Here is a 72089-nt window from a genome sequence, read left to right on the forward strand (position 1 = left end):
GCTGATGGGAGTATTCATCAACTGGCGCCTGCGCTATAAATAAATATATTTTAAAAATGACATGGGTTCCACTGTATTTTTGATAACCAGCCAGGCAAAACTGACAGCTGCAACTCTCATCTGTTTACTTTAGCATGGCTGGTTATCAAGAATAGAGGAGTACCCACGCTGTTTTTTTTATTATTTAAGTAAGTAATTAAAAAATCGGTGTTGGGTCCCCCCCATTTTTGACAACCAGCCAAGCTAAAGTAGACAGATGGGAACTGGTATTCTTGGGCTGGTAAGGGTCCATGGATATTGGACCCCCAACCTAAAATTATCAGACCGCAGCCTCCTCAGAAAAGGCACATCTACTGATCTTAAAACCGGTCAGAGCAGGTCACAAACTGAGAAGCACCCTGTGTTCAGGGTGCCAAACCCAAACAGTAACAAACACGGACTGCCTAAAGAAGTTCAGTGGCTTTTCTTATGTCCTTGGTCTATAATGGGATACATTGTTTGGGTTCCTTTGAGGCTCCCATAGGTTATATTCTTTCCATCAAATCCACAGTGAGTGCTAAAGGTGGCTCCAAATGGTATAAACAGAGTCCTACTCAGTGCTATTCCACCCACTGATCATTCAATGCAAGCTCTGACAAAAAAGGAGTTAAAGTATAGCGCATGTAAATGTAAAAATCATTATTGATTGCAGTTAAAGATGGGAGAATCAATTTGTGGGACTCTGGTCCATCAGCCAAATCAGTAGTCTCTGGCTGTTGGGTTGGAGGCTCGTGAGTATCTTACCTTCAGGAATCCTTGGCCTGGTGTTTGATTAGCCATGGTGTGTCGACATCGTTTCCGAACTATGACGCAATGATGACATCACGAAAGCTCAACTAATCCAAAGCCACACAGTTAATCCTTGATGGCATGAGATTTGTGAGCCTCCCGTCCAGCGGCCAGACTTGACCAATAGTCCTGAGTCCTATGAATCGATTTGCACATCTCTGTTGGCAGTAAATCCACCCTTACGATTATTGCATCATGTGAAATAAAGTAGACGAGCATCGATTAACTTCCTATTGATTGGCACTCGTTTTAATGGAAAACCATCTGTTTGTGTAAAAGGTCATTTAGTGTCAAATGTTAAGACTACAATTTTAGAAAAGATTTTGAAAAACTAAAGGGATTAGATGGGAATAATAAAACCTTGCCAGGGGGACTGGATCTTTAGAAAATAACAAACTCTGTAAAACTCATCTACCGGCAGCCACCTGGATCCAGTGATGGCCGCTCCGTGGTCTTCGCAAAGACAGGAAGCCGAGACATCGTTGTTCAACCAGCTACCGGACTGCCGTGGCCTGTGATTGGCTGCAGCAGTGAAGTGATTTCAAGCTCAAATAATAGTTGAATGGTGACATTTCTGACTGTTGACCCTGCGCAGAGCACAAAGTGCCCTGCGCTGGATCTATGTGGATGTCGGTATGAGTTTATGATTTCTTACATCAGTCCTATAGGCGATGTTTTAATTCCTTTCTTTAAGGACAGATGTATACTCTATATATTGAAAACCATCTAAAAGACAGAGAGTTTATTTGATCCCATTAACAACAATGTACTCCAAATATTCAATAATCAAAAGACAAGCTTACATAAAAAGTGCAAATTGTCTTCATTAAGTGTAACAATAATATTTGTATCAAAAAATGATGCTAAAAATTAGCGTAATAAGGTACAAGCGGGCAATGATACAACCATAATGCCATGGAGGGCGTCATAATAAATGCAAATAGGCATCAATTGCTAAAGTGCATAGTGCGATATAAAGCAGCATAATACAGCCAACTAACATGCATATATGCAAACAGTAAAGATAGGCCAGAGCAAGGAGGGGGGTAAACAAAAATCATCCCACAAGGCACACTGAACAGGATACACCAGTACTAAGACATCCACAGAAATTCTGCTCCGTAACAATCGGGGCATTTGCGCTTTGGATTGGGCTTTGGGCATGGGTAAGGATGGACTCGGGTTATACATTATATAATGAGCTACTGCACACTGTTTGTTACGGAGCAGAATTTCTGTGGATGTGTTAGTACTGGTGTATCCTGTTCAGTGTGCCTTGTGGGATGATTTTTGTTTACCCCCCTCCTTGCTCTGGCCTATTTTTATTGTTTGCATATATGCATGTTAATTGGCTGTATTATGCTGCTTTATATCGCACTATGCACTTTAGCAATTGATGCCTATTTGCATTTATTATGACGCCCTCCATGGCATTATCGTTGTATGATTGCCCGCTTGTACCTTATTACGCTAATTTTTAGCATCATTTTTTGATACAAATATTATTGTTACACTTGATAAAGACAATATGCACTTTTTATGAAAGCTTGTCTTTTGATTATTGAATATTTTGGAGTACATTGTTGTTAATGGGATCAAATAAACTCTCTGTCTTTTAGATGGTTTTCATTATATTGTTTGAGAGTACCCTATAGGTGGAGTATGTATATTGTAATCCAATTTTTCCCCATATGTTTACATCTATATATTGCCTGTAGATCGAGAGTCCAGAGGTGATTACGAGTAAAGAAGAAATTAATATACCAACATTTATTTATGGACAAAAAATTTTTTTTGTGTGCTTATGGATTTTGTAATCGGTACATTGCAGTATCATTATTTGTGAATCAGTCAATTGCCTTGTCATTTTCCAGAGTCCAATTACACATGCCTTATGACTATCCCTGGCACCACCATTCTGGACCTCCCCATCTGACCATGTCATGTGCCCAGGTTCGGACTGGCCCACAGCAGAGCTGGAGAATCCTCCGATAGGCCCCTTTGAAGGAGTGCTGAAGAGCAGTGTTATTACACTTGATTCACTATTTGTAGAAAAACAGTAATCTAATCATTCAGTAAACAAGCTCGTCAGTTTAATATTACATGGACGCAAAAGGGGGTTCCCAGAGTAAGTATTATTGGTGGGCATTTACCATCCCACTTTGCCAACCACTTTGCAGGATTTTCTTTAAGTAATTTCACAAAGAGTAAAGCTTGAATTATGTCTTTTTCACTTCTTGGCACTGTGAAAACAAAAACTGGATAAGATGGGCATGTTACTACAGGGTGGGCCATTTATATGGATGCACCTAAATAAAATAGGAATGGTTGGTGATATCAACTTCCTGTTTGTGGCACATTAGTATATGGGAGGGGGAAAATTTTCAAGATGGGTGATGACCATGGCGGCCATTTTGAAGACGGCCATTTTAGATCCAACTTTATAAATGGCCCACCCTGTATATAGTTACCCCTGCTTTGTTTTTCATAAACCTTGTACAAAATAGTATACTTTTTCCTATAAAAGATTTTTGGACTTGTTGCCAAACTTTGACTTTATTTATTTTATTTTTTTAATGATGGTAATTTCTGACAGTATATCTCAGCACATTAATATTTCCAAAAAGAATTTCTACGTAAATTAGTCCTTTCCCACGAAGACTGCTACATAGAATCAGATCTTTGTGTCTAGCTCTAATAATCAGGAAAATGATGACAAGTTGGACTATTATTAAAAACACAAACTTTCCTCTGTTTATGTTCAAATAAAATTTCAAATTTAAAATTTTACAATTTTTTTTTAATCATATATTTTTGCGTTCAGCATCAAATTCATTATAGTACAACTATTTTTTATTTATTTCTTAAACTTTTCAGACTTGACAAAAACATTTTTTATCCCTTAGTTTTACAACACAATCACGTTTTTTTTCATGGGTTCCCTAGTACCAGGATCACAGAAGTTTAGGATGAGTGGCTACGATGTATAGTATTATATAGTATTATATTATTAATATTTTTTCAGGCCTCCACCAGTACTGAAAGGGTAAAATTTTCACAATGCAATCACATATATTGTCTTAACATCTTCTTTTTCTAGAAGGATCTTTTATTTCCCATAGTGCTATGGGGCTATGTAAATTGAATTTGTGTTCATACGAAAAATGTATTTATTCTTGTTTTTTTTTTTCTTTTGTCATGTACAATAACATTCTAAAGTAGTGCCTTAAATACCTAAATTAATATTTTATATGACTTTATTGCACAAGTTTATCAAATGTAAACACATCCAAAATTAATGTTGTTTTATACAAAGACTTAAAATATCTATGTGGATAAAATAAAAAAAAATTATATCAGATCAAGCGACTTTATGTGGTTTATGCAAAGGGAAAATGCAGAAAGTAAAAGGCTTCTCTATTTTGCACAATCTCCTTTGTTAGAAGGGCCCATTGATAATCAATCAGTTCTCTATGTTTCTGGGTTGGTCCTTCAGTGATCAGCTGGGATCTGTGAGTGATCGATTTCTCTGCAGCTCCACCTAGGGCTGGATTTCAGTAAACTTTTGTCCTGGGCAAATATAAAAGAGGGCATCCAAAATGCTAAGTTATTGCACCATACACATAATCGTTTAGGGCTCAATGCATGATTGCATTTGTGCTTACAATGTACACAATATACAATCTATACTATATACGGACAATGTAATCTATATACAATCTATACTATATTCAATGTACACTATTATTATTATTATTATTATACATTTATATAGCGCCATTTATTCCATGGCGCTTTACATGTGAAAAGGGGAAATATGGACAAGTACAAGAAACATGTGTAAGACAAGGGACACACAAGTACAGAAGGAGAGAGGACCCTGCCCGCGAGGGCTCACAGTCTACAGGGAGGGTGAGGATACACTAGGAGATGGTAGAGCTGGTTGTGCGGTGGTTCAGTAGACCGAGGATCATTGCAGGCTGTAGGCTTGTCAGAACAGGTGGGTCTACAGGTTCTTCTTGAAGGTTTCCGTTGTTGGTGAGAGTCTGATGTGTTGCGGAAGAGAGTTCCAGAGTATGGGGGAGGCACAGGAGAAGTCTTGTATGCGGTTGTGGGAAGATGAGATGGGGAGTAGAGAAGGAGATCTTGAGAGGATCGAAGGTTGCATGCGAGTAGGTACCGGGAGACCATGTCACAGATGTATGGAGGAGACAGGTTGTGGATGGCTTTGTATGTCATGGTTAGGGTTTTGAACTGGAGCCTCTGGGCAATAGGAAGCCAGTGTAGGGCTTGGCATAGGGGGGGAGGCTGGGGAATAGTGGGGGGACAGGTGGATTAGTCAGGCAGCAGAGTGTAGGATGGATTGGAGTGGTGCCAGAGTGCTGGAGGGGAGGCCAGAGAGTAGGAGGTTGCAGTAGTCGAGACGGGAGATAAGGGCGTGCAGTAGTGTTTTTGTGGTTTCATGGTCGAGGAATGCGCAGATCCGGGAAATATTTTTGAGTTTGAGGTGGCAGGAGGAGGCAAGGGCTTGGATATGTGGTTTGAAAGAGAGGGCAGAGTCGAGGATCACCCCATGGCACCGAGAGTGTGGGGCTGGGGAAAGCGAGCAGCCATTGACATTGATGGATAGGTCTGGTGGAGGGGTAGACTGAGATGGGGGAAAGATGATGAATTCTGTTTTGTCCATGTTCAGTTTGAGAAAGCAAGCAGAAAAGAAGGCTGAAATAGCAGACTTTGTGGGATTTTGGTCAGTAAGGAGGTGAGGTCAGGTCCAGATAGGTAGATCTGCATGTCATCGGCGTAGAGGTGATACTGCAAGCCGTGGGTTTCTATGAGCTGTCCAAGTCTGAAGGTGTAAATGGAGAAGAGTAGGGGTCCTAGGACTGAGCCTTGAGGAACACCGACAGACAGGGGGCGAGGTGAGGAGGTGGTGTGTTAGAGGGAGACGCTAAATGTTTAGTTTGTTAGATATGATGAGATCCAGGATAGGGCCAAGTCTGTGATGCCAAGAGATGAGAGAATCTGTAGCAGGAGGGAATGGTCCATGGTGTCGAAGGAAGAAGACAGGTCCAGGAGAAGGACAGCGTAGTGTCGCTTGCTCTTGGCGGTTAGTAGGTCGTTAGTGACTTTAGTTAGGGCAGTTTCAGTTGAGTGATGCGGTCGGAAGCCAGATTGTAACCGGTCAAAGAGGGAACAGGAGGAGAGGTGGGAGGACAGTTCAAGATATACATGCTGTTCCAGTAGTTTTGAGGCGTAAGAGAGAAGAGATATCGGGCGATAGACACAGAGGATGGGTCGAGGGAGGGCTTTTTGAGGATGGGTGTGATTGAGGCATGTTTGAAGGATGAAGGAAAGACACCATTTGTAAGTGAAAGGTGGAAGAGGTGGGTTAGGGTTGGAAATGAAGACAGTGGCAAAGTTAGGGATGAGGTGGGACGGGTGCGGGTCAAGCGCGCAAGTGGTGACGTGTGATTTTGACAGGAGGCTGGAGAGCTGTACACTATATACAGTCTATACTATATACAGACAATGTAAACTATATACAATGAACACTATATACAGTCTATACTATATACAGACAATGTACACTATATACAAACTATACTATATATAGTGCATATATATATATATAGATATCCTGTATACTCAGTGAGTCATGTGTCACCTTTTTACTTTAAGAAATGAAAAGTATTTTTCGTTTCATGATTTTTTAAATAAACACATGAATTGAAGTGATTTAATTTTTTTTAATTAATTTTTATGCTGCCAAAAAGGGGCTGCCATTTATATTTGCTTGTATGTAATGTGTCGCAGGACGACACAGACACAAAGCAAATACGGCACACACCCTTCCTGGCACGAGCAGTTCACAGTTATAGGGGAAGCCTGGGGCCATGATTTTGGAGCCAAGCGCTATGTGTTGAATTCTACTCATCATCCGCCTCCAGGTTACAGCTTCTGGCATTACATGTCTCGTCTGGCATAGAGGTGCAGCAAGGATTAACAAGGGAGGAAGGAGCAGCATGGACCAGAGAAAATCTGCAAGGAGCCAATGAGCAGCGAGATACTGTAAATCTTGGAAAATCACTGCACACATTTATATAACAGTGCAGACACAAACAAAATGGCTCTAAACTTAGATTACAAACATTATCCTTCCCTCTTCTTCCCAACCAAAAAGGAATGAAGCCAGTAGTTACTGCCTACTTTTTCAGCAATCATAATGCTAGTAAGCGTTATTATTTAATTTTTAGCAAATGTGTGCCGCTGTTCCCCCTAGTGTGTAAAACTGGAAAAAATGAAAATTTAAAGCGCCACTTCAGTGTTTTTTTATTGCAGCGCTGGAGTAGTGCTGCTGATTGTAGTGCAGTCTCTCTCCCTACAGAGACACCAGCGTACTCGCCACCGCAGCCCCCGTCCTGCTCCATCCAGGTCTGCTGCTGCCCGGGTTGCTTGCACTGCACCCAGGTCTCAGGGAACTGTGCTTAGGGCACGCACGCACACTTCCTCTTTTTTAAAGGGGCCACGCATGTTCTTCTAATGTGTCCAAAGCCAGTAGCTGGAGGACACTTACTATTTAAAGCACCACCTCCAACATGGAGGTGTCTGTGCAATGTTGTGAGTTTGTTTTCCTAACACTCTTGTATCTCAGCCTGCTGAGCCCGCCAGTACTCATCTCAATGGCAGCCAGTCCTGCTGCACCCGCCAGCGCTCATCTCAATGGAAGTCAGTCCCATTGCACCTGCCAGTGCTCATCTCAATGGCAGCAGGTTCCACTGCACCCGCCAGTGCTCATCTCAATGGCAGCTGGTCCAGCTGCACCTGCCAGTGCTTATCTCAAAGGCAGCCAGTCCCGCTGAACCCGCCAGCGTTCATGTCAATGGCAGCCGGTCCTGCTGCACCCGCAAGTGCTCATCTCAATGGCAGCTGGTCCCACTGCGCCCACTAGTGCTCATTTAAATGGCAGCTATTCCCGCTGCACCCGCCAATGCTCATCTCAACGTCAGCTGGTCCTGCTGCACCCAACAGAGCTCATCTCAATGGCAGCCGGTCCAGTTGCATCCGCCAGTGCTCATCTCAACAGCAGCCAGTCTACTTGCACCTGCCAGTGCTCACCTCAATGGCAGCCAGTCCTGTTGCTTCTTCCAGTGCTCATCTCAATGGCAGGCAGTCCCGCTGCACCTGCAAGTTCTCATCTCTCCGTCTGCCGGTCCTGTCTGCATCTGAGGTTCCTGTCATCTTTCTCCACCTGCCTGCATCTGTTTGACATTCCCTCGGGCCGCCCTAGCTACTCGTTCCTAGGTGTCAGCTGTCATCTACCCAAATTCAGTCCGGGAAGCAGCACTTGGACCGTCTCCCTTGTCTTTCCTCGGATCTCAGTGTCGTTAGCTGCAGCATGTCCATGGTCAGATTGGGTGAGACTCCTAGTCACGCCCCTCCAGGTCTTACTTGGGCTTCGGCGCAGTAGTTCCACCACCCAGCTCATTACACTGATCTAAGTTCCATGCCACTAGTATTGTACTCACCAGCCACCATCTTCATCTGTGATTGGTGCTGCACTGGTCGGTCTTCTGCAGGTTGTGACCTGCCGGATCTGTGCCGCCCCTGAGGCTTCAGTCGCCACAGAGGTACTGCACCTCCTCCTGAGGTGTGGTGCCCCACCATCCAGGTAACGTGGGAACTCCGAACCACGCTCCAACACCGGCACCCCACACAACACAGTAGTTCAGCAAAGCCACATTGCGGCTCCTTGCTTAGAGAGTAGCAGAGCACCTTTGGTGGTTCCCTGCTTGGAACATGAAACGTGCTGGGAGGCGGGTGGAGTTTAGAATACATAAAGATTGGGAAGAGTCAGTCAGTCAGAGAGAGAGAGAGAGAGTCACTCGGAGAGGAGTGAGGATCCGTGGAAGAGGGAAGGAGGAAGGAGTGCTGCAGCTGCCTCAGTGATCTGAGCCAGCTGGCACAGGAAAGGAAAGAAGGAGAAAGACATTAGACTGAAACCTGACCTTCTAAGAGAGAGAGGGATTAGTACGGAATGAAGGAGTAAAGGGAACAGAGAGGCCGTGGGTTATAGGAAGAACCCTACCTAGAAGTTCTAAGCGCAAGGCCGGAGCCCGGTCCCCGAGGTTGTATGGACACTAATGGGTCTGCAGCAGACACCGGTGGAGTAGTGGGCTGTAAATGCACTACTCCCATCTAAGATTTGGGGCACAACAGCAACTTGGATAGTGAGCCGGAACTCAGGAGTAAGGAGTCCCTGAAGCAGGCTACAGCCGTCTGCCGTACAAGTAGATTTCTTGGGAACATCTGTCAGGAGGCACTCCAGTGTAACTCAGTACTAGGAGTACTTCACTTAAAGGCGCTATAGAGGAGACGTTCAGAAAGGTACATGTTGGCGGAGTGTTGGAAGGGAGCATCCTATCATGCCTGGAGGTTGACTGAGCCCCAGACCTGGAGGACACAGCACGGAGGCAGGCATCTGTGTGAACTGCAGACTGTGCGTAAAGCTTTGGAACTACATGCCCTGGTGTCTTCCACTTATTCCCGCATCACTACACCTCGCACTACGACATCTGGGCACTGGCCCCTACACCGCCTGTGCCTCTCCTCCATTGCTACATCTACACTACCCTGGGACTACAGCTCCACCTGTGGGGAGCTTCACCATCTTGGCTGCAAACCACCACCAATCCCAGAGGATCTGCATGCAGCGTCGGCCTAACACCTCACTTGCCGAACACCACAGGTGGCGTCACGAACTATTCATGAACTATTTCATTGTTCATTCGTCCCCCTTTTTTGCCATGGAGCCCCAGGGCCACGGACCGGGTCACCGCTTCCGTGACAACTCCCATTGAAATCAACGGGCCCGGTACCGAGTACCCCGCTAGGCCCTGGTGGGGCGCTCCATTCTGGCATCACGAACAGGATGACGAGACGCGATGCCATCGGGTTCTGTGTGCCTAAGATTTGCTGGACTTAAAAACTTTTGAGAATGTGCAGAAGACCCAATTTGATAGACTGTGAAATGAATACTAAAAATGGCCGACAGCCTGGAGAAGAAGGGCGTGATCATATGGGTGGTCCTAAGAAAAGAGCATGGACTGTCCTGGGCCTCCCGTGTCTAAACTTCTATGCGACAGCAACATGGCCCACCCCCCGAGGGGTTCGTGTACTGACTTGGTATGGAGGTGCTGGAAGAAGACGCCGCCTCAAGAAGGAGGGGCAGAAGCCAGTGGCAGGAAGGAAGCCGAGACAGGAAGAAGAATGCCAGAACGCCATGATGAAAGAAGAGGGAAGGAGGCCTGCGGAGCGCGGGGAGGCTGAGCTGGATCTCCCCGGTGCCATGGCTGAAGGCTTGGACCCTGCTTCAAGATTGAATCGCCGGCAGCTAGAGGAAGAGGTTGCCTGGTTGACCCAACGTTTGCAGCTGAGGCAGGAGGCCTTGTGGAGGCTGAATTGGCAGCACGCCCAGGAGAGGCCTACGCCAGCGGTACCGCCGTCACCAGTACCCGTCACTGCAATACCGGAGCTTCCCCAGGCAGACGCCATGGAGCCTCCAGCCGCTGCCACACCACCGACAGCATCCGGAGTCCCTTCTCTGCCGCCACCACCGGAGGAATTGTATGAGGCCTTGGGAGCCGAAGCGGAAGAAGAGGAGCTCCTGCCCAGACCTGACGCGGCCATGCAGGTCCCACCAGAGACCCCTGCGGACCCGGAGCTGCCATTAGCTCCACTGCCGTCCCTGGTGTCCCACCGGACAGCGCCCACCACCACCATGCCTGCACCGGAGCAGAGACCGCACTGCCAGGAGATACCAGGTATATACCCCAGCCCTCCTAATGGGTTGCCTCCCGAATTCACGTTGTCAGAGACTGGCTTGCGGGAACTCAAAATGGGGCAGTTGGAAGAGTCAGCTGGGGGCACCAGACTGTCGGAAATGGGGAGGTGGAAGAGGTCCTTACTGAGAAGGGTACGGCTGGAACAGGCGCGCACGTTTCGGCATCTTCGGGGAGTGGAGGAGTCTAGGTTGCTTTGGTATAGTGACCTCGGGATCCCTTGGCTGCCGAGTCCCCATGTAGTCGCCCATCAGCGCCAACAAGCTGCAGCATCCCTCGGTGCTAGGCCAAGCACCAGAGCAACAGAGCCACCTACCCATAAGGAACAGTTGATGGGTATCGATATGCATCATGGGTTCCCTTTACCACAGCTTCAAGGCCCTAGGCGGCAATCACACCAGTTGCCACCCCCATGCCCTTTGGCAAGCAACCAGCAACAAGATGAAGACACCCAAAGTTTCACCCCTGGTAGCAGTTCCAGTCCAGAAATCCCAGGAGGGGACCACAATTAGTCAAAATGCTACTTTGAAGTAAATCTCGTTGCCCAGGAGGGTATTTGCACAGTTGTGCCATTGTTTTCTATTTTTGCACCAGTTTCCTATTTTTGGTTATCATGTCCTAGTTTATTTTCCCAAAGTTGCCCTGTTTTGTTGGCAGCCTTCACACTTGAACTGTGGAGATCATGAACTTTGAATGGTCCAGAACTGTTATTGTATATAGTTTGCACCTCTTTAGGTGCTCTCTCTTGGTTTTACGTAGGACTCTCTTTTTGAAAGAAGATCTACCTCGACATAGGGACATTTCCAGACGCGATGGCCGGACCAGTGTCTATCTTTGCACTTGATAATAATGCTTAATGTTATTCTCTGAATAAGAAGCTAGAAAGTAATAGTGCATAATGAAAGTATTAATGACAGATTTTATAGAAGTATATTGAGAAAGAGACATAGTGAATGTTTTACAGAGTTTTTGAATAAAGATGTTGAGAATGTGAATGCAGAATTGAAAATTACAGGTGACGAACCAGGTATCTACGGTTGTCGTCCTAAGTCTAGGAGAGAGAGTGAAAAGTAGAAAATGTGAGAGATAATGGAAAGAGATGTGTTGCTAGAAAATGTGAATTGATATTGAGTTTGCTGCTGTAGCACTTTAAATTAGGTAGCATAATTTAAGATTTAGACAGTTAAATTGTTTGTAACGTTCAAGAAACTGTGCCTCCTGTATTAGGAAGTTTAGTATAAGAAATGTTTATTCAGCATTACCAAAATTTTGTATGTTCCTATATTGTCAACTGTGTTTGCTTTGCAGCCCGCGGACGTGCTGTGTTTAACGGGGGGGAATGTGGCGCCCCTGACGCTTCAGTCGCCACAGAGGTACTGCACCTCCTCCTGAGGTGTGGTGCCTCACCATCCAGGTAACGTGGGAACTCCTAACCATGCTCCAACACCTGCACCCGATACAACACAGCAGTTCAGCAAAGCCACATTGCGGCTCCTTGCTTAGAGAGTAGCAGAGCATCTTTGGTGGTTCCCTGCTTGGAACACAAAACGTGCTGGGAGGTGGGTGGAGTTTAGAATACATAAAGAGCGGGAAGAGTCAGTCAGTCAGTCAGAGAGAGAGAGAGAGAGAGAGAGAAAGAATCACTCGGAGAGGAGTGAGGATCCGTGGAAGAGGGAAGGAGGAAGGAGTGCTGCAGCTGCCTCAGTGATCTGAGCCAGCTGGCACAGGAAAGGAAAGAACGAGAAAGACATTAGACTGAAACCTGACCTTCTAAGAGAGAGAGGGATTAGTACGGAACGAAGGAGTAAAAGGGAACAGAGAGGCCGTGGGTTATAGGAAGAACCCTGCCTAGAAGTTCTAAGCGCAAGGCCGGAGCCCGGTCCCCGATGTTGTATGGACACTAATGGGTCTGCAGCAGACACCGGTGGAGTAGTGGGCTGTAAATGCACTACTCCCATCTAAGACTTGGGGCACAACAGCAACTTGGATATTGAGCCAGGACTCAGGAGTAAGGAGTCTCTGAAGCAGGCTACAGCTGTCTGCCGTACAAGTAGAATTCTTGGGAACATTTGTCAGGAGGCACTCCAGTGTAACTCAGTACTAGGATTACTTCACTTAAAGGTGCATTGGAGGAGTCGTTCAGAAAGGTACATGTTGGCGGAGTGTTGGAAGGGAGCATCCTATCATGCCTGGAGGTTGACTGAGCCCCAGACCTGGAGGACACAGCACGGAGGCAGGCATCTGTGTGAACTGCAGACTGTGAGTAAAGCTTTGGAACTACATGCCCTGGTGTCCTCCACTTATTCCCGCATCACTACACCTCGCACTACGACATCTGGGCACCGGCCCCTACACCGCCTGTGCCTCTCCTCCATTGCTACATCTACACTGCCCTGGGACTACAGCTCCACCTGTGGGGAGCTTCACAATCTTGGCTGCAAACCACCACCAGTCCCAGAGGATCTGCATGCAGCGTCGGCCTAACACCTCACTTGCCGAACACCACAGGTGGCGTCACGAACTATTCATGAACTATTTCATTGTTCATTCATCCCCCTTTTTTGCCATGGAGCCCCAGGGCCACGGACCGGGTCACCGCGTCCGTGACAACTCCCATTGAGATCAACGGGCCCGGTACCGAGTACCCCGCTAGGCCCTGGTGGTGCGCTCCATTCTGGCATCACGAACAGGATGACGAGACCCGATGCCATCGGGTTCCATGTGCCTAAGATTTGCTGGACTTAAAAATTTTTGAGAATGTGCAGAAGACCCAATTTGATAGACTATGAAATGAATACTAAAAATGGCCGACAGCCTGGAGAAGAAGGGCGTGATCATATGGGTGGCCCTAAGAAAAGAGCATGGACTGGCCTTGGCCTCCCCTGTCTAAACTTCTATGTGACAGCAACATGGCCCACCCCCCCGAGGGGTTCGTATACTGGCTTGGTATGGAGGTGCTGGAAGAAGACGCCGCCCCAAGAAGGAGGGGCAGAAGCCAGTGGCGGGAAGGAAGCCGAGACAGGAAGAAGAAGAATGCCAGAACGCCATGATGGAAGAAGAGGGAAGGAGGCCTGCGGAGCGGGGGGAGGCTGACCTGGGTCTCCCCGGTGCCATGGCTGAAGGCTTGGACCCTGCTTCTAGATTGAATCGCCGGCAGCTAGAGGAAGAGGTTGCCTGGCTGACCCAACGTTTGCAGCTTTGGGGTTTCTCTTCACCATGGAGATTATTCTGCGATCATCCACAACTGTTGTCTTCCATGGGCGCCCAGGTTTTTTGCATTGATGAGTTCACCAGTGCTTTCTTTCTTTCTCAGGATGTACCAAACTGTAGATTTTGCCACTCCTAATGTTGTAGCAATTTCTTGGATGGGTTTTTCTGTTTTTGCAACTTAAGGATGGCTTGTTTCACCTGCATGGAGAGCTCCTTTGACCGCTTGTTTCCTTCTCAGCAAAACCTTCCAAATGCAAGCACCACACCTCAAATCAACTCCAGGCCTTTTATCTCCTTAATTGAGAAGGACATAACGAAGGGATTGCCCACACCTGTCCATGAAATAGCCTTAGAGTTAATTGTCCAATTACTTTTGGTCCCTTTAAAAACAGGGTGGCACATGTTAAGGAGCTGAAACTCCTAAACCCTTCATCCAATTTTAATGTGAATTCCCTCAAATGAAAGCTGAAAGTCTGAACTTCAACTGCATCTGAATTGTATTGTTTAAAATTCATTGTAGTAATGTCTAGAACCAAAATTAGAAAAGTGGTGTCTCTGTCCAAATATATATTGACCTAACCGTATAACTTTCCCTTTTCCGTGGGCATTTTATTTGTTTTTAACCTTTGTTTGTTTTTCATTATTTCTAGTTATCTTCTTTTATATCTGTTGGCTGTCTCGGATTAAAGGGACCCTTCGGGACTTATGCTGCTGCTATTCGTTCCAGTAGTCTATTTGTGCTATTGCGCGAACTTTTCAAATACATCGTTTTTGAATTGAGACTTACCATCATGTCTCCTTCTCTACTCATGGATACCTCCTATATATATGTACTGTATTATTGATGTAGTGGGAACATTATTCTTTACATAAACTGTAGATACATAGATGATAGATAGATCATAGATAGATAAATAGATAGATAGATAGATGATAGATGATTGATATAGATAGATAGATGATAGATTGATCAAAACATTGATCATTTCACACAAAACTCCAAAAATGGGCCGGACAAAAGTATTGGCACCCTCAGCCTAATACTTGGTTGCACAACCTTTAGCCAAAATAACTGCGACCAACCGCTTCCGGTAACCATCAATGAGTTTCTTACAATGCTCTGCTGGAATTTTAGACCATTCTTCTTTGGCAAACTACTCCAGGTCCCTGATATTTGAAGGGTGCCTTCTCCAAACTGCCATTTTTAGATCTCCCCACAGGTGTTCTATGGGATTCAGGTCTGGACTCACTGCTGGCCACCTTAGAAGTCTCCAGTGCTTTCTCTCAAACCATTTTCTAGTGCTTTTTGAAGTGTGTTTTGTGTTATTGTCCTGCTGGAAGACCCATGACCTCTGAGGAAGAACCAGCTTTCTCACGCTGGGCCCTACATTATGCTACAAAATTTGTTGGTAGTCTTCTGACTTCATAATGCCATGCACACGGTCAAGCAGTCCAGTGCCAGAGGCAGCAAAGCAACCCCAAAACATCAGGGAACCTCCGCCATGTTTGACTGTAGGGTCCGTGTACTTTTCTTTGAATGCCTCTTTTTTCTCCTGTAAACTCTATGTTGATGCTTTTGCCCTAAAAGCTCTACTTTTGTCTCATCTGACCAGAGAACATTCTTCCAAAATGTTTTAGGCTTTTTCAGGTAAATTTTGGCAAACTCCAGCCTGGCTTTTTTATGTCTCGGAGTAAGAAGTGGGGTCTTCCTGGGTCTCCTACCATACAGTCCCTTTTCATTCAGACGCCGACGGATAGTACGGGTTGACACTGTTGTGCCCTCGGACTGCAGGGCAGCTTGAACTTGTTTGGATGTTAGTGGAGGTTCTTTATCCAACATCCGCACAATCTTGCGTTGAAATCTCTTGTGAATTTTTCTTTTCCGTCCACATCTAGGGAGGTTAGCCACAGTGCCATGGGCTTTACACTTCTTGATGACACTGCGCACGGTAGACACAGGAACATTCAGGTCTTTGGAGATGGACTTGTAGCCTTGAGATTGCTCATGCTTCCTCACAATTTGGTTTCTCAAGTCCTCAGACAGTTCTTTGGTCTTCTTTCTTTTCTCCATGCTCAATGTGGTACACACAAGGACACAGGACAGAGGTTGAGTCAACTTTAATCCATGTCAACTGGCTGCAAGTGTGATTTAGTTATTGCCAACACCTGTTCGGTGCCACAGGTAAGTTACAGGTGCTGTTAATTACACAAATTAGAGAAGCATCACATGATTTTTCGAACAGTGCCAATACTTTTGGCCACCCTCTTTTTTATGTTTGGTGTGGAATTATATCCAATTTGGCTTTAGGACAATTCTTTTTGTGTTTTTTCATTTAAGACAAATTAAATGAAGATAATAATAACAAAGAATTTGTGTTTGCAATCATTTTCAGGAAGAAACTGAGTATTATCTGACAGAATTGCAGGGGTGTCAATACTTTTGGCCATAACTGTAGATAGATATATAGATAGATAGATAGATGCTACAGCACTGAAAAATAACAAAAAACACTGGAGTGGATGGATGGATAATTGGATGGATAGATAGATAATAGATAGATAGATAGATAGATAGATAAATAGCTAGATAGATAGATCATAGATAGATATATAGATAGATAGATAGATAGATAATAGATACATAGATAGATAATAAATAGATAGATAGTTGATAAAACAATTTGCACTGTAATAGACAGATTATCTTAAAGTGAATCTATTATTCTAGGCTAACTATGAGAACATCTGCCTAAAACTATCTTTGCTGATGCTTCCACATGAATTTTTCTTCTAAGAGTTAGACATGCCACCCATGAGCCGTCCACTTTTTTGTTCTGTTACTTTGACACCTCGTATTGACTTGTAATAACAGGTTATATATATGGATGAGTCTATGACACGAGACATCTGGAATCACCACAAAGGATTGACGCTCCGTACTTTGCTTACTGTTTAACTGAACTAAAGTGAGAATCTCGTGGAACAGAAAACAGTTCAGACTCCATCTAATTCCATTTGTTTTTTGTCATCCCAAACCAATTTCGGTATTAAATGATTTGCCAGCATTTTATCATAGGCAGGGTGCTAAGAATATCCCAAGAACTTCAAATACTGCAAGACAGAGTCTTATTTTATGGTCTGTTAGGAGGTTCATGGTCCAAGAGAAGAAAGTATTTCCTATCACTGCTCTGCCCATATGGAAGTCATACCCAGTCCTCAGTGTAAGAATAGCCAATGAGTGCCCTCTTGTGGGGAATTTTTGGAAAGACAACTGCAGTCTTAAGTTGATGAGAGAACAATGTGAGGCCTAATGTGAAATTCCGACCTGATGAAATAGTTCCACCATCTATCCCCTGCAAATTCAATGCAGCTCTCCATTTAGAACAAATCAGATATTAAGGGCCCGATTCATCATTTGTGAATTTTTTCTAAGTCACTTTACTTTTTATTTGTCTTGTGGTATTCATTGTCGTTTTGCAAGTCAAATTCTTAAAAACTTGCAAGCAGTTCAAGAATTTTGCACAATATAAAAAAGTCTTTATTTCTGTCTTTAACCTTTTTGGCAACTTTTTACCGGAAAAAGTTGCATGTTGCGCTAAAATGTCACAATCTTTGCGGAAAAAAATAAGATAAAACATACACAAAATCACACCAGGGTGTTGTTAAAGTACAGTTGAGGAAAAATGTGCAACTTTTTCTGAAAAAGTCGCAATCAGTGTATCAGCTGCAAAAATCTTAAAACCCTGATCCATGTCCACAATGGCGAACGTTAAAAAAAAAAAAAACGCAGGCGAACACTTAAAAGAAGAATAAGGGGCAAATGCAAAATAGGCAAAAAAAGATAAGAAATGGCACAAATGGAGTTTAAATGCTCCAATTCCAGAGGGTTCTCAGGAGGACCCAATGGGTGCACCAGAGCCAGTTCATTTAGAGGTGACTTTGGAGCTAATCCCTTGTCACTAGGGTTTATTTCGTTTGATGCACAAGTCAGAAGAGAATCATCTGCCATATGCATCAACACTAGTCAGTAGCAGGCAACGAATACAGCTGATGTCTGCACTGCCTCATAATTACAAGCTCCATTGTGGAAAAGTGCAGGAGCGTTAAGCTCTGCTATAAATCAGCTAACAATGATGTAAAAGCACACAAACTTCAAGTGGTGTCGATGGCAGAAGATAAAATCGGTCAAGCAGTGTACTGTGCAGGAACAAACAGTGTATAGGACCATAAAGTGTGTTGTAAAGGTGGAATACACTATATGTCAGAGATGGAGGAAGACCAGAGAAAGGCGACAGGAAGTCAGCTGAGATAGACTGCAACGTGCATGAGCAACCAGGAGCATTGGAACTACAACATTACTGTTCTACCACTAGTGAGTAAATAGAGCCTGGCAGGGCTTCTTTTGGGGCATTATATCCGCAAAACAGGGCAGATTTCGTATTACCACAAATCAATACAAGTTGTAATGTGTATTGCAACCTGTTGTGCATTTTGCAGCTTGATAAAGAACAGCCGTGTTCGAAACGCGTCTCTTCCTCTTGTTCCTGTCCACTATATTTTTTTAATTGTTTTTTGATGGAATAAAGATTACTCTGAAAATTTTACCAGAAGCTGGAACATTTCTTCTTTATCCAGAAATTACAATGGCCACCTGAACATATGTGGGGAGGAGGACTCCCAGACAGTGAATGGGCAGGTACCCAGGGGACCGCCTTTAGGGTTCATGAGGGAACGATACTGGGAGGACAGTAAAAGGAAAGACTTGACTGAAGTTGTCAGGGAAACAGGCGGCGGGGTAGGCTTAAAGGGAGCAGGGGGCGCGCTGAAGTGGCAGTTGACAGGGCGCCGGATAACAGACAGGAAGCCGGGTGAGACAGAGAGAACCGAGGGAGCGGACGGTGTGTTGTGGAGAGACCGACAGGGGCCTGTGAAAGGAAAACTGCGGACTCACCGACACGTGAGACTTGAGAGTCGTTCACCGGCGGCCGCTTCCCTCATATGGTTGCATCCAGACGCCCCCGCTGTTTCCCGCCCTGTTGTGACAGGTCCACGACCTCCACTGACCGCTGTGATGACAGACCATTCCTTGATAGAGGTCAGGACACTGCCCCCCTGCCTTCTCCCACAGCTGTGGCCCTGTCATCACAGGGCCCAGGAGGCACCACCTCACTACAGGCGGCAAGAGAGGCCCCCTGTCCGGTTGGCTAAGGGGCCTCAGGCAGAGGTTAGTGAACGGCTATATTTAGAGACTGCGTCATAACTCTGCGGCGGGACGAGAGACGCAAGGAGACGCCTGCAGCACCCCACCGGCATCATTTCTTCAGGGCCTGTTGTGCCCCACCGGCATCGTTTCTTCAGGGCCTGTTGCGCACCACCGGCATCGTTTCTTCAGGGCCTGTTGCGCCCCACCGGCATCGTTTCTTCAGGGCCTGTTGCGCTCCACCGGCATCGTTTCTTCAGGGCCTGCTGTGCCCCACCGGCATCGTTTCTTCAGGGCCTGTTGTGCCCCACCGACATAGTTTCCTCAGGGCCTGTTGCGCCCCACCGGCATCGTTTCTTCAGGGCCTGTTGCGCTCCACTGGCATCGCCTCTTCAGGGCCTGTTGTGCCCCACCGGTATCATCTCTTCAGGGCCTGTCGAGCCCAGTTCTGTCCCGGAATATCGAGGCGTCAAGGCAGCCGCATCAGCGATCTCAACGCGGCCACGCTTGTGATCCTAACAGACCCCCTGGAAGCATAAGTTTAATATAGGAGCTAAGGACCCGTAGTTTGGTCATACGTGGCCTATAGCACCCGGGCAAACCGGGTTAATCGCATTGCAATAAGAAAGTGTTGGTAGGATTGTTGAGTCCCTGCGTGGACTAGTTGTTGTTAAAGCTTTTGGTTTGCTCAAGATAGCCCCAGCGGCTACAGTTTATTCCACAAACCATACTCAGTCTCGTATCTCGTCACTGCATCCTGCGAACCTGCTGAACCCTACACATATGCAACATAAAAATCTCTTGACAGAGTATCACAAAAATGTGTTTTCAGCCCCCTTCACATGTCAGTCAGTATCTCTAGTAGATTTGGTATAATTTTTTTACACGTACCAAAGACACTTATACACGCACACCCATTATAATCTATCGGCTGCTCACATGTCCCTGTATTCACATGGACCGTATGTCTGTGTGACCCCCACATAACAGAATAGATGTCAATACATCTCGCACACGGATGACACAAGGTGTGAGATCCGTGTGTCGCCCATGTGACGCGTACTGGAATAGAATACAGAATAGAAATGACACATAGTTAGGTGCTAAAGAGGTGCAAAGAGATAGATATCCGTGAGATATATATATATATATATATATATAGTGCCTTGCCCATGTAGTTTACTGTAAATGTATTAAGCTAATAAATAAATGAAAAAAAACAAAGTGGGGTCCCCTCTATTTTTAATAACCAGCAAAGGTAAAGCAGACAGCTGTGAGCTGATATCAGGCTGGGAAGGTTCCTGGTTATTGAGCTCTTCCCAGCCTAAAAATACCAACCTGCCACCCCAGAAGAGGCGCATCACATTAGATGAATAAGTAAAGAAAGTGTAGTCAGCTTACCCGTCTGCAATGAAATCCCCAAGCCTGCCAACGCCCAGCATGGATTGTGGTGAGCATCCACATCAATTAGGAACAAGAGAAAAAAAAAATCAAATGAAAAAAAATATGAGATCATGACTAAGACTTTTTAGTTGAAACGCGGTGATCCTCCTCACTGGTGTGCTTGGTGTTTGCTATGGCAAGATTTTTAAAGAACTAACATATTTTTAAGTTGTCCAATAAAGCTTTGTAAAGTTGCAGCCGCCTCCATCACATTATATGGGCCAATTCTGGCACTTTGCCTTGTCTCTCTCCGATTGCCCTTGTGTGGTGGCAATCTGGGTAATGGAAATTGGGGTTGATGTCTGTTGTGATTTGTCAAAATTCATACCTGCCATCAAGCCCTGGTGGTAGTACTCAAACACCTTTGGTTGCCTGGAAAGTTCAATAGTAGAAAAGGAGAGTTCAGGTGAAGCAGGTACAGTGCAGAGAACTAGGGAGGGTACAGCTGTGGGATTGTGGGCACCCTGAGATAACAAAGTAGAAGATGGGGGCTGAGGCAATGAGTAAGCTGTACCTGGAGGTGTTCGAGAAGGAAGAATACTGGACTTGCCAATTCAAGGCACGAGTACTGAGGAGAAGATAACCGTGGGCAGAAGAGAGGAAAGATATCTGAAAGTATGGAAAAGTCAGGTCAGCCAAGTCATTGAAATTTTGCTTACAAGAATTGTGTTGCTACATGTAGCCCTTAGGCTTGTCCGGAGGAACCTGTTTCAATAGTGTTTAAGGTTACAACACAACAGCTTGGCCCAGGTGACCCTTACACAATAAATAAAAATCAGACACAATGCACGTATTGCCGACTAGATTGTTCTGCTATTCTTTTGATAGGACATTGACAGGATGTAAATGAAGAACAGGGGGCAGGGGTAGACCCCCGACAGGGCGCTGATGATGACCCCGCATATATGGAGATATTTTTTCTTATGGGAACATGGTAAGAAAACTTTTTTTTTTACCACCAATATAGTCATTCTGAAATCAATATGGCTGCCCTGGTGCTTTTATTGGAATATCCACAGTATGGTTTAGACTTTTTTTTGCTACTTTACAGGTATCGTGAGTCTCGACGTTGCCATCTGCAGCTGCACGTTCTCTTCACGAGCTACCGGGGGCTTGTAGTTTATGGGCTTATAGTAATATCCAGTGTGTAACACAAGTCTGGGGAAACATTAGCACTAGCTACGTAACCTTCATTATTAATGGTATGCATTACACTTATTAAGAGGCGCTCGCCTATTATGTTTGGATGGGCTCGTTGCTTGCTTTAGCCTAATTCCTTCCATCAATGTAAAGCCGCTCATTTTCCACCAACGTCTAATAACCCCCCTCCATCTTTGGACATGTTGAAATGTCAAGCCAACTGAGTAACACGTAGGAGAGTGCCAGTACACAGCTGACAGTTTACAGCCAGGATCCCACCCTGATTCTGCACTGGGGTCTCTGGAAGTCACAATGCATACACAGAAGACCTTGTGGTGGAGAACGTCTAACGCATGAATGTTGGCAGATCACCTTCCGCCTTTATCCAGGGTATTTACTGGCTGTGAAAGTCTGGAGAGGCATAAAACTCTACAGGTTTCCTGTTTAATATGGCAGAATTTCTGCCTCTGTCTAATAGTAGCAGATACAAAAATGCATATAACGCAGATCTGGAGTTACTGTACCAATATAAATTATTTTCTTTGTTAAGGGTGCCTTAAAGATAATGCCCTTTTTTTATCTATATAGGATCAAAACTCAATGAAGAATTATTTCCCAATATATCCACAATATGGGGAGTTTTATTTTTTTGTTTTGTTATTTTTTTCTGATTCAAAGCTCCAAATATTATATATAAACTTAAATGCTAAATTTTGGCAACCTGCTGTCACCACTAGAGGGAGCTGAGGAGCTTACTGCATACTCTTCCTACATTGAGCTAAATAATAAAACTGTATACAATAAGCCTCCTCAGTGCTCTAAGTTTGAGTCCCCGAGGCTCCATGTCTCATGGCTGTTCAACAGCCGCAACACATGCAGGGATTGGCTGTTTGTTAGGAAATCCCTGCATGTGTTGCAGCTGTCTTGGCAGCTCTGGGTCTGCTGAAATTTAAATGCTGTTTTTTTTTCCTTTGTTCCAGCAAGAGTTAATGTATGTCTCTTGCTGGCAGTTTCTTTTAGGCTGGTCAGCTGATGTTGGTTGGTAAGCACTCCCACCTCCCTTTAAATAGTCACATGACCCATAAGCTGATCGTCGGTTGTAGAGTTTTTCTCCTATGCAGGCCAGCTAGGTGTGTGGAGCTCACCTGTGACGGTGGTGTTGCTGCTGTTGGAGTTCTGTTACCCTTGTGTTGTTTTCTCTGCTGCTGTGGAGGATAGCAGCAGAGCTTGAATTGAGCATTATCCTTTTTGTCTGTCCCCTGTTTGTCTATTCCGCTGTGTGTTATCATCTGCAGTGGTGAGGCTAGCGTCTTTGTCAGCCTGTGCACTAGCCAGAATTCTTAGAGGTGACAGTCAGGGACTAGGCACCTGACGGCGGCGGGGTGAAAGACCCGCATAGGGCATTAGGGAAGCTTAGGGACAGGCACAGGTTGGTATCAGGAGGTGTCCCATTCCCCACTCGCAACCCTTAGGGCCTTCCTCCTCTTTTTCCATCTCATTGTATTTATATGACAGATAATACCTTACCTGAGCACGTTCACTCATCACTAATACAGATCCTACTTCTTAACTTATGCTGACATGATCGATGTGGGATGCAGTGGTGTGGGTTTCAAGCGTCAAGTGCAGGGCAAAAAGCATTTTGTGATCCCCCCCTAGCATGTGAACCAATAGAGGACCATGAAACATTTCCACCAGTCTAGTATTGAAACCCTTATTCCCCAAGCCCAATAATTGTAGTTTAAGAAAATACTGATGTAGCTATGGTTTGCTTTTTGGCTTTCAAGTTTTTTCTACTATTTTCTGAAACCCAACATAACACTTGAAAAAATAAAAAGCTGTACTTTATTATAAATTATTTGTTTCTATTACATTTTTGCTTTTTTTTAACCCCTTCACACCCGAGCCTGTTTTTGCCTTCGTGACCGGGCCAATTTTTTCAATTCTGACCAGTGTCACTTTATGAGGTCATAACTCTAGAACGCTTCAATGGATCCTACTGATTCTGACATTGTTTTCTCATGACATATTGTACTTCATGATGGTGGTAAAATTTTATAGATATGAGCTGCGCTTATTTGTGAAAAAAAATCAAAATTTGGCGAAAATTTAGAAAATTTTGCAATTTTCAAACTTTTAATTTTTATGCCCTTAAATCAGAGAGTGATATCACACAAAATAGTTAATAAATAACATTTACCACATGTCTACTTTACATCTGCACAATTTTGGAAACATAATATTTTTTTTTTTTTTTTTTTTTTAGGAAGTTATAAGGGTTAAAAGTTGACCAGCGATTTCTCATTTTTACAACAAAATTTGCAACACCCTTTTTTTTAGGGACCACCTCACATTTGAAGTGAGTTTGGGGGGTCAATATGACAGAAAATACCCAAAAGTGACACCATTCTAAAAACTACACCTCTCAATGTACTCAAAACCACATTCAAGAAGTTTATTAACCCTTCAGGTGCTTCACATGAATGAATGGAATATGGAAGGAAAAAATAAACATTTAACTTTTTTTCACAAACATTTTACTTCAAAAACCATTTTTTTTTTATTTTCACAAGTGTAAAAAGAGAAAATGAACCACAACATTTTTTGTGCAATTTCTTCCGAATACGCCAATACCCCGTTTGTGGGGCTAAACCACTGTTTGAGCACACGGCAGAGCTCAGAACGGAAGGAGTGCCGTTTGACTTTTTCAATGCAGAATTGGCTGGAATTGAGATCGGATGCCATGTCGCGTTTGCAGAGCCCCTGATGTACCTAAGCAGTGGAAATCCCCCACAAGTGACCCCATTTTGGAAACTATACCCCCGAAGGAACTTATCTAGATGTGTGGTGAGCACTTTGAACCCCCAAGTGTTTCACTAAAGTTTATAATGTAGAGCCGTGAAAATAAAAAAAATCATTTTTTTTCCACAAAAATGATCTTTTAGCCCCCCATTTTTATTTTCACAAGGGTAACAGGAGAAATTGTACCCCAAGAGTTGTTGTCCAATTTGTCCTGAGTACGCTGGTACCCTATATGTGGGAGAAAACTACTGTTTGGGCACACGGTGGGGCTCGGAAGGGAAGTAGTGACGTTCTGAAATGCAGACTTTGATGGAATGGTCTGCGGGCGTCATATTGCATTTACAGAGCCCCTGATGTACCTAAACAGTGGAAACCCCCAATTCTAATTCCAACCCTAACCCCAACACACCCCTAACCCTAATCTCAGCCCTAACCATAACCCTAACCACAAACCTAACACCAACACACCCATAACCTTAATCCCAGCCCTAGCCCTAACCCTAGCCCTAACCTGCTTTTTTTTTTTTTTTTTTTTTTTTGTGACAAGATCGTTGCCCTGCAATCTGACTCATAGTAACGCCACTTCTCCTCTGATCTCACACTGACAGATGATCAGAGGTGAAGCAGCGTTACTATGTGACAAGATCGCTGCCTGGCACATAATAACGCGACTTCTCCTCAGATCTCACAATGACAGATGATCAGAGGTGAAGCAGCGTTACTGTGTGACAAGATCGCTGCCTGGCACAGCTGTGCCAGGCAGCGATCAGCTGTGCCAGGCAGCGATCTAGTCACACAGTAACGCTGCTTCACCTCTGATCATCTGTCAGTGTTAGATCAGAGGAGAAGCCGCGTTACAATGAGTGAGATCGCCGGGAAACAAGCAGCTTTCCCAGCGATCGCTCCCATTGGCTGCTGTGATGCTGACGTCATCAGGACCTGAACCAATCAGGTCTCGATGATGTCGGGGGTCCCAGCATGCATAGTGCACCGGGATCCCCGCATTGTAAGGTATGTGGGGGTCCCGGGGGCACAAAACCGCCGACAGTAGATAAACAAAAGAAGAGCAAAAGAAGAAAGACGCGCACTCTTGCTGTGGAGGAGATAGGTGCTGACTGTACGTGGAGGGTCCACAAACAATAGTCAGTAGATAAACAGTCGCACTCAAGTGTGGATTAATCTTGCCAAAAAATCTTGAAGATTTTGTGAAATTTTTGGATTTTTATTTTATTTCAAATGCATCAAATAGTGTAACACCGCAGACAAAAGAAGTATCCAAAATGTGGGTATAATATCGTAATCCAGGATATGAGTATACTATGGTTACGTTTCGACCTACTAAGAGGCCTTTCTCAAACCATACTGCAAAATAAAATAAAAAGCAATTACAACAATGAATATGGACGACAAACTCGCGGAAAGCTGGAAAAGAAATAATAAACATGAAAAAAATGTGAAAAAATTTAAAAAAAATAAAAATATATATTTTTTAAAAATATTAACAAAAAAACAACAAAAACAGAAAAGTAGTGCAAAAAAAACCCTAAAGGCGAAACATATCTATACAAATTTAAGCACGACAACATAAAGGTTCCTAAGGCAATTAGGAAAATGTCATATATAGAGTTGAGCGACTATTGTTTTTTTAGGGTCGCGTTTCGTTTCGTGAAACCCGACTTTTCCAAAAGTCGGGTCGAGCAAGATCGTCCGATTATAGGGAAAAGTCGGGGTCGTCCCGAAACACGAAACCCAATGTAAGTCAATGGGGAATAAAAGTCGTCAGTGAGAGGAGGACAGGAAACACACCTACAGTGCCCATTTGAATGCCAAAAGCATCAATTCTTCTTACTTAAGCTTGTCAACCTTAATTAACTTCATAATACAAGTTACGCACTGAAAAATGGGGGTTATTTGGCTAAAGTTGTGGGGGGGAGGGCTGGCTCCAGGTTTTCATGTGCCCTGGGCGAAAGAGCGCCCCTTTAACACATACCACAACTCATCATGCTCCGATACGGCAGAGAAATAGCGGTATAGTACAATGAAAAATACCTCACTTTTTACATCTCATGACGAGGCCCATCTATTTCTCCATACAGAATCATTGGTCCCATATAATGTTTGAAACAGTATATGATGAGCTCCACATAATGCTACAGTATATGTTGGTCCCCATGGATGAAGCTCTACTGTCTTATGGGCCCAAATAACCCTCCGTCAGGCGCAATAGATCTGACAGGCACACAGTAATTAGTTTCACTTCTCTCTCCTTGCCCACTTATCAGAAAACCCCACCCCTCCTAGTTATCTCCTGACTCTACAGGCTCTGTGAAACCTGATATCACAGTGACTCAGCAGACCTTCTAGTGAGCAGATATCAACACTTTGGCTTCTCAGGCACATTGCGCCTGATTTCAACACAAATTGAAAGGTTAGTATTTTCTTTTTTTATTCATCACGATTGTGTATTTAGCTTGTTTTATGAAGGATTAATGCTAAGTTAGTGTACATAAGTACTGTTTTCTTAGACAAAAGGAGGGTGGCTTCTAAGGCACATTGCGCCCTAACACATACTCTTTCTCTCTTGCTTCAGATTTTCTGCTGCAATGGCCAGAAAACAGTATGATTCATCTAAACCCCTTCATTTAGAAGAAATGAAGATTTTTTTGTTAGAAGATGATGAGGAAGAACCAGCAGTAACTGAGGATTTAGAGGAATCTAGTGACATTTCATCTGAAGATGAGGTAGCAGAATGTAACACTGATTCTGGAACAGAGCAGGATGGTGATGACACTGATACAGAGGAAACAGACACAGATCTAGCTTATTATTTGGGCAAAGATAAAAATACAAAGGACGTCCCAAGGACGTTCCAGAACAAACACCGACTCTACCACCTTCTAAAAGACGCAGTTGTACTACCTGCTCATTTGTATCTGGTTTCAGAAGGCTTTCTAAATATGACTGCAAAATATGTAAAGAATCAATCTGCCTTTCCCATGCAACTTTCGTCTGCCAGCCTTGCTTTTCTAAGTGTACCTGTGCTGCTTCTGCTGCAATTGAAACCACTGAAGATGAGTAGAAAATAATTAAGTAACATCTAAGTGCAATATCCTTTAAGTTTTTTTCCATAATTTTATATTTAAGCAATAGTTAACTAAAGATAACTGGAGCCCATTTGGCGGTACTACCGAAAAGTGGTACTTTTAGTTTTAATAAGTTTATGGTTAATAAATGTTTTTTTTTTGCATCTGATTTGGTGTAATCTCTTTTAATACATTCCTATGAAGGTCACTGACTACTTCTATAGTCCTGAAATTGAAATATGTAGCTACTATAGGTGGTTTTCTGACCTGTGCTTGTCAGGCACATTGCGCATGAACTGAGGAGAATCTATATTGCGCCTGACGGAGGGATAATGCTCCAAACATAATGGGCCCCATTTCTAATGCTCTAGTGTATAATGGGCCCTGTAAATGCTGCTCCAGTGTCTGATGTCCACCTTTGGAATGTTCCAGTGTATGGTGGGCCCCATCTATCATTCTCAGACGGTGTTAGGCCCAGTATGGATTGCACGTGATTGCACAAAGGTTAGAAAGGGTACCGTATCCCCGGATAACATGTATGGATAGCGTACACATTCAAAATATATGTCTCAGGAGGCAGGCTCAGACGGTGTTAGGCCCAGTATGGATTGCACAAAGGTTAGAAAGGGTACCGTATCCCCGGATAACATGTATGGATAGCGTACACATTCAAAATATATGTCTCAGGAGGCAGGCTCAGACGGTGTTAGGCCCAGTATGGATTGCACAAAGGTTAGAAAGGGTACCGTATCCCCGGATAACATGTATGGATAGCGTACACATTCAAAATATATGTCTCAGGAGGCAGGCTCAGACGGTGTTAGGCCCAGTATGGATTGCACAAAGGTTAGAAAGGGTACCGTATCCCCGGATAACATGTATGGATAGCGTACACATTCAAAATATATGTCTCAGGAGGCAGGCTCAGACGGTGTTAGGCCCAGTATGGATTGCACAAAGGTTAGAAAGGGTACCGTATCCCCAGATAACATGTATGGATAGCGTACACATTCAAAATATATGTCTCAGGAGGCAGGCTCAGACGGTGTTAGGCCCAGTATGGATTGCACGTGATTGCACAAAGGTTAGAAAGGGTACCGTATCCCCGGATAACATGTATGGATAGCGTACACATTCAAAATATATGTCTCAGGAGGCAGGCTCAGACGGTGTCAGGCACAGTATGGATTTGACGGCCCAGATTACACAGCGGAGGAGCAGGGAGAGGTAAAGATTGCAAATGCTGGGGCCCTGCCCAAGCAAGGGGGGCCCACTCGTGGGCGTCGGTACTGGCACTGGGCCCCTCATAGTACAGCGGTGTGTCTGATGGCGGGTGTGCACCACCACCGTCAGAGACACTTGATTGCACTATGAGGGACCCTGTGCCAGTGCCCGCGCCCAAGAGTCGGCCTACCCACCTGTCCAGGGCAACGGCACTCGCACAGTGTCGTGCGCTAGGTGGTGACCCCGGCCATGGGGGGGAGGCAGCACAGTTAGGGAGTTTTAGAAAGTGGCATATGTTGATGTTGGACATTCAGCTGATGCAAAAGGCGAAATAGGTGAAGTCCCAGGAAGAGGTGGACCAAAGCAAGCCATTTTTCTGTCACCCTATGTGTCATCAGGGGAAGGTGGGACAAAATCCTTGGAAACCCATGCGTGGTTCATTTTAATGAAGGTTAGATCATCCACATTTTGGGTTGACAGACGGGTCCTTTTTTCTGTCAGGATTGATCCAGCTGCACTGAAGACTCTTTCCGATAGCACACTTGCAGCTGGGCAAGCGAGCTCCTGTAAGGCATATTGGGCCAATTCAGGCCAGGTGTCCAGTTTAGCGGCCCAATATTGAAAGCGGAATGACCTGTGTGGGAGAACATCGATATGGGAGGAAAAGTAGTTTGCAACCATAGTTGACAACTGCTGTCTCCTGTCACTTTCCATCGATGCAGTATTACCAGTTGTGTGAGCGGTATTTGAAAAATCAGTCCACAACATTGTCATGAAACCCCTGTCTCCAACGCCACTTCTGCTGTGTGCACCACGAACACCTCTGCCAAGCTGCCCCCGGCCCGTACGGCTCGTGTGAGAACCATCACCGCTGCTGTGTGCTGGGAATGCCTCAAGCAACCGATTTACCAGAGTTGCTTGTTTATTAGCCAATATTAGGTCAAGGTTCTCCTGTGGCATGATGTTTTGTAATTTGCCTTTATAGCGTGGATCCAGGATGCTGGCCAACCAGTAGTCGTCATCGTTCATCATTTTGGCAATGCGGGGGTCCCTTTTTAGGATCCGCAAGGCATAATCTGACATGTGGGCCAATGTTCCCGGTGTCAATGATGCACTGCGAGTGCTGGGTGGAGGAGGACTTTCTGGCAAATCCACATCCCTCCAGTCACGCACAAACCCTGTACCAGACCTTGCCACGCCAACATTTTCACTTGCCCCACGAGATGCATCCTCCTCCCCTAAGTAATCATCCCCATCATCATCCTCCTCCACCTCGTCCAGGAGAGGTCCCTGAGCAGACAATGGCTGAATGTCATCAAGGATTCCCTCCTCCTCATCAACATTGGCTGCAGACGCCTGCTCCTTAAGGTGCGTCAAAGTTTGCATGAGCAGACGCATAAGTGGGATGCTCATGCTTAGGATGGCGTCGTCTGCGCTTACCAGCCGTGTGCATTCCTCAAAACACTGAAGGATTTTACAGAGGTCTTTCAGCTTCGACCACTGCACACCTGTCAACTCCATGTCTGCTCTCAAAGTGCCTGGCCGTGTATCCTCCCACAAATGCATTATGGCCTGCCTCTGCTCGCACAGCCGCTCCACCATGTGCAGGGTGGAGTTCCACCTTGTTGCAATGTCGATAATGAGGCGGTGGTTGGGAAGGTGGAGCAATCGCTGCAGCTTCTGCATACGAACGGAGTGTACAGGCGACCGGCGGATGTGCGCGCACAGTCTTCGCACCTTCTGGAGCAGGGATGTTAACTCCGGATAATTTTTGAGGAAGCACTGCACCACCAGGTTCAAGGTGTGAGCCAAGCAAGGTATGTGGCTGAGTTTTGAAAGTGCTATGGCTGCCACAAAATTACGGCCGTTATCACTAACTACCTTGCCTGCCTCAAGATGTACACTGCCCAGCCATGACTCAGTTTGTCGCTTCAAGTACTCGGCCAGCACCTCGGCGGTGTGTCTGTCGCCCAAACACATCATCTGCAACACAGCCTGCTGACGCTTTCCACTAGCTGCTCGATAGGGGGACACATCGTGTGCAACAGTGGCAGCTGCAGATGGAGTGCTCGTACGACTGCGCTCTGTGGACGAGCTTTCGCTTCTGGAGGAGGAGGAGGAGGAGGAGGGTTGAACGCCTACAGCCAACTGTTTCCTATACCGTGGGCTAGGCAGCACTGTCCCACCACCGCTGTCCCCTGTGGACCCTGCATCCACCACATTAACCCAGTGCGCAGTGATGGACACGTAACGGCCCTGGCCATGCATCAGTTGTGAGGTGCAACTTTCCGTTCACTGACTGCTTGAGTGCATGGACAATGCGGTCTTTCACATGATGGTGGAGGGCTGGGATGGCTTTGCGAGAGAAGAAGTGGCGACTGGGTAGGTCATAGCGTGGTACTGCATAGGCCATGAGTTCGCGGAAAGCTGTGCTTTCCACCAACCGAAAGGGCATCATCTCAAACGAGATTAGTTTGGCAATGTGGGCGTTCAAACCCAGTGTACGCGGATGAGAGACTGAGTACTTTCTTGACCTACTCATAGTGTCTGGGAGGGTGAGCTGGACTTGAGAGCTGCATATGGTGGAAGTAGCGGTGGACAGGGCGGACTGAGAGAGGGTTGATGATGGTGATGGAGTTGGTGTTCTTTCTGATGGCCTAGAATCAGTCTTTCGTTGATATAACAGTGGGATTCCCTGACTGCTGTGGCCTTGCAACGACACCTCAACATTTGCTGCTGTGCTAACCGGTGGGCTTACAGTGGGGGAAACAATGTAGCGTTGCTGACTACCTTCGTTGTGATCAGTTGCACATGTGGCACTTGAGGTTTGGTGTTGTATCCACGCTTGCAAGTGCATGCTGGTTAAATGTCTAAGCATGCAACTGGTATTCAAATTTTTCAGATTTTTCCCTCGGCTAAAGGTCTTTGCGCACTTCTTACAGATAACCTTGGCCTGATCATGAGGATTTTGGTCAAAAAAGTGCCACACTGCACTCTTCCTACTTTGGCAGACATTTTGCGGCCAAGCACGCTGTGATCTTTTGACCCTCTGGACAAGCTGTCCAGCAACTCTTTTGATGTTTGGAACCTGTCTTTGGAGTGCTCCGGGCCTGCCAGATAACAGCTGTTGCGATGTCGATGTCTGCTGTGGATGCTCCTCATCTGAGCTATTGGAAGCAGCACCCTCTTCCCCCAATGGATGCCAATCTGGGTCATCAACTGGGTCATCCATCACCTCCTCTTCTATGTCATGTGCACCTTCCTCTGTGTCACCGTGTATGGTGGTATAGTGTGCGGGAAGGGGCACCTGAGTCTCATCAGGGTCAGAATCTGGCTCTGTACACTGCGAGGACAATGTAGTGCTCTGAGTGAATGTACCAGCAGAATCATCCATCAGCGGCTGTGCATCAGTGCACTCCATGTCAGATTCATCTTGGCCTGGGTAATTCACCATTTCACTTGATAATCCAGGCATGGTATGTGAAAACAGCTCCATGGAGTAATCAGTAGTATGGCCTGCGTCATCCTTCAATCTTGGTTGGGGTGAAGGACACAAGGAAAGGTGTGGTTCATGAACATGAGCCTCCAATGACGACTCAGTGCTTTTACTTTTTACAACTGAAGAAGAGGAGGCGATAGAGCTGGAGGCTGAGTCAGCAATGTAAGACAAAACTTTTTCCTGATGCTCTGGCTTTAAAAGTGGTTTGCCAACTCCTAGAAAACTAAGCGTTCGAGGCCTTATGTAGCCAGACGATGACGCAGGCTCAACACCTCCTGCATTCGGTCCTATTTTGCTCTTGCCACTACCATCAGATCCACCACCAACACCATCATTACCAGCTGCCAACCCCCGCCCAATTCCACGGCCTCTTCCACCAGCCTTCCTCATTTTTGGTAGAAATGTAGACAAAATCCAACAAACTATATAGTAATGTAAAACAAGGTACAAGGTGTCTATAGGACAGGGGAGATTTTGAATTTCTGCAGACACTTGTGGACAGTTTTGGATTGTGTGAGGCCCACTGATATCTGAGCGCTATGTCACAGGCTCGATGGCACAGCTGTGACAAAAGTGACGAGAGGATAAGGGAGATTTTGAATTTCTGCAGACACTTGTGGACAGTTTTGGATTGTGTGAGGCCCACTGATATCTGAGCGCTATGTCACAGGCTCGATGGCACAGCTGTGACAAAAGTGACGAGAGGATAAGGGAGATTTTGAATTTCTGCAGACACTTGTGGACAGTTTTGTATTGTGTGAGGCCCACTGATATCTGAGCGCTATGTCACAGGCTCGATGGCACAGCTGTGACAAAAGTGACGAGAGGATAAGGGAGATTTTGAATTTCTGCAGACACTTGTGGACAGTTTTGGATTGTGTGAGGCCCACTGATATCTGAGCGCTATGTGACAGGCTCGATGGCACAGCTGTGACAAAAGTGACGAGAGGATAAGGGAGATTTTGAATTTCTGCAGACACTTGTGGACAGTTTTGGATTGTGTGAGGCCCACTGATATCTGAGCGCTATGTCACAGGCTCGATGGCACAGCTGTGACAAAAGGGACTAGAGGATAAGGGAGATTGGATTGCTTTTAAAAAAGCAGTTTGCGGAGCAGTGGGTAAACAGCAATGCCAGCCTGTCAGGAAGCCTTAAAAGGCAGCCCAACAACCAACACCACTGATACACCACAATATAGCCTCCCCTTGCACTGCACACACAGTGACTGGTGTGTTGTGCAGGCCAAATTGCTAGCAGCAGAAGCAGTTTTTTTTTCTTCTCAGGACAAAAAAAAAAAATTGGGATTGCTTTTAAAAAAGCAGTTTGCGGAGCAGTGGGTAAACAGCAATGCAGGAATGTCAGGAAGCCTTAGAAGGCAGCCCAACAACCAACACCACTGATACACCACTATATAGCCTCCCCTTGCACTGCACACACAGTGACTGGTGTGTTGTGCAGGCCAAATCGCTAGCAGCAGAAGCAGTTTTTTTGTCTTCTTCCCTGCCTAACGCTCTCCCTACAGAATCAGCAGCAACCTCTCCCTATACTGAGATCGGCAGAAGTAAGATGGCGGTCGGCGTGCACGCCCTTTTATACCCCCTGTGACACCCACCAAAGCAAGCCAATCACTTGCATGCCCTTCTGAAAGATGGTGGTGACCCCTGCCTATGTCATCACGTTGCCCACAGTGTCCGTGGATCCTGATTGGCTGAAAAGGAGCGCAAAACAAACTTTTGAAACGCGACTTTGGCGCGTAAGTCGCCGACCTCGTGGCCGACCTCATCCTAGGGTCGGGTTTCGTTTCATGAAACCCGACTTTGCCAAAAGTCGGCGACTTTTGAAATTTTTCGACCCGTTTCGCTCAACTCTAGTCATATAGAGAGTAAAAAAATTAAATTAAGCAAGTGCTAGAGAGACTATTGGCCACAAGTCAATTTTAACATTCTAGGCATCAGGAGTAACAATGGGGATAAGCAGCAGACCTAGATGAGACATATTATAGTATTGTCTCTGTCTATGATGAAATAACAGGGGTGGTGGAAACACAAGGCAGGCAAATAAGGCAGATATACTGAGTACTAACCTCAAGTAGTGTCAAGGAAAAGATTAATTAGAGCATTTTCAGAAGTCCCAAACAGGGGCTGTAGGAGAAAACATGAGAGATGAATGTGGAGAAGAAAAAAATGGATCAGAAGGAGATGTTATGCACCAGGTGGTGCTGCAGAGCTGACCTGATGGCATGGGAGCAGCCTGGACCTGCGGTGTTGTAAGTGTGTGCTCAAGAAAGCACGGTATATATATGTGTATTAAGAAGGTGCAGGATGATGACGTCATAAAGCCAACGTGGCTAGAGCGTCCTGGCATCTGTATGGGGTTTGCGGCATAGGGAGGGAGAGAGAGCAGGGGGAGGTCAGGCTGAGGGCAGTATGTGTTTGGAAGAAGGCATGCGGTAGCTCAGAGCAGTACCTGCACTGTTGAAGGAGAGACTCAGTGGTGGAGGGAGGGGAGAGAACAGTTTATGATAAATGAGAGAGAGGAAGGGATGAAGTTGGAAATGTGTCAATAAATAAAAAAGAAGTAGAGGGGAAGAAAAAGAAAGATAAGAAAAGCGGGTTAATAAATAAGAAGAAGGGATATAAGTAAAAAAGAGGGGGGGGAAGAAGGGGAAAAATAAAACATAAAAATGGGAAAAAAATAAATGAAATGGGAAAAATAAATTGAAAAAATAAAAAGTAACAAAATTTAAAAATTAAAAAAATAAAAAATAGTAAGATGAAAATAAAGAACAAAAAATAAAAAAATATAAAAATAAAAATAAAAATAAAAAAATGAATTAATAATAGAATTTGAGAGAAAATGTGAAAAAAAGGGAAAAAGGGAATAAAATAAAAATGAAAATAAAAAAGGGAGAAGAAAAAGAAAAATGAAAAACGGATGAAAAATAGAAAATGAAAATAGAAAAAATATATACGGGAATACTCACCCATGCGGGGGAGGGGGAAAAAAAATTAGTGGATCTGTAAGATAAAGAAATAAAAAGAATTGAAATACAATGAGATGGAAAGCCGCCATTCCACCACCCTAAGGGATAAAAAGACAACATAATATTAGGTTAATAATATATGTGAATACATGCTTAAACCAAAGATGCATAAAATAGGTAGAAATCCAAGGAACTATTGCGGACTAAGGTCCAACTCACGGTTAAGGCCTTTAGGGGCCAAAGTCTGTAACCTATATATCCAGAAGGATTCCCTTGATTTTAGGAGCTTGATGTTGTCACCTCCCCTGCGCGGTCTTTCAACTTTTTCTATAACCTGGAACCTAAGTTGAGATACTGAGTGGTTGGCGTTGATGAAGTGATATGGGATTGGAAGCCAAGTCTTCTTGCACCGGATAGTTGATTTATGGCTCGAAATTCTGTCGCGTACGTGCTGAGTAGTTTCGCCAACGTATAAGAGGCCACAGGGGCACTTAATTAGGTAAACCACATAGTTCGTGTCACATATAAAAAAGCCCCTGATGCCATAGCGTTTTGCCAGTACGTGGATGTGTTATGTCGCTCCCCTTGATCACATTGGAGCAACAAGCGCACCCAAGACAGGGAAAGGTGCCCTTTCGTTCAGTTCCAAGAAAGGTCTGTCTAGGAGTTCTAGTTAGACTACCAATATCGGCTCTGACCAGCTCATCTCGGATGTTTCTAGGACGGCGTTTGCACATAAGTGCTGGTGTTTTAAATGCCTCAATGTGGGGATAGGATCTAGGTAGAATTGACCAATGTTTGTGGATAATGTGATAAATTTTGGGCATAACAGGATGGTGGGTGTGTACGAAGGTGACACGTTCGCCTTTGGGTTGAGATGGTTGCAGGGGGCAAGGTTCCAGGGCACGGCGTGTTTCACTTTCAAGAAGTTTGGTGGGATAATGCCTTGCTTTGAATTTGTCTGACATTTCATTGAGGCGAATGGGAGCCAGAGTAGGGTCTGTGACAATTCTAGTAACGCGTGTGAACTGAGAACGGGGGAGACTATCCTTGGTAGAGGCAGGGTGACAGCTTGTGTAATGAAGAAGGTTGTTGGAGTCGGTGGGTTTAACATATAGATCAGTAGAAAGTGTACCAGTGCAGGACTTGATTACCAGTGTATCCAGGAAAGAGATCTGGGAAGAATTGCAATTAAGGGTGAACTGTAATTCAGGTCTGATAGAATTAAGATGTCATCAGGACCTGAACCAATCAGGTCTCGATGATGTCGGGGGTCCCAGCATGCATTGTGCACCGGGATCCCCGCGTTGTAAGGTATGTGGGGGTCCCGGGGGCACAAAACCACCGACAGTAGATAAACGTCAGCGCTGCACAAAGCCCAGCAAACGCCAACACTTATCTACTGTGGGCGGTCGGGAAGAGGTTAATCATATATGTCATTGTGAAGTGAATTGCTGCTTAATGAGTGTTTTCCTAGCAGGTCCTGATAATGCTTTGAGATTGCATTCCGAATCATTTGAGTATTTCATAAAATTCATGGAAGGTAGCTTTGGAAATTTTTAAAAAAATTTCAAGAAAGTTGATTCACGGAAAGTCGATTCATCACTGATAGAAAGTTCTACAAAGTCTCCAACTGTCCTGAAAAGACATATATGACACAGTGACTTTCCTATATGAAGTGATTAAACAGAGTCAGCATGGGTTTCTAACTAATAAGTCATGTCAGACTAACTTAATTTCCTTCTATGACGGTATCACTGATTGGGTGGATCAAGGAAATGCTGTAGATATAGTATATCTTGACTTCAGCAAAGCATTTGACAAAGTCTCTCATACAATCCTTATTGAAAAAATGACTAAGTATGGAATGGACAAGGCAACTGTTAGGTGGATTCATAACTGGCTTAGTGATCGGACCCAAAGAGTGGTCGTAAATGGCTGCACATCCAGTTGGAAGAATGTCTCAAGTGGGGTACCACAGGGCTCTGTCCTGGGCCCTGTATTGTTCAACATCTTTATCAATGATTTAGATGAAGGAATTGAGGGTAAACTGATTAAATTTGCTGATGACACAAAGCTAGGAGGGATAGCTAATACTAGAGAAGAGAGAGAGAGGATTCAAAAAGATTTAAATAAACTGGAGAAGTGGGCAGCAACTAACAGAATGGTTTTTAACAGGGAGAAATGCAAAGTACTACATCTGGGCAATAAAAATGAAAAAAGCATATATAGAATGGGAGGAATAGGGCTAAGTGACAGCACATGTGAAAAAGACTTGGGTATACTAATAGATCACAGACTGAATATGAGTCAACAGTGTGATGCAGCAGCAAAAAAGGCAAATGCAATTCTAGGATGTATTAACAGAAGCATACAGTCTAGATCACGTGAAGTCATTATTTCCCTCTACTCCTCTTTGGTCAGACCTCATCTGGAATATTGTGTCCAGTTTTGGGCACCACATTTTAAAAAAGACATCAACAAACTGGAGCAAGTTCAGAAAAGAGCGACCAGAATGGTGACCGGTCTGCAAACCCTGTCTTATGAGGAAAGGTTGCAGGATTTGGGAATGTTTAGTTTGCAAAAGAGAAGACTGAGAGGAGACTTAATAGCTGTCTACAAATATCTAAAGGGCTGTCACATTGTAGAAGGATCAACTTTATTCTCATTTGCACAAGGAAAGACTAGAAGCAATGGGATGAAACTGAATGGGAAGAGACACAGATTAGATATTAGAAAAAACTTTTTGACAGTTAGAGTGATCAATGAGTGGAACAGGCTGCCACGAGAAGTGGTGAGTTCTCCTTCAATGGAAGTCTTCAAACAGAGGCTGGACAGACATCTGACTGGGATGATTTAGCGAATCCTGCTTTGAGCAGGGGGTTGGACCAGATGGCCCAGGAGGTCCCTTCCAACTCTACGATTCTATGATTCTATGATTCTATCCATTAAATCTGTATTATTTCCTTTTCCTCACACACTGGTGTCTGAAATGATTTAGTGAATCCTGCATTGAGCAGGGGGTTGGACACGATCGATGGCCCAGGAGGTCCCTTCCAACTCTAACATTCTATAATCCTATGTTCTGTTTCACTACTGTCATTCACTATCTGTACAGTTGATTCAGTTTATTTTGGCTATCTCTATGACTCAGCTGTGACGTCCTCGCACTATCCAGATTCTCATTAAAAAGGCTGCTGCATTCCCTGCTTCTGCTTCTATACAGGCTGAGATGGTCCCTCCTGATTGGCTGCACTATATTATGGGATATGATAGCTACAAGATATTATGGGGAAGCCGGCTACTCCTGAGCTCATGTGATCTTCTGCAATGTGTAAAATGATGGCAAAAATTTCAATTTGTTCAAATTTATCAGGTTCAGTAAATGCCTAAAAAAGTGACATCAAAGAAGTATCGTATCTCTTTGCAGAAATTGACATGATAAGCACGCCAAGATGAGGAGACTTAAAGCCGCAATGCTCCTCTGAGCAATATGCAAATTGTTTCTTCAGAGAGGTAGACGACTAGAACTCTAGTGCCACCTATTGGAAGTAGCAATCCTAAAAGTCAATGTTGACCCTTTAACCCTTTTGACTAAGGATAAAATCCAAACCGAAATCTCAATTTGCAGACACTGTGCTTCAGGGTACTGCCTCTCGTCAGTGCAAGGTGTGAAATCTGGTTTGGCTGTGTGAGAGGCGTCTGACCGATATCCAAGAAGTATAATTTCTCTTTGTGGAGATTGACATGCTAAGCATGCCGAGATGCTTTTATCCTGTCATGTAACAAGGCTCATTAAAGGGTCGACATTGACTTTTCGGATTGTTACTTCCAATAGATGGCACTAGAGTTCTAGTCCTCTTCATCTCTGAAGAGACAATTTGCATATTTCCCAGAGGAGCATTGCAGCTTTAAGTCTCCTCATCTCGGCATGCTTAGCATGTCAATCTCTGCAAGTGGAAACGATACTTCCTGGATATCGGTCAGATGCCTCTCACACAGCCAAGCCAGATCTCACACTTTGCACTGACGAGGGACAGTACCCCCCAAAACACAGTGTCTGCAAATGGAGATTCTGGTTTGGCTTTTATCCTAAGTCATGTGACAAGGTTCGTTAAAGGGTCAACATTGACTTTTCGGTTTGTTACTTCCAATAGATGGCACTAGAGTTCTAGTCCTCTTCATCTCTGAAGAGACAATTTGCATATTTCCCAGAGGAGCATTGCAGCTTTAAGTCTCCTCATCTCGGCATGCTTAGCATGTCAATCTCTGCAAGTGGAAATGATACTTCTTGGATATCGGTCAGACGCCTCTCACACAGCCAAACCAGATCTCACACTTTGCACTGACGAGGGATAGTGCCCCCAAAACACAGTGTCTGCAAATGGAGATTCTGGTTTGGCTTTTATCCTAAGTCATGTGACAAGGTTCGTTAAAGGGTCGACATTGACCTTTAGGATTGCTACTTCCAAAAGGTGGCGCAAGAGTTCTAGTCCTCTTCCTCTATGAAGAGACAATTTGCCTAAAAATTGACACAAATTCAATTTGTATCAAGTCATCTAACACCTACCTAAGAACATCTGTTGGCTAATGACAGGGTCATGGATCATTGTTGCATGAGGGAAAGAAAGGGTATCTCCAAATAACCACTTCTGAAAATTTTCAGTGTTCAGGTGAGTAAAGGTACTGTCACACTTAGCGATGCACCAGCGATCCCGACAACGATACGACCCAGTCAGGATCGCTGGTGCATCGCTAAGTGGTCACTAGTGAGCTGCCACACAGGCAGATCTCACCAGCGACCTAGCAGCGGTCGGGGGTCGCTACTTATCTGTTGGACGAGGCGATGAAGACGTCCTCCCGCCTGCGTCCACGCGTCATTCGTCGCCACAGCAGGAAGTTGACGACGAGAAACGGCCCAGGACTTTCTCGCGCGATCAGCGATAACCAGCGGGGGAGCCGGTCGGAGGTAAGTGTCACACACATCGATATCGCTTGCAGTATCGCTGCTGCGTCACAAAACCTGTGACGTTATAGTGATATTGCTAACGATATCGCTTAGTGTGACGGGCCCTTAAGAGAGCCGGACTCTGCAGCAATGGAGGGAAGGTGACTGCACTGATGAATCACATCTTGTTTTGTGTGCTCCTCTTATCTGGAGAAGAGATGACATCACGGTCCTTTGTGGAAAGAAGACAAGTAGAGTTGAGCGACTTTTGGTTTTTTAGGGTCGCGTTTCGTTTCGTGAAACCCGACTTTTCCAAAAGTCGGGTCGAGCAAGATCGTCCGATTATAGGGAAAAGTCGGGGTCGTCCCGAAACACGAAACCCAATGTAAGTCAATGGGGAATAAAAGTCGGCAGTGAGAGGAGGACAGGAAACACACCTACAGTGCCCATTTGAATGCCAAAAGCATCAATTCTTCTTACTTAAGCTTGTCAACCTTAATTAACTTCATAATATAAGTTACGCACTGAAAAATGGGGGTTATTTGGCTAAAGTTGTGGGGGGGAGGGCTGGCTGCAGGTTTTCATGTGCCCTGGGCGAAAGAGCGCCCCTTTATCACATACCACAACTCATCATGCTCCGATACGGCAGAGAAATAGCGGTATAGTACAATGAAAAATACCTCACTTTTTACATCTCATGACGAGGCCCATCTATTTCTCCATACAGAATCATTGGTCCCATATAATGTTTGAAACAGTATATGATGAGCTCCACATAATGCTACAGTATATGTTGGTCCCCATGGATGAAGCTCCACTGTCTTATAGGCCCAAATAATGCTCCAAACATAATGGGCCCCATTTCTAATGCTCTAGTGTATAATGGGCCCTGTAAATGCTGCTCCAGTGTCTGATGTCCACCTTTGGAATGTTCCAGTGTATGGTGGGCCCCATCTATCATTCTCCAGAGTATAGTGCTCCCCAAAAATTGCTGTCCCAACATTGAAAACAATCAAATAAGTCTCCTCGCTAGGGAATCCCTGTACTTGTCTGGACTCCTCGTCGTCCCCATCTTCCATCTCACTGCACAGTATTTCAACTTTGCAAGTGCTGTGATCCTGGGCAAGCAGGGGGGGCCCACTCGTTGGCGACGGCACTGGCACAGGGCCCCTGATAGTACGGTGGTGTGTCTGATGGCGGGTGGGCCGAACCTGCACTTTCATCTGCAGCTTCCTCTTTGTCACCGTGTAAGATGGAACTGTATATGGGAAGGGTAACCTGAGTTTCATCAGGGTCAGATTCAGGTCGTGTAGCGTGCGAGGGGAATGTAGTGGTCTGGGTTAATGTACCAGCAGATTCATCGAGCAGTGGCTGGGCATCAGTGCACTTGTGTCGCCCCCAGGAGTACGGTCGCCACAGTGGCATTACCTTCTTCCTAGAGAGTGTGATGTCATGCTTGGGAGCAACGAAGGATCTCTCTAGCAGGTTAACTGATTGGGCGGCGTTATTCCCACGAGTCATGACCCTCCAAACAGCGTTCATGAAGGCAAAGTGTTTGTTTTACGTGGGCAGTATAGTTGCAAAGCTGAACCTTAAAGGAATGTCCAGAAGGGCACCACCAGGAGTGGAGCCTACGGTTAAATTCGACTCCACCTGGGAAACCTCAACCATGCCAGCTACAGAACAGATGCACACATTGCAAGCTTAATTCCGTTAACGAACGAGACTCCGTCATGCCCCGCGGTCCGAGTCCGGCTTACTAGAGGGACACGTGAGGCTCTGGCACATGAGATTGGCCAATAACTGGTGTGTCATGCCCTTACATGTCCGTGGCTGCATGTGCGCTACACTGAAAAGGCCAGCGTTTGTCGCTTACAGGTGCAGATAACCCGCTGAACAACGTTAGTGATGGGGATCACTGATTACAATTATTACCCGCGAACAATGATTTCCCAGTAAGTGCAGGTCAACCGAAGTTCCGGAATTAGGCCTAACCGTCATTCCTGAAAAAATGAAAAACTTACGTGTGCAAACCACAGGTGCTGTAGCTTGCTTAACAGCTCGCCAGCCGTTCTCACGCCCAGTATGGATTACACGTGATTGCACAAAGGTGAGAAAGGGTACAGTATCCCCGGATAACATGTATGGATAGCGTACACATTCAAAATATATGTCTCAGGAGGCAGGCTCAGACGGTGTAAGGCCCAGTATGGATTGCACGTGATTGCACAAAGGTTAGAAAGGTTACCGTATCCCCGGATAACATGTATGGATAGCGTACACATTCAAAATATATGTCTCAGGAGGCAGGCTCAGACGGTGTTAGGCCCAGTATGGATTGCACGTGATTGCACAAAGGTTAGAAAGGGTACCGTATCCCCGGATAACATGTATGGATAGCGTACACATTCAAAATATATGTCTCAGGAGGCAGGCTCAGACGGTGTTAGGCCCAGTATGGATTGCACGTGATTGCACAAAGGTTAGAAAGGGTACCGTATCCCCGGATAACATGTATGGATAGCGTACACATTCAAAATATATGTCTCAGGAGGCAGGCTCAGACGGTGTTAGGCCCAGTATGGATTGCACGTGATTGCACAAAGGTTAGAAAGAGTACCGTATCCCCAGATAACATGTATGGATAGCGTACACATTCAAAATATATGTCTCAGTAGGCAGGCTCAGTCGGTGTTTGGCCCAGTATGGATTGCACGTGATTGCACAAAGGTTAGAAAGGGTACCGTATCCCCGGATAACATGTATGGATAGCGTACACATTCAAAATATATGTCTCAGGAGGCAGGCTCAGACGGTGTTAGGCCCAGTATGGATTGCACGTGATTGCACAAAGGTTAGAAAGGGTACCGTATCCCCAGATAACATGTATGGATAGCGTACACATTCAAAATATATGTCTCAGGAGGCAGGCTCAGACGGTGTTAGGCCCAGTATGGATTGCACGTGATTGCACAAAGGTTAGAAAGGGTACCGTATCCCCGGATAACATGTATGGATAGCGTACACATTCAAAATATATGTCTCAGGAGGCAGGCTCAGACGGTGTTAGGCCCAGTATGGATTGCACGTGATTGCACAAAGGTTAGAAAGGGTACCGTATCCCCGGATAACATGTATGGATAGCGTACACATTCAAAATATATGTCTCAGGAGGCAGGCTCAGACGGTGTTAGGCCCAGTATGGATTGCACGTGATTGCACAAAGGTTAGAAAGGGTACCGTATCCCCGGATAACATGTATGGATAGCGTACACATTCAAAATATATGTCTCAGGAGGCAGGCTCAGACGGTGTTAGGCCCAGTATGGATGGCACGTGATTGCACAAAGGTTAGAAAGGGTACTGTTTCCCCGGATAACATGTATGGATAGCGTACACATTCAAAATATATGTCTCAGGAGGCAGGCTCAGACGGTGTTAGGCCCAGTATGGATTGCACGTGATTGCACAAAGGTTAGAAAGGGTACCGTATCCCCGGATAACATGTATGGATAGCGTACACATTCAAAATATATGTCTCAGGAGGCAGGCTCAGACGGTGTTAGGCCCAGTATGGATTGCACGTGATTGCACAAAGGTTAGAAAGGGTACCGTATCCCCGGATAACATGTATGGATAGCGTACACATTCAAAATATATGTCTCAGGAGGCAGGCTCAGACGGTGTTAGGCCCAGTATGGATGGCACGTGATTGCACAAAGGTTAGAAAGGGTACCGTTTCCCCGGATAACATGTATGGATAGCGTACACATTCAAAATATATGTCTATACATCAGGAGGCAGGCTCAGACGGTGTCAGGCACAGTATGGATTTGACGGCCCAGACTACACAGCAGAGGAGCAGGGAGAGGTAAAGATTGCAAATGCTGGGGCCCTGCCCAAGCAAGGGGGGCCCACTCGTGGGCATCGGTACTGGCACTGGGCCCCTCATAGTACGGCGGTGTGTCTGACGGCAGGTGTGCACCACCACCGTCAGAGACACTTGATTGCACTATGAAGGACCCTGTACCAGTGCCCGCGCCCAAGAGTCGGCCTACCCACCTGTCCAGGGCAACGGCACTCGCACGGTGTCATGCGCTAGGTGGTGACCCCGGCCATGGGGGGGGAGGCAGCACAGTTTGGGAGTTTTAGAAAGTGGCATAGGTTGATGTTGGACATTCAGCTGATGCAAAAGGTGAAATAGGTCAAGTCCCAAGAAGAGGTGGACCAAAGCAAGCCATTTTTCTGTCACCCTATGTGTCATCAGAGGAAGGTGGGACAAAATCCTTGGAAACCCATGCATGGTTCATTTTAATTAAGGTTAGATCATCCACATTTTGGGTTGACAGACGGGTCCTTTTTTCTGTCAGGATTGATCCAGCTGCACTGAAGACTCTTTCCGATAGCACACTTGCAGCTGGGCAAGCGAGCTCCTGTAAGGCATATTGGGCCAATTCAGGCCAGGTGTACAGTTTAGCGGCCCAATAGTCAAAGGGGAATGACCTGTGTGGGAGAACATCGATATGGGAGGAAAAGTAGTTTGTAACCATAGTTGACAACTGCTGTCTCCTGTCACTTTCCATCGATGCAGTATTACCAGTTGTGTGAGCGGTACTTGAAAAATCAGTCCACAACATTGTCATGAAACCCCTGTCTCCAACACCACTTCTGCTGTGTGCACCACGAACACCTCTGCCAAGCTGCCCCCGGCCCGTACGGCTCGTGTGAGAACCATCACCGCTGCTGGGTGCTGGGAATGCCTCAAGCAACCGATTTACCAGAGTTGCTTGTTTATTAGCCAATATTCGGTCAAGGTTCTCCTGTGGCATGATGTTTTGTAATTTGCCTTTATAGCGTGGATCCAGGATGCTGGCCAACCAGTAGTCGTCATCGTTCATTTTGGCAATGCGTGGGTCCCTTTTTAGGATCTGCAAGGCATAATCTGACATGTGGGCCAATGTTCCCGGTGTCAATGATGCACTGCGAGTGCTGGTTGGAGGAGCACTTTCTGGCAAATCCACATCCCTCCAGTCACGCACAAACCCTGTACCAGACCTTGCCACGCCAACATTTTCACTTGCCCCATGAGATGCATCCTCCTCCCCTAAGTAATCATCCCCATCATCCTCCTCCTCCTCCTCTTCTTCCTCCACCTCATCCAGGAGAGGTCCCTGAGCAGATAATGGCTGAATGTCATCAAGGATTCCCTCCTCCTCTTCCTCCTCATCAACATTGGCTGCAGACGCCTGCTCCTTAAGGTGCGTCAAAGTTTGCATGAGCAGATGCATAAGTGGGATGCTCATGCTTAGGATGGCGTCGTCTGCGCTTACCAGCCGTGTGCATTCCTCAAAACACTGAAGGACTTTACAGAGGTCTTTCAGCTTCGACCACTGCACACCTGTCAACTCCATGTCTGCTCTCAAAGTGCCTGGCCGTGTATCCTCCCACAAATGCATTATGGCCTGCCTCTGCTCGCACAGCCGCTCCACCATGTGCAGGGTGGAGTTCCACCTTGTTGCAATGTCGATAATGAGGCGGTGGTTGGGAAGGTGGAGCAATCGCTGCAGCTTCTGCATACGAACGGAGTGTACAGGCGACCGGCGGATGTGCGCGCACAGTCTTCACACCTTCTGAAGCAGGGCTGTTATCTCCGGATAATTTTTGAGGAAGCACTGCACCACCAGGTTCAAGGTGTGAGCTAAGCAAGGTATATGGCTGAGTTTTGAAAGGGCTATGGCTGCCACAAAATTACGGCCGTTATCACTAACTACCTTGCCTGCCTCAAGATGTACACTGCCCAGCCATGACTCAGTTTGTCACTTCAAGTACTCGGCCAGCACCTCGGCGGTGTGTCTGTTGCCCAAACACATCATCTGCAACACAGCCTGCTGACGCTTTCCACTAGCTGCTCGATAGGGGGACACATCGTGTGCAACAGTGGCAGCTGCAGATGGAGTGCTCGTACGACTGCGCTCTGTGGACGAGCTTTCGCTTCTGGAGGAGGAGGAGGAGGGTCGAACGCCTACAGCCAACTGTTTCCTATACCGTGGGCTAGGCAGCACTGTCCCACCACCGCTGTCCCCTGTGGACCCTGCATCCACCACATTAACCCAGTGCGCAGTGATGGACACGTAACGGCCCTGGCCATGCCGACTGGACCATGCATCAGTTGTGAGGTGCACCTTTCCGCTCACTGACTGCTTGAGTGCATGGACAATGCGGTCTTTCACATGATGGTGGAGGGCTGGGATGGCTTTGCGAGAGAAGAAGTGGCGACTGGGTAGGTCATAGCGTGGTACTGCATAGGCCATGAGTTCGCGGAAAGCTGTGCTTTCCACCAACCGAAAGGGCATCATCTCAAACGAGATTAGTTTGGCAATGTGGGCGTTCAAACCCAGTGTACGCGGATGAGAGACTGAGTACTTTCTTGACCTACTCATAGTGTCTGGGAGGGTGAGCTGGACTTGAGAGCTGCATATTGTGGAAGTAGCGGTGGACAGGGCGGACTGAGAGAGGGTTGATGATGGTGATGGAGTTGGTGTTCTTTCTGATGGCCTAGAATCAGTCTTTCGTTGATATAACAGTGGGATTCCCTGACTGCTGTGGCCTTGCAACGACACCTCAACATTTGCTGCTGTGCTAACCGGTGGGCTTACAGTGGGGGAAACAATGTAGTGTTGCTGACTACCTTCGTTGTGATCAGTTGCACATGTGGCACTTGAGGTTTGGTGTTGTGTCCACGCTTGCAAGTGCATGCTGGTTAAATGTCTAAGCATGCAACTGGTATTCAAATTTTTCAGATTTTTCCCTCGGCTAAAGGTCTTTGCGCACTTCTTACAGATAACCTTGGCCTGATCATGAGGATTTTGGTCAAAAAAGTGCCACACTGCACTCTTCCTACTTTGGCAGACATTTTGCGGCCTAGCACGCTGTGATCTTTTGACCCTCTGGACAAGCTGTCCAGCAACTCTTTTGATGTTTGGAACCTGTCTTTGGAGTGCTCCGGGCCTGCCAGATAACAGCTGTTGCGATGTCGATGTCTGCTGTGGATGCTCCTCATCTGAGCTATTGCAAGCAGCACCCTCTTCCCCCAATGGATGCCAATCTGGGTCAACAACTGGGTCATCCATCACCTCCTCTTCTATGTCATGTGCACCTTCCTCTGTGTCACCGTGTATGGTGGTATAGTGTGCGGGAAGGGGCACCTGAGTCTCATCAGGGTCAGAATCTGGCTCTGTACACTGCGAGGACAATGTAGTGCTCTGAGTGAATGTACCAGCAGAATCATCCATCAGCGGCTGTGCATCAGTGCACTCCATGTCAGATTCATCTTGGCCTGGGTAATTCACCATTTCACTTGATAATCCAGGCATGGTATGTGAAAACAGCTCCATGGAGTAATCAGTAGTATGGCCTGCGTCATCCTTCAATCTTGGTTGGGGTGAAGGACACAAGGAAAGGTGTGGTTCATGAACATGAGCCTCCGATGACGACTCAGTGCTTTTACTTTTTACAACTGAAGAAGAGGAGGCGATAGAGCTGGAGGCTGAGTCAGCAATGTAAGACAAAACTTTTTCCTGATGCTCTGGCTTTAAAAGCGGTTTGCCAACTCCTAGAAAACTAAGCGTTCGAGGCCTTATGTAGCCAGACGATGACGCAGGCTCAACACCTCCTGCATTCGGTCCTATTTTGCTCTTGCCACTACCATCAGATCCACCACCAACACCATCATTACCAGCTGCCAACCCCCGCCCAATTCCACGGCCTCTTCCACCAGCCTTCCTCATTTTTGGTAGAAATGTAGACAAAATCCAACAAACTATATAGTAATGTAAAACAAGGTACAAGGTGTCTATAGGACAGGGGAGATTTTGAATTTCTGCAGACACTTGTGGACACTGGACACTTTTGGATTGTGTGAGGCCCACTGATATCTGAGCGCTATGTGACAGGCTCGATGGCACAGCTGTGACCAAAGTGACTAGAGGATAAGGGAGATTTTGAATCTCTGCACACACTTTTGGACACTTTTGGATTGTGTGAGGCCCAATGAATATCTGAGCGCTATGTGACAGGCTCGATGGCACAGCTGTGACCAAAGTGACTAGAGGATAAGGGAGATTTTGAATCTCTGCACACACTTTTGGACACTGGACACTTTTGGATTGTGTGAGGCCCAATGAATATCTGAGCGCTATGTGACAGGCTCTATGGCACAGCTGTGACCAAAGTGACTAGAGGATAAGGGAGATTTTGAATTTCTGCAGACACTTGTGGACACTGGACACTTTTGGATTGTGTGAGGCCCAATGAATATCTGAGCGCTATGTGACAGGCTCGATGGCACAGCTGTGACCAAAGTGACTAGAGGATAAGGGAGATTTTGAATCTCTGCACACACTTTTGGACACTGGACACTTTTGGATTGTGTGAGGCCCAATGAATATCTGAGCGCTATGTGACAGGCTCGATGGCACAGCTGTGACCAAAGTGACTAGAGGATAAGGGAGATTTTGAATCTCTGCACACACTTTTGGACACTGGACACTTTTGGATTGTGTGAGGCCCAATGAATATCTGAGCGCTATGTGACAGGCTCGATGGCACAGCTGTGACCAAAGTGACTAGAGGATAAGGGAGATTTTGAATCTCTGCACACACTTTTGGACACTGGACACTTTTGGATTGTGTGAGGCCCAATGAATATCTGAGCGCTATGTGACAGGCTCGATGGCACAGCTGTGACCAAAGTGACTAGAGGATAAGGGAGATTTTGAATCTCTGCACACACTTTTGGACACTGGACACTTTTGGATTGTGTGAGGCCCAATGAATATCTGAGCGCTATGTGACAGGCTCGATGGCACAGCTGTGACCAAAGTGACTAGAGGATAAGGGAGATTTTGAATCTCTGCACACACTTTTGGACACTGGACACTTTTGGATTGTGTGAGGCCCAATGAATATCTGAGCGCTATGTGACAGGCTCGATGGCACAGCTGTGACCAAAGTGACTAGAGGATAAGGGAGATTTTGAATCTCTGCACACACTTTTGGACACTGGACACTTTTGGATTGTGTGAGGCCCAATGAATATCTGAGTGCTATGTGACAGGCTCGATGGCACAGCTGTGACCAAAGTGACTAGAGGATAAGGGAGATTTTGAATATCTGCAGACACTTGTGGACACTGGACACTTTTGGATTGTGTGAGGCCCAATGAATATCTGAGCGCTATGTGACAGGCTCGATGGCACAGCTGTGACCAAAGTGACTAGAGGATAAGGGAGATTTTGAATCTCTGCACACACTTTTGGACACTGGACACTTTTGGATTGTGTGAGGCCCAATGAATATCTGAGCGCTATGTGACAGGCTCGATGGCACAGCTGTGACCAAAGTGACTAGAGGATAAGGGAGATTTTGAATCTCTGCACACACTTTTGGACACTGGACACTTTTGGATTGTGTGAGGCCCAATGAATATCTGAGCGCTATGTGACAGGCTCGATGGCACAGCTGTGACCAAAGTGACTAGAGGATAAGGGAGATTTTGAATCTCTGCACACACTTTTGGACACTGGACACTTTTGGATTGTGTGAGGCCCAATGAATATCTGAGCGCTATGTGACAGGCTCGATGGCACAGCTGTAACCAAAGTGACTAGAGGATAAGGGAGATTTTGAATCTCTGCACACACTTTTGGACACTGGACACTTTTGGATTGTATGAGGCCCAATGAATATCTGAGCGCTATGTGACAGGCTCGATGGCACAGCTGTGACCAAAGTGACTAGAGGATAAGGGAGATTTTGAATCTCTGCACACACTTTTGGACACTGGACACTTTTGGATTGTGTGAGGCCCAATGAATATCTGAGCGCTATGTGACAGGCTCGATGGCACAGCTGTGACCAAAGTGACTAGAGGATAAGGGAGATTTTGAATCTCTGCACACACTTTTGGACACTGGACACTTTTGGATTGTGTGAGGCCCAATGAATATCTGAGCGCTATGTGACAGGCTCGATGGCACAGCTGTGACCAAAGTGACTAGAGGATAAGGGAGATTTTGAATCTCTGCACACACTTTTGGACACTGGACACTTTTGGATTGTGTGAGGCCCAATGAATATCTGAGCGCTATGTGACAGGCTCGATGGCACAGCTGTGACCAAAGTGACTAGAGGATAAGGGAGATTTTGAATCTCTGCACACACTTTTGGACACTGGACACTTTTGGATTGTGTGAGGCCCAATGAATATCTGAGCGCTATGTGACAGGCTCGATGGCACAGCTGTAACCAAAGTGACTAGAGGATAAGGGAGATTTTGAATCTCTGCACACACTTTTGGACACTGGACACTTTTGGATTGTATGAGGCCCAATGAATATCTGAGCGCTATGTGACAGGCTCGATGGCACAGCTGTGACCAAAGTGACTAGAGGATAAGGGAGATTTTGAATCTCTGCACACACTTTTGGACACTGGACACTTTTGGATTGTGTGAGGCCCAATGAATATCTGAGCGCTATGTGACAGGCTCGATGGCACAGCTGTGACCAAAGTGACTAGAGGATAAGGGAGATTTTGAATTTCTGCAGACACTTGTGGACACTGGACACTTTTGGATTGTGTGAGGCCCAATGAATATCTGAGCGCTATGTGACAGGCTCGATGGCACAGCTGTGACCAAAGTGACTAGAGGATAAGGGAGATTTTGAATCTCTGCACACACTTTTGGACACTGGACACTTTTGGATTGTGTGAGGCCTAATGAATATCTGAGCGCTATGTGACAGGCTCGATGGCACAGTGTGACCAAAGTGACTAGAGGATAAGGGAGATTTTGAATCTCTGCACACACTTTTGGACACTGGACACTTTTGGATTGTGTGAGGCCCACTGATATCTGAGCGCTATGTCACAGGCTCGATGGCACAGCTGTGACAAAAGTGACTAGAGGATAAGGGAGATTGGATTGCTTTTAAAAAAGTAGTTTGCAGAGCAGTGGGTAAACAGCAATGCCAGCCTGTCAGGAAGCCTTAAAAGGCAGCCCAATAACCAACACCACTGATACACCACAATATAGCCTCCCCTTGCACTGCACACACAGTGACTGGTGTGTTGTGCAGGCCAAATTGCTAGCAGCAGAAGCAGTTTTTTTTTCTTCTCAGCAGGACAAAAAAAAAAATTGGGATTGCTTTTAAAAAAGCAGTTTGCGGAGCAGTGGGTAAACAGCAATGCAGGAATGTCAGGAAGCCTTAGAAGGCAGCCCAACAACCAACACCACTGATACACCACTATATAGCCTCCCCTTGCACTGCACACACAGTGACTGGTGTGTTGTGCAGGCCAAATCGCTAGCAGCAGAAGCAGTTTTTTTGTCTTCTTCCCTGCCTAACGCTCTCCCTACAGAATCAGCAGCAACCTCTCCCTATACTGAGATCGGCAGAAGTAAGATGGCGGTCGGCGTGCACGCCCTTTTATACCCCCTGTGACGCCCACCAAAGCAAGCCAATCACTTGCATGCCCTTCTGAAAGATGGTGGTGACCCCTGCCTATGTCATCACGTTGCCCACAGTGTCCGTGGATCCTGATTGGCTGAAAAAGAGCGCAAAACAAACTTTTGAAACGCGACTTTGGCGCGTAAGTCGCCGACCTCGTGGCCGACCTCATCCTAGGGTCGGGTTTCGTTTCATGAAACCCGACTTTGCCAAAAGTCGGCGACTTTTGAAATTTTTCGACCCGTTTCGCTCAACTCTAAAGACAAGTTGTCGTAGGTTGCTCAATGTTCTGGACTAGTGATGGGCGAGTCCTAAATTACTCGGAATCGCTTGACTCTAGCGAGTCCGAGCCCGGGACTCGCTACTCGTTGCGAGTCTAGCGAGTCCAATGTTAATGAATGGGGAAGCGAGTCTTAGCGAGTAATGTGCGATTTACAAATTACAAAGGAACATAACAGATTCTATATTTGCGAGTCCCGAATCCAGTATACAGGACTCGGGATTCGTAGACTCGCTCAGACTCGCTCACAATCGCTGTGTGTTGACATAGGCTGTCTTGGAAACTTGTAGGAACATAACAGATTCTGTATAAGCGAGTCCCGAATCCAGTATACAGGACTCAGAATCGTAGACTCGCTCAGACTCGCTGTTGACAGCGATGTGATATAGCGAGTCTAGCGAGTGAGAAAAAAAAACTCTGACAAAACTAGGATTGCCATTGACTTGCATTGGACTCGTTACTGTGCGAGTAATCACTGGGAGACTCGCCGAGTAACGAGTCCAGCGAGTCCCTTACTATTCGCCGAGTAACGAGTCCTAGCGAATAGACTCGCCCATCCCTATTCTGGACAATGTTCTGCTGGAAAACCTCGGCTCCTGTCCTATATTTTTATATTTAAACCAAAGTCAATATTTGCTATTAAGTTTGCGCCATCCATTATTTGGTTCCTTGTGTTTTCCAATACGCACATAACATGAGTTTTTGGAGTTTCTAGATGGACACACTCTATTTAATGTGAGAAGATGAAGCAGGTGGCATTATCATACATTTTGTCCTCTTTATAGTACAAAATTGTGCCCTGATCAAAAGAGTATATCACCAGAGCGCCGGAGAGGATTCACAGAGTGCACTTTACAGAAATCATACACTAGCCTAAACACAGCGTAATAATGCTAAACTATACGTAAAAGTTATATACGTCCAAATGGTGCAGGATCATGGCGGTGTCGGTGTGCTTTATATTGGAAGAAAAGTTATAACTAATGCATTATCTTAAAGGGGATGTCCAACTGGTGGCCAGTCTTGCTGTTACCCAAGTAAGCAGTGTACGGAGCAAGAACTCCAGAGCTCAGCACACTGTGTAGTGGTCATTCCTAGGAACTGCAGTTTAACTCCAATTTACTTCAATAGTAGCTGAACTGCAGTACCTGGGAATGGCCACTACACGGTGTATAGAGCTGTGTAGTCCCGTGTCCATGTGCTGTTTCTGACTTTTTAGACCAACCGCTCTTCAGTGTTCACAGAATGATCGCTAATATATTTGTCCGGCTCCCATAAAATAAAATTCTTGCTGGCAGCATATATAGTTTTTTACACAACAATTTCTAAGCAAGCTTAAAGGGAATCTGTCAGTAGATTTTTGCTACCTCATCTGAGAGCAGCATGATGTAGGCAAAGAGAAGCTGATTCCAACGATGTATCACTTATATTATTCGATGCAGTCGTTTTCACACAATCATAGCTTTTAGATTTAGCAATGCAGCAGAGGTGAGGAAGCTAGCCCCGCCCACACCAGGCTTTGTATGTACAATGTCTATAGAGAGTGAGCTGCCTATCACAGGAGGGGGCGTGGAGGACCACAAGGTGGTCCCAGAAATGCTAAGCTACTGGTGCTAAAATAATTATTGCAAGTAAACAAAATTACGAAGCTGAAATCTGTATTTTAACCACAATAGCATGCTGTTATAGGCATGAGTGGTTTTAAAATAATAAATGGAGGCTTGCTCATCCTTCGGCACATCCAAGACTCCAGCAAAGGTGTCTGGAAGAGGTCAACACTTTTGGATTTAGCGCAAAATACATAGCAGTGCTGAAGTGTGAACATGCCTCCATTTATTATTTATAACCATTAATGCCTAGAAAAAAAATTGCATTTCAAGTGTTGATGAACCTCTGTAACATTCCATATCCAACTGATGCAGATGAGCCTACTGTATGTAACATACACTCACTGGCCACTTTATTAGGTACACCATGCTAGTAACGGGTTGGACCCCCTTTTGCCTTCAGAACTGCCTCAATTCTTCGTGGCAGAGATTCAACAAGGTGCTGGAAGCATTCCTCAGAGATTTTGGACCATATTGACATGATGGCATCACACAGTTGGCGCAGATTTGTCGGCTGCACATCCCTGATGCGAATCTCCCGTTCCACCACATCCCAAAGATGCTCTATTGGATTGAGATCTGGTGACTGAGGAGGCCATTTGAGTACAGTGAACTCATTGTCATGTTCAAGAAACCAATCTGAGATGATTCGAGCTTTATGACATGGCGCATTATCCTGCTGAAAGTAGCCATCAGATGCCTGTTCTTAGCTGAGAGGAGTGGTACCCAGTGTGGTCTTCTGCTGCTGTAGCCCATCTGCCTCAAAGTTCGACGCACTGTGCGTTCAGAGATGCTCTTCTGCCTACCTTGGTTGTAACGGGTGGCAATTTGAGTCACTGTTGCCTTTCTATCAGCTCGAACCAGTCTGCCCATTCTCCTCTGACCTCTGGCATCAACAAGGCATTTCCGGCCACAGAACTGCCGCTCACTGGATTTTTTTTCTTTTTCGGACCATTCTCTGTAAACCCTAGAGATGGTTGTGCGTGAAAATCCCAGTAGATCAGCAGTTTCTGAAATACTCAGACCAGCCCTTCTGGCACCATCAATCATGCCACGTTCAAAGGCACTCAAATCACCTTTCTTCCCCATACTGATGCTCGGTTTGAACTGCAGGAGATTGTCTTGACCATGTCTACATGCCTAAATGCACTGAGTTGCCGCCATGTGATTGGCTGATTAGAAATTAAGTCTTAACACACAGTTGGACAGGTGTACCTAATAAAGTGGCCAGTGAGTGTATATTTTTGGTAATAATCACAAAAAAAATCTGTTTCAGTGATTGATTTTTGTTAGTTGCTTTTATTATGATGTCACCTCTGTGCCAAGGCTAAACTGATGACTTGGCCTTGCTTAGTTTGCCCTCTAGTGGCCGCTGCCACAAACTACAACCCTATAAGTTGTCATCTTTTAAGGATGCAGAACACACACACAACTTCTCTACTTACCCGACTGCTAAATCACGATGATTCATTCTTCAAAAAAAAAAGGCATTAATGTCAAACTTATTTTTTTCAAGTGCAAAACGTTTTGCACAGCGCCCACTTTTTTTTTTCTAATGGATGGTATCATTAAAAGATTATTCCAAGTTTTATAAAGTGATGGTCTATTGCTAATATTCTGATCAGTTTCCGAGCACAATAGGCGGCCGGAGGTACCGGTGTGCAAAGAAAAATGAGTGGAGATGTAATGTAAGGATCTGAAAGCAAGGACGGACCTACTAATGGTGCAATTTGTTGAGGTGTTAATGGGTTAAGAGATCCATTGTCACCTTAATATGGCTTCCTATATGTGAATGATTGAACTGAAACATTTTGTAGCTCCTAATTACTGGTTTATTGTTAGAAAGACATTAGAGGGGTCTCTATGATGAGATATAATAATAATAATAAATTTTATTTTTATAGCGCCGACATATTCCGCAGCACTTTACATTTCAGAGGGGACTTGTACAGACAAGAGACATCACAGCATAACAATAATCACATAGATCATAACAGATACCAAGAGGAGTGAGGGCCCTGCTCGCAAGCTTACAGTCTATGAGGAAAGAGGTAGACACGAAAGGTGGGTGGTAACAGTTGCCCTGATTGTATGGACCAGCCATAATGTTAAGTGTGTAACAGTACAGACACAGAGGGCTAATGGATGGATAAAGTATGTGGGAACATGATGCGGGGAACCTGGTTATGGTAAAACTTTTGGCTGTGCCACACAGGGATAGACCAGGTTAATGTGTTGAGGCGATAGGCCAGTCTGAATAAATGCGTCTTCAGGGCATGCCCAAAACTGTGGGGACTGGGGACCAATCGCACTGACCCGGGAAGTGCACTCCAAAGAACTGGCACAGCACGTGCAAAGTCCTGGAGACGGGAGTGGGAGGCCGGACCATTGAGGACGTCAACCTCAGGCCATCAGCAGAATGGAGGGCACGGGCAGGGCGGTACACTGAAACAAGGGAGGCGATGCAGGGTGGTGCTGAGCCATGGAGCGCTTTGTGGATGAGGGTAATAAGTTTATACTGAATTCTGGAGTGGACGGGTAGCCAGTGTAATGACTGGAACAAGGTAGAGGCATCGGTGTAACGATTGGTAAGGAATATGATCCTGGCTGCAGCATTCAAGACAGATTGGAGAGGGGAGAGTTTGGCAAGAGGGAGACCGACCAGAAGAGAGCCACAATAGTCGACACGAGAATGAACAAGAGAAAACAGCAAGAGTCCCCCCATAGTCAAAAGTAAGAAAAGGCCGAACTCCAGAAATGCCCCTGAGGTACAGACGACAAGAGCGAGCCAACGATCGAATGTGGGGGGCAAAGGAAAGCTCGGAGTCAAGTATGACCCCAAGACAGCGGGCATGTTGCTGGGGAGTAATAGTAGAACCACACACAGAAATGGCAGTGTCGGGCACAGGTACATTTGTAGCGGGAGGAAACACAAGGAGTTCAGTCTTTGACAGGTTCAGTTTCAGATATAGTGAGGACATGATGTTAGACACAGCGTCTAGACAATCGCCGGTGCTTTCTAGAAAGGCTGGCATGATGTCAGGAGAAGAAGCGCACAATTGGGCATCACCAGCATAGAGATGGCACTGGAAACCAAATCCACTGACCGCCCGACCAACAAGGGCAGTGTACAAGGAGAAGAGGAGGGGGCCTAGAACCGATCCATGAGGAACCCCAACAGTAAGGGGAAGGCGAGAGGAGGAGGAACCGGCAAAAGATACAGTAAAGGAGCGGTCAGAGGAGATATTAGTAACAAGGGGCATATAGACTGTTTTTGCAGAGGAGTCCTCATTCTTCAATATCTGCCCCTGTCTTCAACAGATATGACATTTAACTTGGAAAACCTCTTTAAAAGAATTTTAAAAAAATTTAATTTTATACCCTATCCATAAATTGTTGATTGCTGGGGGGCTAACTTCAGGGATTCACAGTAATCCCAAGATCTGCTCCATTCATTGTCTATGGGACTGCGGCAGGGCCGGTTTTGGGCAAATGAGGCAAGGAGAAAAAAAGGAGTAATTGGATCCAAACAATATGTAAAAAATTATTACGAATCTTTATTGTTATTCCAGGCACAGACAATATACACAAATAGCAAAATTGCAATGACAAATTGACACCGAAATCAGGAAAGACTGAGAGGGGGAGATAAAATGAACCAAATGCACCAATAACCCAAGCCAAGATAGTATATAAAATGCACAAACATCAGCAATGGCAAACATGAATGCCCATATTGATTCAAAATAAGGCCATGATAGGCTTAAAAATGTTCCCTAAGGGCTGACTAGCCAGTGTGAAGTAAGGCAGTAGTGGCAATAACGGCAAGCTATATCCATAAAATATGCAGATAGCATCATATAGGACGCAAAATTGTAAGAGGGAAAATCTTACCAAATGGTGCACAGGTACCCCGGACCGTAGGGCAACCCCCGACGTGCGTTTCGCGCTCAAACCAGGCGCTTTCTCAAGGAGATGAAGGCTGAGTTAGACTAAAGGACCTTTTGTATCCATGGTAACGGTCACAAGCATCGTCATGTGACATGTGTAAACCAATCCAAACGGCCGTAACAGCGCATGCGCTGCGTCACCGCCAGGTCCTCAGACATGAAGACAGGTGTCGGGCATCAGACCACTCACGCGGGGAGAGGACCACCACGCCTGCGTCCGAGGCACCATAGACACCAGCTCCATGGGGAGGACAGCTGGGGGACGCAGATCACATGTGCACAGCTGAGGAGTACAGTCGCCAATAAATTTAGCTCAAAGCACTGATATATAGGTGACAAATTACATCACATATATAAAGAAACATGGTGTTAAAAGACAAGACTATAAATACATCAAATACATATCGGGTACAGAGCTGAAACCATATGGTCCAGTAATAGACATATGAAGTCAAACGGAAGAGTAGTCATATGTAAAGAATATATATATATATATATATATATATAGAATCGTAGAGTTGGAAGGGACCTCCTGGGCCATCTGGTCCAACCCCCTGCTCAAAGCAGGATTCGCTAAATCATCCCAGACAGATGTCTGTCCAGCCTCTGTTTGAAGACTTCCATTGAAGGAGAACTCACCACTTCTCGTGGCAGCATGTTCCACTCATTGATCACTCTAACTGTCAAAAAGTTTTTTCTAATATCTAATCTGTGTCTCCTCCCATTTAGTTTCATCCCATTGCTTCTAGTCTTTCCTTGTGCAAATGAGAATAAAGTTGATCCTTCTACAATGTGACAGCCCTTTAGATATTTATAGACAGCTATTAAGTCTCCTCTCAGTCTTCTCTTTTGCAAACTAAACAATCCAAAATCCTGCAACCTTTCCTCATAAGACACGGTTTGCAGTCCGGTCACCATTCTGGTTGCTCTTTTCTGAACTTGCTCCAGTTTGTTGATGTCTTTTTTAAAATGTGGTGCCCAAAACTGGACACAATATTCCAGATGAGGTCTGACCAAAGAGGAGTAGAGGGAAATAATGACTTCACGTGATCTAGACTGTATGCTTCTGATAATACATCCTAGAATTGCATTTGCCTTTTTTGCTGCTGCATCACACTGTTGACTCATATTCAGTCTGTGATCTATTAGTATACCCAAGTCTTTTTCACATGTGCTGTTGCTTAGGCCTATGCCTCCCATTCTGTATATGCTTTTTTCATTTTTATTGCCCAGATGTAGTACTTTGCATTTTTCCCTGTTAAAAACCATTCTGTTAGTTGCTGCCCACTTCTCCAGTTTATTTAAATCTTTTGAATCCTCTCTCTCTCTTCTCTAGTATTAGCTATCCCTCCTAGCTTTGTGTCATCAGCAAATTTAATCAGTTTACCCTCAATTCCTTCATCTAAATCGTTGATAAAGATGTTGAACAATACAGGGCCCAGGACAGAGCCCTGTGGTACCCCACTTGAGAACACTCTTGCCACACCACTCTGACCTGACATGTAAATATGTGTCAATAAAGGAGCTATATTTTATCCTGTCGAGTGCGACCTTTCCTATACTTGGATTCAATGATTTGATCGCTGCGAGGTCAAGCACCCAGCAGCATTGGATGACAGCCTGCTGCCAGACGCATACCATCAGCTGATATATGGTAATAGCGGTGCCATCCGCAGTTTCTATTCATTTACTTTATATATATATATATATATATATAATGTTCCCACTACATCAATAATACAGTACATATATAGGAGGTATCCATGAGTCGAGAAGGAGACATGATGGTAAGTCTCAATTCAAAAACGATGTATTTGAAAAGTTTGCGTAATAGCACAGACTACTGGAACGAATAGCAGCAGCATAAGTCCCGAAGGGTCCCTTTAATCCGAGACAGCCAACAGATATAAAAGAAGATAACTAGAAATAATGAAAAACAAACAAAGGTTAAAAACAAATAAAATGCCCACGGAAAAGGGAAAGATATACGGTTAGGTCCATATATATTTGGACAGAGACAACATTTTTCTAATTTTGGTTCTAGACATTACCACAATGAATTTTAAACAAAACAATTCAGATGCAGTTGAAGTTCAGACTTTCAGCTTTCATTTGAGGGTATCCACACTAAAATTGGATGAAGGGTTTAGGAGTTTCAGCTCCTTAACATGTGCCACCCTGTTTTAAAGGGACCAAAAGTAATTGGACAATTGACTCCAAGGCTATTTCATGGACAGGTGTGGGCAATCCCTTCGTTATGTCATTCTCAATTAAGCAGATAAAAGGCCTGGAGTTGATCTGAGGTGTGGTGCTTGCATTTGGAAGGTTTTGCTGTGAAGGAAACAAGCGGTCAAAGGAGCTCTCCATGCAGGTGAAACAAGCCATCCTTAAGCTGCAAAAACAGAAAAAATCCATCCGAGAAATTGCTACAACATTAGGAGTGGCAAAATCTACAGTTTGGTACATCCTGAGAAAGAAAGAAAGCACTGGTGAACTCATCAATGTCAAAAGACCTGGGCGCCCACGGAAGACAACAGTGGTGGATGATTGCAGAATAGTCTCCATGGTGAAGCGAAACCACTTCACAACAGCCAACCAAGTGAACACCACTCTCCAGGAGGTCGGCGTATCAATATCCAAATCTACAATAAAGAGGAGACTGCATGAAAATAAATACAGAGGGTTCACTGCACGGTGCAAGCCACTCATAAGCATGAAGAATCAAAAGGCTAGACTGGACTTTCCTAAAAAAAAATCTTAAAAAGCCAGCACAGTTCTGGAAGAACATTCTTTGGACAGATGAAACCAAAATCAACCTCTACCAGAATGATGGAAAGAGAAAAGTATGGCGAAGGCGAGGTACAGCTCATGATCCAAAGCATACCACATCATCTGTAAAACACGGCGGAGGCAGTGTGATGGCTTGGGCATGCATGGTTGCCAGGGGCACTGGGTCACTAGTGTTTATTGATGATGTGACACAGGACAGAAGCAGCCGAATGAATTCTGAGGTGTTCAGAGCCATACTGTGTGCTCAGATCCAGCCAAATGCAGCCAACTGATTGGTTGTCGTTTCATACTACAGATGGACAATGACCCAAAACATAAAGCCAAAGCAACCCAGGAGTTCATTAAAGCAAAGAAGTGGAATATTCTTGAACGGCCAAGTCAGTCACCTGATCTCAACCCAATTGAGCATGCATTTCACTTGTTAAAGACTAAACTTCAGACAGAAAGGCCCACAAACAAACAACAACTGAAAACCACCGTAGTGAAGGCCTGCAGAGCATCAAAAAGGAGGAAACACAGCGTTTTATGATGTCCATGAGTTCAAGACTTCAGGCAGTCATTGCCAACAAAGGGTTTTCAACCAAGTACTAGAAATGAACATTTTATTTTCAATTATTTAATCTGTCCAATTACTTTTGGTCCCTTTAAAAACAGGGTGGCACATGTTAAGGAGCTGAAACTCCAAAACCCTTCATCCAATTTTAATGTGGATACCCTCAAATGAAAGCTAAAAGTCTGAACTTTTTGTTAAAATTCATTGTGGTAATGTCTAGAACCAAAATTAGAAAAATGTTGTCTCTGTCCAAATATATATGGACCTAACTATATACAACAATGGATGCAAGAGTGGCACAACAACTATAAAAAGGAGGCAAAGCTCAGGGACTCATTAAGACCCTTAGGGGTCACTGTGTCTAAGGTGACAATCCATTTAGTTTCTCTTTGGGCCAAGATTTTCTTGTAATTCCCTGCTCTAATCCCCAATTGAATACAGTCGATACCCCTCACCATAGAGGTTTGTGGGTCACAATTGTGAAACATCTTAAAATGGCGGGGGATAGTTTTGAGGGTAGAGGGATCGGCCACCATCTTGGCCTTACGAATGTCCCGCACATGCTCACGCATCCTCACACGTAATTATCTTGAAGTTAGACCAATGTATATCATGGGGCACCCACATGTGGCATAGTAGATGACATTGGTGCTACCACATGATATACGTTAGACAATCTGGAACTCTTTAGATCCATCCGAGTCGTGAAACGTAGAGCATCGCAGGACATTCGAGCAGGAAAGACAGTGGCCGCAAGGGAAAGATCCCACTATTGGGCCCCTGGAGCCAAAAGGGTTGGTAGGTGCTGGAACATAATGGCTCCTGGAAAGGAGATCTTTCAGATTTTTGGACCTCCTAGAGGTCATCATAGGGCGATCTCCAATGGCAGAGCTTAAAGACGGTTCGGAACCCAAAACAGCCCAATGTTTAGAGAGAATCTACCTCATATGGTAGCCTCAAGACTGTCCCACTGCAGGGACACGAGGCCCAAGGTCCGCGTCACCGGGCCCCAATGCTCCCACTCGGCGTCCCCTGAAACCACGTGCCCTCCAGAGAAGATGTCGGTCCCTGTGCAGAGACAGCTGAGGATGCCTCTGCCCCTGTTTCTTCCCCTCGGTTTGGGGGCTCTGTGGTTGCAGAGTCCTCCTCGGCCCGAGCCAGGGCCCGGGTTTCCCACAGGGATGCGGCCCGTGATGCACGCCACGGAACTCTCCATGGCCCCTTCTTCCCTTTCTAGTGCATATTTATACCATCTAGGACTGCCCCACATTTCCCCCCAGGGTGAGGAACCCTGCAACAGTCATCTGGAGGGTCCATGAAGGTCTATGGGACCTGAGGAAAATAGTTGGGGGGTGCCTGTTGCACTCTCGTAGCAGAACTACTATGGGGAAGGTGGACACGCATTACCCTGGAACTGGCAGTCATCCTGGGGGCTCTGGGGCGGTGGAGTTCCCTGCGGCCGGCAGCCATGGTTCGTCAGCAGGAGGAGACCTGAAGCACCATGGAACCATCTAAGTGCGGGACTGATGTGCACGGTTGCACAGCCTGGGGACTGTTCCACGTCCCCTCAGGGTGAGAAAAACCCTGGCTTCGGCAGCGTGGACATACGCGGTGCTCCCCCCCAAAGGAAAGGGGCGCACCCATGTTTGAAGATGTTCAATAATGGGTGAGGAATGTTTGATAAATATATGAGGTTAGAAGTGTCGACATGTTGAAAATTAAGCAGATAGGCTGAATAGTTTAAATGTTACCAGAAGAGTTGGTAGAATTATTATATTGAAAATATGTTCAAGAAGGAGGTCCAAAATGTGAAGAAGTGGAAAAAATGCTTGCCATGACTGATTACTTTATCAAAGAAGGTACAAGATTTATGGAATTGGAACAGACAGTGATCCACAGGTCAGGTCCTAGGTGGGAGAATACCCAAAACGAAGGAGGGGAGGAAATGGTGACCTGGTAGGCCAGAGTCTCAGTCATTTCTCCCCAAAGCTAAAAACGGTTCTGAAAGTGAGAAAAGTGGGGGAGAGCACCCGTTGAGGAGTCCGGGTGGTCCGACCCCAATGAATGGGAATTGTCATAGAGGCGTAGGAGCCTGTGGGTAGCTGTAAGCTACTCGGAGCATGATTGCTCCTGGCTCTGTCCAGCATCCCGGGTAGAGCTAGAGGGCTACAGGCTCTGCTCGGCAACAGGCCACACAGACAAAAGAAAGTGGGGAAGTACTAAAAGGGAAAACGAAGGGTACGGGATTGTTGGGGACGACAATGGTCAAAGGAAGCGGGTATGTAGGGGGTGGACTGACCTATGGACCTGTCTGATAAAGAGGGAAAATGTAAAAAGTGATGTGTACAATGCTTTATTCTGACTTGAATGTATATGTGGGGGATAACAGCTAGAATTAGTGAAGATGGTGTAGTACCAGGTTATGGCCACAAGATGGGGACATAGAGTAGAGAGCAAAGGACTCAAAAGCAAGCTTTAGGCTAGGGAAACTGCAGAATCATGGTGGGCGGAGTTACGGGACTGGGAAGGGGATTTCCAGGATGAGGAGATAAAAGGAAGAGAGTCCCAGGGGCAGGGCAGACACCCAGGAGGAGACAGAAGAAAGAAGAGCTCAGGAGAGGACGGAGGAAGGAAGAGCTCAGGAAAGACAGAGGAGGGAGACGGATACTCGGAAAGAAGTGGGGTGGCCCTGAGAGGACAGCTGCAGGTCAGAAGGATGCTGACGAAAGGACGCTTGGGGGTACCGGAGGGCTGGACACTGAAGGAGCAGTAAGTGTCGCAGTGGGCAGACTCGGTCGGGGGAAGCGCTGTGGCCGTGTGTCTGACTGCAGCCACAGTGAAGGAACTTAGGAGTCTTCGCCAAACAGGAGTAGGAGGAGGTGATAGGTACCCGAGCCTAGGAGCAGAAGCTGTCATGTTTGCTGTGGATGTCAAGAAGACACCCAAAAAAGTTGGACCTGATTGAACGGATTTCTGCGTCTGTCTCTAGTCTGTTCCGCAGCCGAAAGGGACCACCCCCAGTCAGCACATGATCCTACAGTTGGACCTCCAAAGATCAGCAAATTATCCCCCACCCTGTGAGTAGGGGATAATTTACAATTTTGGAAATAATCCTTTTTATATCAGTAAATTAGCGATACTTTACAAGTAAGCAATGTTGGAACTTCTGAGTAGTTGTATCTATGGAGGAAGAATACATAATAATAATAATAATCTCAGACTATTTGTTATGCTGATCACTAACGAGTAGAGATGATTGAGTCTTTTCATATTCAAATTTGCCACATTCGGCAAACTTTTTTTTAAATATTTGACTTAATAATAAATTTGCCGCAATTTTCAGGTACTCCGACTGCCGTAAAAAGATGTACATCACACTTTAAGGTCTCCTATAATTATATACAACTCTTTGCTATCTCTTTAAAGGGGTTGTCCAGTCCAAAATAATAAGTCACACTCTGTGTGACTGCAGACTTATGAATCCCCCACGCACTGTGCGCTGCGGGGATTCGCTGGATTCTGACCCGGGAACCGAGGATATGTATTAGTTATATATACTCCCGACTAGTGTCTGCATTGGAGGGATTCATAAGTCTGCAGCCATACAGAGTGAATGCAGAATTGTCATTTTGGACCAGACAACTGCTTTAATCCATGTAATGATTCCTCCTCTCAGAGTGGTGAGTGGCAGCTCAACATCCAATCTTGGGAAGGGGCATGCCGAGCTGTCAGTATCATGATAAACAGCTCAGCCAGTCCAATCCAACTCAAGGCTTGGGTGTGCTGAGCTGTCAGTGTGGTGACCAACAGCCCAGTCGCCCAATAAGGGCCGAGGCATCCTGAGTTTCCTATAGGAGTCATATGTTCCGAATAATTACCAGGCTATTTAGTTGGCTGTCTGCCTCTTATCTCTGCCAGTTACAGCTCTGCTCTATTTGGTGTATTTGCACTTTTCTTTGAATTTTAGTATTTTGATGTTAGTTGACTGACCTTGAATTTGCCTTTGACCATTCATTTGGCTAGCCCCTTTGTCTTGATCCACTAACTTCTTGGAATTCTGGCCCCAGACTGTGACCTGACTACACCTTTGCCTCACCCCTGTGTTTATGATGTACTGGCTTTTAACCTTAGATTCCTTGACATCCCAACCTCACGGCTTGCCTCTGAGTAGTGACTAGCATTACAATGCAAATACAATGTTAGCAATGCTAAAGTGACCTCATCATAGAAATGGATAATAACCAGATAGTAACCAACAGCCCATTTAATAACACATCACACTAGCAGACTTTTCATGTTTTTAAAAATGAAAAAGGGTCCAAAAATTATCCCTTTCAGTCATTTGCAATCAGGCAGACTGGTTTGTGCCGAATAGTGACTCAAACTGATGGTGTCGCTGTCAGAGTTAACATCATGCTGATGTGACTGAGAAGAGTGATGTGCCATATATTTTATGACACCCACCTCCTTCAAACTTATACACTTGGCAAAATGAGCCAATTGTGACCTGCATTTGGTAGTACTATTGTCTAAGCAGTTAGTGCTAGTGGTGGTGATGATGCTTCTGCTGCTGCTAGTGGCTCCCACATTCTTAACCACGGTATGCTTTGTTTTCTTTTTCTTTTTCACTACCCCATCCATTGCCACTTTTTCTTTTACCATACATTTTGTACAACACTATAATTAACTTTTGACAATCTTTTCAACCCAATTATTCAACTCCTGCCAAAAAGAAAGTAGCAAGTAATGCTAGTTAGGTATGTACAAATATGGAAAGTGAAATGTGGCAGTATGCCTCAGTATAGGTGTGGCACATACTGGTGTCAAATTGGTTTAGTAAAACATGTGTACAAAAACAAACATTCAAAGTCAAATGTTTACAGATTCTATTTTTCAGCAAAATTCAATTCCATTTCCAAAAATGACAAGAATGCTACATAGATAGGTACACCATCAAAAGGCCAGCACCTACAGTCGCATGTAAAGGTTTGAGCATCCGTGGTCAAACTTACCATTATTGTGAACAGTTAAACATGTTGAAGATTAAATGATCCCTAAAAGGCCTAAAGTTAAAAGTGACACATTTCCTTTGTATTTTATGAAAAAAAAAAAAAAAAATATATATATATATATATATATATATAATTATAGAAATTACAAAAAGGAAAATGGACCAATGCAACTATTTGGACACCCTGCATGGTAAGTATCTAGTAGCATCTCCTTTTTTGTAAGTATCACAGCTTGTAAATGCTTTTTGAAGCCAGACAAGAGTCTTTCAATTCTTGTTTCAGGGTTTTTTCATCCATTCTTCTTTGGAAAATTCTTCCAGTTCTGTGAGATTCCTGGGTCGTCTTGCATCCTCTGCTATTTTGAAGTCTAACAACAAATTTTCAATGATGTTCAGATTAGGGGACTGTGAGGGCCATTGTAAAACCTTCAGCTTGCGCCTTTTGAGGTCATCTATTGTGGGTTTTGATGTGTGTTTAGGATTATTATCCATTTTTAGAAGCCATCCTCTTATCAACTTCAGCTTTTTTACAGCTGGTGTTATGTTTAGATCAAGAATTTGTTGACATTTCATTGAATCCATTTTTCCCTTTTCCGGTGAAATGTTACCCATGTCACTGGCTGCAATAAAACACCAAAGCATAATTTATCCACCTCCAGGCAAAATGTTCTTTTCCTGAAATTCTGTGCCCTTTTTTCTCCACACATACCTTTGATCATTGTGACCAAAGAGTTATATTTTAACCTCATCAGTCTATAGGACTTGTTTCCAAAATGCATCCGGCTTGTTTATATGTTCTTTTGCATATTTCTGACTCTAAATTTTATGGTAAGGACACAGGAGAAGTTTTCTTCTGAAGACTCCTCTGTGAAGTTCATATTTGTGTAGGTGTCTCTGAACATTAGAACAATGTACCACAAAATCAGAGTCTGCTAAATCTTTCTGAAAGTCTTTTACAGTCAAGCGGAGATTCTTATTTGCCTCTCTAGCAAACTTGCGAGCAGGTCTCACTGACCTTATCTTGACCTCACCTCTTCCTATTAACTACCATTTCTTAATTACTTTTCAAACTGAGGAAAGGGTAACTTGCTATCTTCTTTTAGCCTTCTCCTGCTTTGTGGGTTTCCGCCATTTTCATTTTCAGAGTGTTAGGCAGCTGCTTAGAACCCATGGCTGCTGCTTTTTGGTATGAGGTTAGAGGTTATAAAATATACTTTTTTTTGCCTAAAATATAAAGGAAATGCATCATCTTTAACTTTAGGCCTTTTAGAGATCATTTCACATTCAACTTGATTAACTGTTCACATTAAGAGTATTTTTGACCAGGGGTGCCCCAAACTTTTACATGCCACTGTACAAGGAGACTCTTTTTTGACATGATGTGTATGGATACAAAAATTTGCCTATTAATACATATGTGCAAAACACAAATTGTTTGCGACATGTACACTTTGCAATGTAATCAGTCACAGTTAACTGTCTGGATGTTAGTTAATTTTCTTTTGAATTTTTAAAAAGATAATTATTTGCCACAGCACAAAAACTTGTGACAAGAAAACACACCCTGTTTGACTGACACTAGTTTCAGATTTGTTTGTTTTTTTCACAGTAACATCTATTGTGCTGCCATGCTGCTGCTTTCTAGTGCATTAAGAAAAACAGTGTAATTACAATAGAATTGTGACAGAACAGAAGCCAGCTACACCATATCACTGATCAATCACAGTAAGCCTAGTACAGATGCTGCCACCTTTTCTATCTCTCGTTCCTCCTATCAATTGAAGCTCTATATTATTTGCAGACTACTAAACTCATCTTCACTGCTGTAATTGTACAACACTTTACTGTCGGGTGTATTATTTCAATGCTTTAGGACCTTCTCTTAGCATATCCTATTGCTGACCTGTGATGTCCTCTTACATCCCTAAATCAACCTAAAATGGTTGCTGCATTCTTGGCCTCGGCTTTCATACAGGCTCTGCTAACTCCTCCCGATTATCTGTATGTGATATTTTTGATAGATACAAGGTATTTTGGGGAAGTGCGAGCAGTCATGCCTAAGGTCATGTCAGCCTTTTGCGACTGATGCAGTCTTCTGCAATGTGTAAAAAGGCAGCAGGCATTTTTTGGGGCGATTCGTGCAAATCGAATCACAAATTTTTCGATTTCGTCGGGACCTGTGAATTTCATAGAATTCAACCAGATTTCAATTTGCCTAAAATCGACTTGATTGTCTCTACTAAATAGATTATCAGCCTCAGGATTATTTTTGATTTGGTGGGATTAAAAAAAAAAAAAAACTTTGCAAACATCTGTCGTCAAAATCCAAGTAGATCTATAGGGAAGGATCTAACCTGAGATGTGGATGAGACAGGTTCATATTGCTGCCACTCTGATGGCGCCTCAGTATCTACAGTCTGGTATGTAATTGCTCCTATGGCAGGTTAATTGGTGCTGACTGCGGGCAGTGATGACACAATAGAGGAGAAATTGCTATTGAAGTCACATAAATTATTTGTGTATTACTGCACAGGGATTGATAAGTAACTGCTCTATATGACCGCCATGTCGGAGTGATAAACCAATATGGGACTACATTTTATTTTTTTACAGGGCACCGATTGCATGCATTGTGTGAGTATCCAAAGGTTGGAAAGTCTTCTTTAAACAGTTGTATTAAACCAGTCCGTAATAAATCTCTTGGAGGTAATGACTGAGAAAATATTTGTCTGAGTTGCTATCTTGGATCCCAATTTTATGGGGCCCTCAATACGGGAAATAAGTCCATACAACAGGGTTTGTGCGTCAGATGAGACTTTTGACTCCAGTAGATGCCTGCTAGCCATTCACTTTTTAACACTTTCTCACCTTGGACAATTATGGTTTTTGGACTTTCGTTTTTTTTTCCCTCCCTTTCTTCCAGATCTATAACATTTTATATTTTTCGTTCAATTGTTTATTATTGTTTTGAATTGCACAATTCACTTTATCATTAAGTTGCTTTAAAAAAAAAAAATCCAAGCGGAGTGACATGTTGAAAAAAAATACAATTCTATCCATTGCATTAATTTGAATTCATTTATTTTTCATTTTTACAGCTTTCACTCTAAAAATGATCAGGTATATAGATTCTGCAGATGAGTAGTACGTCTACGGTGGTATCACATCTTTAAAGTTTAAATATATTTACTGCTTTCAAAAAAATTTAAAAAAAAGAAATCTATAGTACCTTTCTGGAATATTTATGACTTTTTTTTATCACTTTTGCTTCCATGTTTGAGTGGAAATGCCATGTCAGAAAATGACAATTCTGGTGGGTATTTTTTTTTCATTTTTTTTGCCATTTATTGTATGTGCAAGTCATTTAATTCTTTAGGCTATGTGCACACGTTACGGAATTTCCGCAGAAATTTCCATAGGAATTCCGGAATTCCATTCCGTGGGAGATATGCGAGAAAACCGCATTTTAAATTCCCACGAATTTCCCGCGGAAAAACTAGCGATTTGCAAGCATAATTAGCTTGCAGAATGCTAGCGTTTTCCAAGCGATCTGTAGCATCGCTTGGAAAACTGATTGACAGGTTGGTCACACTCGTCAAACATAGTGTTTGACGAGTGTGACCAACTTTTTACTATTGAGGCCGCCTATGTAGCATCAGTAGTAAAAAGATATAATGTTAAAAATAATAAAAAAATAAAAAATCGTGTTTTTCTCACCTTTCGACGTCCCACGCAGCGTTCCCGATCATCGCGATGCTCCCGGCAGGTCCCGTTCCCAGTGATGCCTTGCGACAATTACCTTTGATGACGTCGTGGTCTCGCAAGACCGCTACAGCATCGCAAAACCACGACGTTATCAAAGGTCATTGTCGCAAGGCATCACTGGGAACGGGACCTGCTGGGAGCATCGCTGAGGCCTGCTGATGCTGCGAGGAACATCGGAAGGTGAGAATATGAAGATTTTTTTATTTTAATTCTATTATTTACAGGGATATGGTATCCAGAGCCAGGAGGAGAATATCCTCTCCTCCGGACCGTGGGTACGATCCGCAAATGTTCTGCTTACTTTTCGCATGGTGGGCACAGCCACATGCAGAAAGTAAGCAGAACAATGCATTCCTATGTGTGCGGATTTTCGGGATTTTCCCGTGATTCCGCACAAAGAATGAGCATGCAATTCCGCCCCGGAAAAATCCACAGCATTAGCACAGCATGTGTGGAATGCCATAGGAATGCATTGGATGCTTTTTTTGCGTTTTCGCGGCAAAATCGCTCGTTTAAAATCGCCACGAAAACACGAAAAAAACGCTACATGTGAACACAGCCTTAAGTAGCGTTTTTTTCGCGGCAATTTTAAACGCGCGTTTTTGTCACGAAAACGCAAAAAAAAGCATCCCATGCATTCCTATGGCATTCCGCACATGCCGTGCTAATGCTGTGGATTTTTCCGCGGTGGAATTGCATCGCGAAAAAATACGCAGCATGCTCATTTTTTGTGCGGAATCGCGGGAAAATCCCGAAAATCCGCACACATAGGAATGCATTGTTCTGCTTACTTTTCGCATGTGGCTGTGCACACCATGCGAAAAGTAAGCAGAACATTTGCGGATGGTACCCACGGTCTGGAGGAGAGGAGATTCTCCTCCGGGCTCTGGATACAATATCCCTGTTAAAAATAGAATTAAAATAAAAAAATCATCATATTCTCACCTTTTGATGTCCCTCGCAGCGTCCACAGGCCTCAGCGATGCTCCCGCCATCTCCCGTTCCCAGTGATGCATTGCAACAATGACCTTTGATAACTTCGCGGTCTTGCGATACCGTAGCGGTCTCGCGAGACCACGACGTCATCAAAGGTCATTGTCGCAAGGCATCGCTGGGAATGGGACCTGCCGGGAGCATCGCGATGATCGGGAACGCTGCGTGGGACGTCGAAAGGTGAGAAAAACACGATTTTTTATTTTTTTATTATTTTTAACATTATATCTTTTTACTACTGATGCTACATAGGCGGCCTCAATAGTAAAAAGTTGATCACACTAGTCAAACACTGTGTTTGACGAGTGAGACCAACCTGTCAATCAGTTTTCCAAGCGATGCTACAATCGCTTGGAAAATGCTAGCATTCTGCAAGCTAAGTAAGCTTGCAAATCGCTAGTTTTTCCGTGGGAAATTCACGGTAATTTAAAATGCGGTTTTCTCGCATATTTCCCGAGGAATGGAATTCTGGAATTCCCATGGAAATTTCCGTGGGAATTCCGCAACGTGTGCACATAGCCTAAAAGATCAAAACTCTACAGACTTGGTGATGCCATCTATTTATTCTTGGGAGTTTAGAAAAGAGGGAAAAAAATGAACTTTCAGTTTGCTTTTTTTCTTTTTTATTCTTTTTTTTTTACTTAGCATACAAAGCTCCTGTACCTGTGTTAAACATCCGTACTTGACGTGTGATAGAAAAAGAGATAATAGTTGTCAACTGATTGCCTATTTGGCAGCCAACTATTCCTTCAGAAGCACCATGCTCAAGCACAGTCCAGCCGAATTAATCTGACCCCTCGTACTCATGCACTCTTGTCATGGCTGAGTATGCATGTGTACTCAACGGGAAAAGGGGAGTAAGCCGCTGCCAGACACCTTTGAAATTTTACACCCTGACGCCCCCCGACATTTGTTATCAGTTGAAAAATGACTCCCATGGCACTGCAACAATTTTTTGGAACTTTACCATCTCGGTGTCATCTTTTCAAAGTGCGTATCCTCGGTCCCGAAATATATGTACATACCAAACATATACACAGATCACCATTGATCCATTACATGCCATGAGAGTGCCCTTTTGGCATGTGCTGTTCTACTATGTAATAGCATTAGTGTTGCACAAACATGCTTGCGTAACGTGTCATCCGAGCATGCTCGGGTGTTAACCCAGTATCTTGGTCGTGCTCAGATATTATATTCGAGACCTCGCGGCTGCATGTTTTTTGGCAGAAGACAGCCTCAACACATGCAAGGATTGACTGTTTGTTAGGCAAATACCCGCATGTGTTTCGATTGTCTACCACAGCAAAACATGCAGCCGCGGGGACTAGAAAATATTATCCCAGCACGCCCAAGATACTCGGATAACACCCGAGCTTGCTCGGATGACACGTTACCCAAGCATGTTCGCGCAACACTAATTCACATACA

The 72089-nt window shown here is 45.0% G+C and overlaps 1 protein-coding gene and 1 long non-coding RNA gene across 2 annotated transcripts in view; one reads left to right on the plus strand and one right to left on the minus strand.

The window, feature by feature from the left end:
- The window catches only part of TRABD2B (TraB domain containing 2B), a 339205-nt gene extending 337620 nt beyond the window's left edge, over positions 1-1585 (plus strand). The window contains exon 7 of the mRNA XM_073544369.1: positions 1-1585. This exon is cut by the window's left edge and continues 1679 nt beyond it. The gene's annotated coding sequence lies outside the window, so the exon portion shown is untranslated.
- Positions 1586-3969: 2384 nt separating this feature from the next.
- Positions 3970-34616, minus strand: LOC141048608 (uncharacterized). The gene is made up of 3 exons (XR_012220100.1): positions 34500-34616; positions 34352-34409; positions 3970-4398 (listed from the first exon to the last, which is right to left on the minus strand). It is a non-coding gene; the product is annotated as an uncharacterized lncRNA (long non-coding RNA).
- Between the last annotated feature and the right edge of the window lie 37473 nt (positions 34617-72089).

Source organism: Dendrobates tinctorius, unplaced genomic scaffold (assembly GCF_039654945.1).
Source record: "Dendrobates tinctorius isolate UK_male_01 unplaced genomic scaffold, ASM3965494v1 ptg000138l, whole genome shotgun sequence".
Lineage (NCBI taxonomy): Eukaryota > Metazoa > Chordata > Amphibia > Anura > Dendrobatidae > Dendrobates > Dendrobates tinctorius.